The 72089-nt window shown below is 43.5% G+C and overlaps 1 protein-coding gene across 1 annotated transcript; it reads left to right on the top strand.

Annotated features, from left to right (window-relative positions):
- The first annotated feature begins 11440 nt into the window (after positions 1-11440).
- Positions 11441-67472, top strand: LOC141126988 (matrix metalloproteinase-18-like). The gene is made up of 11 exons (XM_073613083.1): positions 11441-11611; positions 25880-26067; positions 29666-29814; positions 29900-30025; positions 33974-34135; positions 37416-37530; positions 37798-37928; positions 40600-40759; positions 50820-50923; positions 66085-66170; positions 66420-67472. The coding sequence occupies exons 1-11, from the start codon at positions 11516-11518 to the stop codon at positions 66435-66437; spliced, it is 1335 nt and encodes a 444-aa protein (XP_073469184.1). The 5' UTR covers positions 11441-11515; the 3' UTR covers positions 66438-67472.
- The last annotated feature ends 4617 nt before the right edge of the window (positions 67473-72089 follow it).

The following is a 72089-nucleotide window of genomic DNA, read 5'->3' as shown; positions in this document are numbered from 1 at the left end:
CTGGAAACCCTGGTGCATGGAGGAGCTGTCGCAAGGTGCCCACAGTGATCCCCAGTGTGACAGGAGCTCACAGGGATTTAAATATCCCCACCAAAATGACGTCACCACCACGTCTAGCGCACCTGCGCGACTGGCGAGACCCCGGCCGTACTGCGCATGCGCGAAACCAAGTCTCAGTTTCGTCCGAGAATCACGCATGTCCAGAAGTATGCCGGAGCCGCGACCTGGAAGAGGGAGCCGTGTCCTGGAACACACCTATGTTCCAGGCACCAAAAAGAGGGGAGGGAAGGGGAAAGGGGAGACAGACAAAGCACAAAAACAAACACTTGCATAAGTGCATTGATTGTAGGTCCAATGAGGAGGACAAAAAAGGAACGCAGTCCCTAGCGATGAGCTCAAATTTATGGGAGTGGGGTCCTATAGCATTGGAGAGGAGGCGGGGTTAACCCACATGTAGGCTGCCCTGGAGTCTGGCAGGAATAGAGCTTTCTTTTGGTGGTATTTGATCACCAGTGTTTAATTTTTTTGTTTTTTGTTTTTATATATAAAGGAAAAAAGACCGAAAGTTTTGAAAAAAAAACAATATTTTCTACTTTTTGTTTTAAAACTTATCCATTTAAAAAAATTTAAAAAATCAAATTTCTTCAGATATTTAGACCAAAATGTATTCTGCTACATGTCCCAATAAAAATCCCAATAAGTGTATATTAATTGTTTTGTGTGAAAGTTATAGTGTCTACAAACTATGGTATATATACTGGAATTTACACAGCTATAGACGCTATGCTATAATGGTGGTGATCAGCGACTTATAGTGTGACTTTGATAGGGTGGAGGGAAATCTGGTGCTAACAGACACTGGTCAGGAATATGTGTAATGTGTGCTGCATTTACTTACTAATCTGGCTGTTTTTTGTCCCTGTTTTTCAGGGACAAGCAGCAGCCAGATTGCTGTTTACTATACACAGAGCTCTGTGTGTTTCTGATTGGACAAAACCGATCAGCAAGTTTTAGCCAAAATCATTGGCTGAAAGCTTCTGCAAAACTTATTCTGTGTCCAATTACAGCATAGGTGTGCCCCAAACACGGAAGCAAGCCAGCAATGTACATGTACCTGCACCTACCGCCCACTCGTAGTATTTTTACTGTAAGTGGTTGGCAGAAATGTTTGCCAGTAATAAGTGGGGTTCCCCTTTAAATCCACTCCAGCCTCTGTCTAGCTAATCCAAAACTTTGGCTCCTCCACAGGTGTATCAGATTGCTGTATAGACAAAGCTCACATACCAGAGCAACAAAAGGGGGACCATAGTGTAGTATTTAAATCAACCGTGAATATACTGTTATACACACTGCTTACCAGTATCTCACAAAAGTGAGTACACCCCCTCACATTTTTGTAAATATTTTATTATATCTTTTCATGTGACAACACTGAAGAAATGACACTTTGCTACAATGTAAAGTAGTGAGTGTACAGCTTGTATAACAGTGTAAATTTGCTGTCCCCTCAAAATAACTCCACACAGCCAATAATGTCTAAACCGCTGGAAACAAAAGTGAGTACACCCCTAAGTGAAAATGTCCAAATTGGGCCCAAAGTGTCAATATTTTGTGTGGCCACCATAATTTTCCAGCACTGCTTTAAGCCTCTTGGGCATGGAGTTCATCAGAGCTTCACAGGTTGCCATTGGAGTCCTCTTCCACTTCTCCATGATGACATCACAGAGCTGGTGGATGTTAGAGACCTTGTGCTCCTCCACCTTCCGTTTGAGGATGCCCAACAGATGCTCAATAGGGTTTAGGTCTGGAGACATGTAAAGTGATTTGAAGAAATCTTCCTCATAGAAAAGTGCAAAAAAATCAACTGTGTGGAAACCATCTGTGCCCATGTGTGCCTTCACCACAAGCTCTGTAAGAAACACTTACCAGAAAATTTTGACTCCCTTTTAAAGAAGTCAAAATATGAATAAACAATGTTCCCTTTAACCTGTTATGAACCGCCCCACGTGAAATCATGTACCTGTACATGATTTCGTGGACTGGGTCTAGGGAGTGCGTGCGCGTCCCCGGGGACCTGCTCCCGCTGTGATTGGACAAAGCGGGAGCCAATCAGCGGGTCTGGCGCACCCAGTGTACACCGGGACCTGCCAATCACTCTCAGGAGAGGCAGAACGGCGGTCTGCCTATGTAAACAAGGCAGATTGCCGTTCTGTGAGAGGAGAAGATGGAGATTGTGTGTTTCTGCTAAGAAGAAACACGGATCTCTGTTTTCCCCCAGTCAAAGCACATCCCCCACACAGTTAGAAAGAACTCCCTAGGAGCACAATTAATCCTTGTGACAGTGCATTTTTTAGCAGTGTCATGAAAAGTGTTGGGTGGAGCTTTGTGCATGAGGCCATATTGGAACCTGAGTGGTTGCTGCTGTTGTAATTGCTGAGTGGTTTACTTTTGTTTGCACTGGCTGGATAATAGTACAATGCTGCAGTTTCATTTGGTTAAGGCTGGGTTCACACTATTCGTGGAGCGCCTCGCAGCAGGGGGTCCGCTGCGTCCCTGTTCTCCATTTCAGGGGTGAATCAGGAGCCAAAACGGAGCCAAGGACGCACAGGACCCTTCTGCAGTGCGATCCGCGGCTGCCCCGGAGATGTGTGAACCGGCTCCATTGACAGCCGGTCACAATCTCCTGCCATGCGAACTGAATGGAGGGAAACCCACATCCAGTTTGCATAAGCGTTAACCCAGCCTTAGAGGAAAACAGAGCAACAGTTTTTAACTGTACTATACTACAGTCCCTTTGTACTGCTCCCTTGTGTGAGCTTGATTTTGCACAACTATCTGGTGAGTTTGTATTCTGTCTGGTGATTGGTGGAACACATTTTTGGGGTGGATATCTTTTGAAAACGATGGAAGATCTCACAGATATATGAGTTTGTTGTGGTCATCATACCTTTTTTTATTTGGTCAGCAGTAACTGGCAGTGTGTAACTAGCATATTCACTATTGTTTTTGATGGTTCTAAAGGCAGAAGGTTTTTTTATCTTAATGCATTCTATCTTCTGTGTGCAGCAGCCCCCCCAGCTCCACTAATATTTATCTGAGCCCTAGAGACTCGGCTGGCCCTCCTGATTGGCTGAGACACAGCAGTGGGTGCCATTGGTTCCCACTGCTGTCCATAAAATTCAGTGAGCCAATGAGGAGAGAGAGGGGGGCTGAACCGCGGCTCTGTGTCTGAATGGACACACAGAGCCGCGGCTTGGCTTGGGTGCCCCTATAGCAAGCTGCTTGCTGTGGGGGCAGTCGGCAGGAGGAAGGGAGTGGAAGAGCTGGCCAAAGACCTAAGAAGAGGAGGATTTGGGCCAGGGGCGTCGGGAGGGGGGGGGCTGGGGGAGCTGGAGCCCCGAATGGGTCCCCGAAAAGCCCGGGTGTCATGGATGCACAATTTAATTGTTAGCCCCGAGTGCCGCCGAGTGGGGACCGATCCGTTCCCGGGCGCCGCCGAGCACCGCCAAATGCGGCCGAGTCACATAGCAGGTCCCGCCTTATGGAGCCTGCAGCGCCTATGATGGACGTCCCACTGGTCCAATGGCGGAACCGCAGGACGTGTGACGTCCATCATAGGTGCTGCAGGCTCCAGAAGGCGGGAATTACAATGCGGCCGCCGCGCCACATTGATCCCCGCTCGGCGCACGGGTGGGCGGCTCTCCTCTCCTCTGGCTGCCTCACACATCACCCACAGCTGAGCCGGTGCTGCAGGACACAACATGAAGTCCGTCTCCTGGTCAATTAGGTCAGTGTGTGTAGGTCAGTGTAGGTAGGTCAGTGTTTGTAGGTCAGTGTAGGTAGGTCAGTGTAGGTAGGTCAGTGTATGTAGGTCAGTGTATGTAGGTCAGTGTAGGTAGGTCAGTGTAGGTAGGTCAGTGTAGGTAGGTCAGTGTATGTAGGTAAGTGTATGTAGGTAAGTGTATGTAGGTCAGTGTAGGTAGATCAGTGTAGGTAGATCAGTGTAGGTAGGTCAGTGTAGGTAGGTCAGTGTATGTAGGTAAGTGTATGTAGGTCAGTGTAGGTAGATCAGTGTAGGTAGGTCAGTGTATGTAGGTAAGTGTATGTAGGTCAGTGTAGGTAGGTCAGTGTAGGTAGGTCAGTGTATGTAGGTCAGTGTATGTAGGTCAGTGTATGTAGGTCAGTGTAGGTAGGTCAGTGTAGGTAGATCAGTGTAGGTAGGTCAGTGTAGGTAAAAAGTAAATATATTCCTGCGCTATTATGTGAATATAAATACAAACAACTGCTGTAAACACCGAATGTGGGTCGTCAATCCATACCCATACACAAGAATATAAAAATAATGGCTGGTGCTGCGCTGTTAAAAATTATAAGTAACTTAAGCTTCATAAATTAATAAAAAACACTGTGCAATATTGCTAAAGTGCTAAAGGTATATGTACAAAGTAAATGATAATCACAAAGATGAATACTGAGCTTTTAAAAACCAAGTAAACCTCACAAACTAATGAAAAACACTGTGCAGTATTGCTAAAGTGCTAAAGGTATATGTGCAAAGTAAATGATGATCACAAGGATGAATACTGACACATACAGTGATATATAAAATCTTCCAACAATACGGTGACTGGTTTAAAAGTGCAAAGTGACAGTGAACCAAATAATACAAAGTTCTCAAATTATTATTATTAATAATAATAATAATAATAATAGTCCTCTTCCATAAATGGAACAAAGTGCAACTTGCAAATGAATTGTGCAAAAGATTACTCAGTCTCTTCTTCTGTGCATAAAAACCACACAGTGCAAAGTGCAGGAATAAGGATTTCCTCTTCGTGCAAAAACACACTAATAGCAATGGCCTCTTACCTTGTGGTTATGAGGCAACTGCATGTGTGTAAAAAAATGAGGATCTGTGTTCACGTTGCTGGCTTCATCATGCCACACTCCTGGGCCAATATCATGAATCATGGAATTTATGGAAGAGGACTATTATTATTATTATAATTAATTTGAGCACTTTGTATTATTTGGTTCACTGTCACTTTGCACTTTTAAACCAGTCACTGTATTGTTGGAAGATTTTATATATCACGTATGTGTCAGTATTTTAACTTTGCACATTTACCTTTAGCACTTTAGCAATACTGCACAGTGTTTTTCATTAATTTGTAAAGTTTTAGTTATTTTTTAACAGCTCAGTATTCATCTTTGTGATTATCATTTACTTTGCACATATACCTTTAGCACTTTAGCAATGTTGCACAGTGTTTTTTATTAGTTTATGAAGCTTTAGTTACTTATTTTTTAACAGCGCAGCACCAGCCATTCCTTTTATAGGTCAGGTAGGTAGGTCAGTGTGTGTATGTCAGGTAGGTCAGTTTAGTGGTCAGCATTGGTGGGCACTGGTAAGCCAGGCAGCAACTAGCAAGTGAGCTTACCCCCCGCCACGCAACCACAAAATCCTGTGCCACTGGAGCCAACCGCCATTACCCGTCCATCCCCCCCCCGCCGGCCTTGGACTTCGAGGTGAAGCCCCTGGTTTTTTTGCCACCTAGCAACGCCCCTGATCTGGGCTGCCCTGTGCAAAACCATGGCACAGAGCAGGTAAGTATAACATGTTTGTTATTTTTAAACAAAGAGAAACAAGACTTTACTATCACTTTAAATATTACACTATGGTCCCCCTTTTGTCATACCTCTCAACTTTTCAAGATGGGACCGAGGGACACCTATTAGCAAATGTATGTAGGCATAGAACCGCCCCCCCCCCTCCTCCGCCATGCCCCCTTAAAAGGAGAATTATACAAAAAATAAAATAAAAAGAAAAGTTTAGTTAAACCCACTTATTTTTTGTATTTTTTTTTTACCACTACTATTCCTTTATATTGGCTTTTGAAATTTACAATTGCAACAATTTAGAAATTGGGTGAAGTTTAGCACTGAGAAACACTTTTTGTAAGATCAGTAGTGCATTTTATAAATAACTATATATATATCAGACCAAAATGAGGGACAAATGAGAAGGAATGAGGGACAGAGGCTCTGGTATGTGAGCTTTGTCTATACAGCAATCTGATACACCTGTGGAGGAGCCAAAGTTTTGAATTAGCTGAACAGATGCTGGAGTAGATTTAAAGGGGAACCCCACTTTTGGTGACGTTTTTTTTTGTTGCCTGTAGTTTAAGCAGCCATTGATTCTGGTGAGTTTTCACTCACTGATAAGTTATTGAAGTTTTATGGATCTTCATTTGATGCACATGTTATGGTGAATAAGGAAATACAATGAAGTTGAATTGGAAGGAGACTTTTTGCACACTATTTTGTTTGTATAAATATACAATTTTGTTTTGCGCTACATTTTCACCTTGAACATTATTTTGGGTTTTTGTATATCAAACCTTGATGTTAGCTGCCTAGTTATTGAATTCCCTAGCGATGACTTTTTTAGTGACAATGGTGGACCATGATTTGTAATCCTGTAACATAAAGTGCCTGAACAAGGACCTAAAAATTTACCAGATTTTATTTTTATGAAAACTGCAAATTTAAAATGATTGAAAATTAATTTTGAAATTGCACTAATATGTTAAAAGTTACGTCTGGGAAAAGGGCTTCACACAAACCTTACATTAACCGCTTACCGACTGGGTCATAGCCGAATGACGGCTACAGCGCAGACGGATAACTCTGGGAGGGCGTACTATGACTTCTTCCCAGAATCGGCCGCACACCCGGGAATGTCTGTGACCGCGGGGTCTTCAAGACCCGGCGCGTCACGGATCATGGTAAAGGGCCAATGACAGCGGCCCTTTACCATGTGATCGCTCCATCCAATGACGGAGCAATCACTTGTCCACAAACCTTAATATGTCAGGTTCAGCTCCTATCCTTGCATCGATTTGGTGCAGAGTGTGAGGAGAGGAGGGAGCGGGTGCAGCAGCGCTGTGGGCTGGATCTGAAGTCCCCACATTGCCGATCTGTGCCCATTCATGCTCATCCATCCCCATTCTTGCTCATACATCCCCATCCATGGCTCATCCATCTCCATGCATGGTTCATTTATGCTCATCCAACCCCATCCATGGCTCATTCATGCTCATCCATGGCTCAGTCATGCTCATCCATTGCTCATATGTGCCACATCAGTGATCATCCCTGCCACATCAGTGCTCATCCATGCCACATCAGTGCTCATCCGTGCCACATCCATGCCACATCAGTGCTCATCCGTGCCACATCAGTGCTCATCCGTGCCACATCCATGCCATATCAATGATCATCCATGCCACATCAGTGACCATCCATGCCACATCAGTGATCATCCATGCCACATCCATGCCAAATCAGTGCTCATTCGTGCCAGATCAGTACTCGTTCGTGCCACATCCATGCTAAATCAGTGCTCATCCGTGCCACATCCATGCCAAATCAGTGCTCATTCATTGCCAGATCAGTACTCATCCATGCCACATCAGTGCTCAACCATGCCACATCCATGCCACACCAGTGCTCATCCGTGCCACATCCGTGCCACATCAGTACTCATCCGTGCCACATCAGAACTCATCAGTGCCACATCAGTGCTCATCCATGCCACATCAGTTCTCATCTGTGCCTCATCCATGCCACATCAGTTCTCATCTGTGCCTCATCCATGCCAGATCAGTTCACATCCATGCCACATCAGTGCTCATCAATGCCACTACAGTGCCCATCAGTCCCACTACAGTGCCTCACAAAAGTGTAATAGGTAGTCAAATTCGATTTGAAATGTATGCTCCTAGAACACCTGATGGTGCTCCCTACATGTTGGACCTCTGTATGTGGCCAGGCTGTGTAAAAGTCTCACACATGTGGTATTGCCATACTCAGGAGGAGTAGCAGAATGTATTTTGGGGTGTAATTTTTGCTATGTACATGCTATGATGTTAGAAATATCTTTTTTTTTGTCTTCAATAATTTTTTATTGCAGAAGTAGTGTTAAACATACAACAATGACAAAGGCACCTAGATTGCCCACGCAGGGGCTAGAATTGGCGCATGAGAGACAAAAAACAACAAAAACCGAGGAGGGTACCCTCCTGATTAACAGTCACAGAAGTTCTAAGTGCATCATACGTAATTTGGGGTAACCCCCTATAAGTGTAGGAATAATCAGAACAAAATGCTTTAACTCTGCGTTAAGATCATCTGGAGCCTCTGTTGGCAATCAAAAAAAAAGGGGGGGGCTGAGAGCCTTGGTAAAAGAAAAAGAACAGAGAGAAGTAAGAAAAAGAGGAGAATAAGAGAAAGTGGGGAAAGGGGAGGAGGGCAAAGGAGAGGGGGACCCGGGGCCACCTGGGAAACCAGACAGAGCCAATCTATATTAGCCAGAGGGAGTTCGGGAAAGGCATACTCCAGCCATGGCTCTCAAACTTTAAGGAACTTGGCATGCGTGTCTTTGAGTATACTAGACATTAATTTGTTGACCATCATGGACCTAAAGCAGTTTTTCACTTCCTGAAAGGGGACTGTGGTTTTTTTCCATGCTTGAGCAATCGTCTTTTTGGCCGCTATGAACAGACTCTGCTGACGAGCAAAAAACCCGGTATAGGGCAATGTAATAGCGCACATTTGGTCTCTTTATGGACGTTTAAATGGAACAGGGAAAACAACAGGCAAAACTCTCTGGACCAGAAACCCACTATTCGCGGGCAGGTCCACCAGGTGTAAATTACATCCCCACGATGGCCACATCCACGGAAGCAGCGATCGCTAGAGGTTGGGTTGGCACGAGCAATACGTGCTGGAACCCAATACCACCGCAATAGCACTTTGTACGCTGCCAACATGATGGCAGTATTAAAGGAACATTTAGCTACAGAAGACCAGGCCCTGCTCCAATCCGCCGGATGGATCCCATGTCCCAAATCTCGCTCCCACTGAGACACATAAGAGAGTGAGGGGGGAGATGTTGTTAGAAATATCTTTTAAATGGACAACTTTGTGCAAAAGAAAAATGCGTTTTCATTTTCTTTCCACATTTTCCAAAAACTTGTTGGAAAAAAATAACATTTCTAAAAGACTAATGCCCTGTACACACGATAGGATTTTCCAACAACAAAATCCATGCTTTTTTTCCGACAGATGTTGGCTCAAACTTGTCTTATGTCGCGTACACACGACCGTACTTTACGGCATACTTTGCCCTGTGGACTTTTCGACGGACTTTACGAAGGACTTTCTGAATGAACGGACTTGCCTACACACGATCAACCAAAGTCCGACGGATTCGTACGTGATGATGTATGACCGGACTAAAACAAGGAAGTTCATAGCCAGTAGCCAATAGCTGCCCTAGCGTCGGTTTTTGTCCGTCGGACTAGCTTACAGACGAGCAGACTTCTCGACCGGACTCGAGTTCGACGGATAGATTTAAAACATGTTTCAAATCTAAGTCCGTCCAACTTTTGAGCAAACAAAGTCCGCTGGAGCCCACACACGATTGAATTGTCTGAGGTAAACCGGTACGCCGGACGAAGTATGCCGTAAAGTCCGATCGTGTGTACGCGGCATTACATACACACAATCACACAAAGTTGGTCGGAAATTCCGAAGAACGCGGTGACGTACAACACATACGACGAGCCCAGAAAAATTAAGTTCAATAGCCAGTGTGGCTCTTCTGCTTGATTCCGAGCATGCATGGGACTTTGTTCATCGGAATTATGTACACAAGATTGGAATTTCCGACAACGGATTTTGTTGTCGGAAAATTTGAGAACCAGCTCTCAAATTTTGTGTGACGGAAATTCCTATGGAAAATGTGTGATACACACGGTCGGAATTTCCAACAACAAGGTCCCATCGAACATTTTCCGTAAGAAAATCCGACCGTGTGTACAGGGCATTAATTATGCCTCATAGAATATAGGTTCTATATTCATATACTCATTGTAGACTCTATAACTTTTACAAAGACCAAATAATATACACTGATTTGGGTTATTTTTACTAAAGATATTTAGCAGTATAAATTGTGGTCAAATATTCCAAAGATAAATTACTAATTTGCAAAATTTTATAACAGAAACGAAGAATAATGCATTTTTGAACAACATTTTCAGTATTTTTTCATTTAGAGTGCAAAAAAATAAAAAAACCCAGTGGTGATTAAATACCACCAAAGAAATCTCTGTGTGAAAAAAAAGGACAAAAATTTCATATGGGTACAATGTTGCATGACTGAGTAATTGTCATTCAAAATGTGAGAGCGCTGAAAGCTGAAAATTGGTCTGGGAAGGAAGGGGGTTTAAACACTAGAGATCCGCACTATAGCCAAATGACGGCTACAGCGCGGACCTGGTTTGCCGGGATGACGTCCATTGACGTCGTCCTGTGTACGAGCGGCCTGCACGCCCCCAGCAGGGCGCGCGCGCAGGCCGCTCGTACACGGGACGACGTCAATGGACGTCATCCCGGCAAACCAGGTCCGCGCTGTAGCCGTCATGCGCTCTGTGATCAGCGAGCTTATGAGACTCGCCTGATCACAGATCGGAGTAAGGCGTCGATCCCGACCCCTTACCACATGATCAGCTGTCAGCCAATGACAGCTGATCATGTGACATCAACAGAGCCGGTAATCGGCTATTTTTTCTACTCACACTGACAGCGTGAGGAGGAAAAAAAAGACGATCACCGGCGGCCGTGAGAAGGACATCAATCCCGATCACGGCGAGTGCCACCAGATCATCAGTGCCCACCTGTGCTCTCTGCCAGTGCCACCTAGCAATAGGCAAAACTGCCGCCTACCAGTGCCCACCAGCGCCACCCATCAGTGCCCACAGTGCCACCCATCAGTGCCACCCATCAGTGCCACCTATCAGTGCCTCAACAACAGTGCTGCACATCAGTGCCACCTATCAGTGCCCATCAGTGTCACCAATCAGTGCCCATCAGTAATGCCCATCTGTGCCGCCCATCAGTGTCACCTATCAGTGGTACCTATCAGTGCCACCCATCCGTGCCACTCATCAGTGCCACCCTTTAGAGCCCAAACATGATTTTTTTTTCTAAATTTTCCATTTATTTTGTTTGTTTAGCAAAAAATAAAAATCCCAGCTGTGATTAAATACCACCAAAAGAAAGCTCTATTCGTGGGAAAAAAATGATGAAATTTTCATTTGGGTACAGTGTTGTATGACCGCGCAATTGTCATTCAAAGTGCGCCAGCGCTGAAAGCTAAAAATTGGTCTGGGCAGGAGGTGGGTTTAAGTGCCCGGTAAGCAAGTGGTTAAGTGCCCAGTGGGCAAGTGGTTAAGTTTTAGCATTGCCTAATTTTTCTGTTTAATTGGAGATGTTTCCTGATAATGTATGAAGAAAAAAACGAGTCTTACATAACTTTTTGTTTACCACGTATAGATGTTATCAGGACTTGGTGGCAGTTTTAAGCACACAAGACACTTTGCATCATGAAATCATAAAGCTAGCAAATGTTTGGAGGAGAAGCATTAATCTGAAGCCACATCCAGCAATGAAGACCCTCTCTCTCGTGATGTTGCTCTTATCAGCAATTTTTCTACAATTTTCTCATCACAGTAACACTGGAAATGAATACAAACTTGCTGAAGTAAGTATATCAGCAGCAATATGAATAGAATTTTAGATACCTGTGCAAATCTAAGGCTACTTTCACACTGAGGCGCTTTGCAGGCGATATAGTGCTAAAAATATTGCCTGCAAAGCGCCCTGAAAGAGCCGCTCAATTCACTCCAATGTGAAACCCCCGAGGGCTTTTACACTGGAGCCGTGCGCTTGCAGGACGGTCAAAAAAGTCCTGCTAGCCGCATCTTTGCAGTGCTATAAGAGCGTTGTATTCACTGCTCCTGAAGCGCCCCTTCCCTTTGAAAACAATGGGGCAGCGCTGCAAACCCACCGGCAAAGCGACACTTAACCCTTTTTTGGCCGCTAGCGGGGGTTAACACCGCCCCCCTAGCGGCTGAATAGTGCTGCTAAAACAACGGTAAATATAGCGCCGCTTTACCACCGGTGCCCGACTGCCCCAGTGTAGCCTTAGAGCACTAACAAGTTTTAATTGACAAATATTTTGAGTACCTGTCATCACAAAGAAGCTGCACATCTTCTGAGTTGAACTCCAGAAGCAGAAATGAGAAATGCAGAAATAGATATGTCATTAATAATACAGCCTTATTTTTTTATTTTAAATGCAAGCAATGTAAAGACCTATATTTTACTTGATACAGCCTCTGTACAGCAGAGCTCAGACTGGGGGAGGGAGAAGCAGCACAAGGAGCCAATTAGCTGTACTGTAGTGCTGAGAAGAGAGCAGAGTAAAGAAATGAGCTCATAGGTCTGCTGAGTTTCTTCTAATGCCCCATACACACGGTTGGAACTTGCCAATGGGATAACCTCTGTCAGCATTTCCGAAAAGATTTAGAACGTGTTCTCTATCTAAGTCCGTCGAAAATGCCGACAGAAAAAGTCCGATAGGGCATACACACGGTCGGAATATCCGACCAAAAGCTCCCATCTGACTTTTTCTGTCGGGAATTGATGCCTTGTGTACGCGGCATTACTGTCTAGGATAGGGGAGGGTAGGAGATTTGTAATGCCCTGTACACACGATAGGATTTTCCGACAACAAAATCCATGTTTTTTTTCCAAGGGATGTTGGCTCAAACTTGTCTTGCATACACACGGTCACACAAAGTTGGTCGGAAATTCCGAACGTCAAGAACGCGGTGACGTACAACACGTACGACGAGCCGAGAAAAATGAAGTTCAATAGCCAGTGCAGCTCTTCTGCTTGATTCCGAGCATGCGAGGAACTTTGGGTGATCAGAGTTTATGACAACGGATTTTGTTGTCAGAAAATTTGAGAACCAGCTCTCAAATTTTGTGTGTCGGAAATTCCGATAGAAAATGTCCTATGGAGCCTACACACGGTCGAATTTCCGACAACAAGCTCCGATTGAACATTTCCCGTCGGAAAACTCGACCGTGTGTACGGGGCATAAGTGTTACCAAACTGCACAAGAAAAAAAAAAAATCAGGTCTCCTTCCCTGCCAGACAGGATTTTGCTGTCTGACAGAGATATGAAAATCTTAGGACAGACATACAAAACCTGGCAGTTAAAGTGGGGTTCCACCCAAAAAAGCAAAAATACCTGAAAAATTCTAAAAAAAACCACAAAAAAACATTTGGATATTTTTTTTTTTTTACTTACCTCTAAATGCCTGTTGCTAGGGGTTCCCTCGTAGTCTGCCTCTTCCTTTGCCTGGGCTGGTGACATCACTTCCCCCTCGGCACAGGAAGGGCTCGGCTCTGCTCCCTCCCTCCTGTCAATCATCTGGGACCCATTACAGGTCCCAAGTGATTGAGCGGCCAATCACGGCGCGGCGCCGCTCGCGCATGCGCAGTGGGTGTCAGGCTGTGAAGCCACAGCCCGGCGCCCACAGTTGAAATGCCGGCGCCGATGAGCGGAGGGGGGACGAGCGGGGCTTCGATCCCCCGCATCGCTGGACCCAGGGACAGGTAAGTGTCCAATTAAAAGTCAGCAGCTGCAGTATTTGTAGCTGCTGACTTTTAATTTTTTTTTTTTTTTTAATGGACCCCCTGGGTGGAACTCCTCTTTAAGGCAATTCTCATATATGCATTGAATCTATATATTTAGCTGTTTGCCTGGAGTTCATATTTAGGTTCGGATAAAGTAAAAGAGTTAAAATACCTGTGAGATTTATTTTTTGCTGACTGTGTCTCATTGGGGAGAAAGGACAGAACAGCAAGTAAAATACCATCTGTCCAAATTAGGGAAATCTCCCCTTAGACAGCTGTCTCTAGAACAGGTGTCACCAATGGAAGATTACCATACTTCCTAAAATTTTGGATTTTCAATCACTTTATGCCCGGATGGCACTGATCAACAGGACAAATGAAAAGAGGGATCTAACGTTTCCCCATTCTATCCATAACTGAAAAAAAAAAAAAAAATAGCGACAGATATACTTTAAGCTGCCTACAGACATTAGATGGTGGCCTAGCAGTTTTTCTAATGAAAGTTCATGCTACAAACATTCACATTTGCATCAGGCGAACTTCCCTCTCTGGGCCTATTAATGGAAAGGGAGGCTGCAAGTGGCATTCACCTATGAGGATTCCAGGTGTGACCGGACCATAGGAGGCTGTCTGGGGCCTGTTGGCCCCCGGGTTCTGGTGAGTTGGACCCCCTTGTGGGGGTGTGTGGGGCACGAGGTGATAAATTGTGTGGTGAATGGGGCACTCATCAAACCTGCTACACACACTCTGTTTATCCACTTAGAGACTCTACATATACTTCAATATACTTTGCTTTGCTCAAGTCTTTTATATATACAGCAGAGACATTTCATTTACCTGTCAGTCGGTATAAGCTTTACTGAGAGGAGCGCTGCTTGGATGTTTTTAATTGTTTCTCCTATAGAGTTATAATTTTACATCTATTTTATTTTTGTTTCCATTTCACTTATGTTAGGTGGCTGCTGAGAGATATTTCATTATTTGTTAATTTTTTATCTCATTAGTTATTAGTTCCCTTTTTTTGTGTATACTTGATATTACATAGTGCTGAGATAGGAGGAGTGTGGTAGGGCGGGTTCCTTCCTTTGGTATAGATTATATTATATATTAGAGAGCTATATAGCGATGTATTGCCACAGCTACCATGCGTTTACTATGCGACTACCTTGAAGAACTTTGAATCAATATTATATTATCATGTGTGCAATCAATCATGTTTATATGCAAGTTTGGGCTACATTTAATACATCTTGAAACATATACTATTTACTATGTAGGAACATTTATGTATACATTTCTAACACTTGTGTGAGTGTGTGTGTGTGTGTGAATTTCTATGTATTTATTATCTTACTATATTATTATGTTATTTGCTGAACGTTATCTAAAGTTTGTAGGAGCAATTTAGATCATAGGGATCAGTGTTCCTTTTTACTTATTGTTGTTTATTACCATGCATCATACTGTACTGGATTTCTGTAAGCATTCTTTGGCATTTAAACAGATTTCTGTACAAGCTAAAGTGTAAGTAATGTCCTCAAATACTCACCTCTTGTCCAGTGATGTGAAGGCTGAGATGGCCTCTTGCCATCACCGACAGCCTCGCCCACCCTCTTCTGAGTTTAGCTTCTTTTGCCATCCTGATTGGCCAGCCCAGGAAGACATGACTTCCGCGCATGCACACAGGAGTTCATTCATCCCACCACCAAGGCATGCCAAAATTGTACATTGAGCTGCTCATGACAGTGCCAACAGCACAGGAACCTGGCAATGACTTGGGAACTAGGACCATACCAGGGACAGGGTAATACGAGTAAGAGGCAAGAACAGGAAACAGAAAAGGCACAGACATAAATACAATTCTAACAGGGGTTCTAGATCTACTACTCTACTATAGAAAAGTGTTTTCATTTCTTTCTGTTGCTGATGGAGAGTCTCCCTCACTTCCTGCCTGGTAGGCAGTAAAAGTCAGGCCAGGACTTTGAATCCTTCCTCACTCTACCCAAAATTAAAGGATAACTATAGTCAATTCTTTGTTTTCATTTTTAATATAGTAAGGGAAGTTCATAACCCTGTCATTTTTTTTTTCTTTTGCCATCTGTGTCCCATTGGGGAGAATTTTCTTCACTTCCTGTCCCACAGTAAAACAGGAAGTGAGAAGAAATCCCTGCAAATTAAGGGAATCCCTTGGGGACCCCCAAGTCATAAGAATTTGTGTCCCCATTGGAAGATTGGGATTGGGATTTTATTTTAATTTCACTTGCAATGATAATTGTAAAGAGGATAAATAGAGAGGGTGAATCTCCCTAATGGGGGCACAGACAGCAATAAAAACTGAGAGGTGTTCTAATCCATCTGCACTTCATCAAAAACTAAAAAAGGTTTTGCCTTTAGTTATCCTTTAGAAAAAATCTTTTAGCTGACCATACACTTTAAGGCCAGCTTTAAATGGGCTTTGTTTTTAGATCAGATTGTGGTTAAGTGTAAAGTCAACAGCAGTTTTCTACATTCACATTATCAGAGTGTAATGAAAACACGTAGCGGTATTTATATTCTGGGGTTATTTTATGCAGCTTGTACAATTTTAGGATGATTGGTCATTACTTTTGGACTATAGCAGACATCTGTTGGATTGTAATTGGCCTCTGAACAATTTTTTGCACTGATACTATTTCTCAAAAAGAAATGTCTGCAAATAATCATTTTCCAACAAACAGGGTTGTCGGGAAGAGGCCCTTGTCCTCATCAACATGGGGACAAGGTGCTTTGGGGCAGGGGGGGCCACAGGGTGCCCCCCCTGCCCCAAAGTGCCCACCCCCCCATGTTGAGGGCATGCGGCCTGGTACGGTTCAGGAGGGGGGGTGCTCGCTCGTCCCCACTCCCTTTCCTGACTGGCCGGGCTGCGTGCTCGGATAAGGGTCTGGTATGGATTTTGGGGGGACCCCCACGCCGTTTTTTTCGGCATAGGGGGTTCCCCTTAAAATCCATACCAGACCTAAGGGCCTGGTATGCTCCTGGAGAGGAACCCATGCCGGTTTTTTATTTAAAATTTGCCGTGGAGTCTCCCTTCATGATTCATACCAAACACCTGTCAGCAATGCTTGTCGCTCATCGGGAAAGGAAAAAACACATTTTTCCTTTCCCAATGAGTGAGCCAGCTTGGCGCTGGCTCCCGCGACGGGTCAGGCAGGTGTCAAATCTTGACGATAACAGCGGTGAGATTGGCACAATATCACGGTCACCTACTGTACCTACCTGAGCCCCTTCTCTCTCCAGCAATGTCCACGATCCCCTTAGCTATTCAGTACACTCCTCCTGATTTGCTGAGACTGAGCAGCGGCGCCATTGGCTCAATCAAAGTCAGCCAATCTGGGGAGAGAGGAGATGGGGCCAGGTCAGGGCTCCGTGTCTGAATGGATACACGGAGCTCTGACTCAGCTTGAGTGCCCCCTGTAGCAAGCTGCTGGCTGAGGGTGCACTCAAAGAGGGAGGGGCTAGGAGCAGCAAAGAGGGACCCGAGAAGAGGAGGATCTGGGCTGCTCTGTGCAAAACCAACTACACAGAGCAGGTAAGTATAACAAGTTTGTTATTTTAAAAATAAATAATAAAACGAGCCTTTACAATCACTTTAAGCAACTGATTGAAAAAAACAGCCAAAAAAAAAGTCTTATTCCCAGAGGTACAAGAATAAATGTCAATAATAAAAAGATTGGCTAACACCATAGGTTGCTTGCAAGGTTGCCTTTAGAAGTGGGCTGGGATGAAGACAGTTCGCAGTGGATGGGAAGTCCAAGTGTGAATCGGGAGCTATGGTCTTTATCCAGTGTCGAGCTGGTCCGTTCGGTGTTCGATATCCGTCCAAAGTATGTATCTCCAGAGGAAGTGTAGAGAGGATCTGTCAGTCCGTCCACCGCATGAGCCAATGGTAATGCGTTTCGGAAGAATGCCTCGCTTCCTTCATCGGCCTCTCCCGACGCCGGCTCTCTTTGAATGGATCTCAGGCTGATCTCGCTCCCTATACAGCTTGCCTTCTTCCTATAATGGATAAAGACCATAGGTCCCAGTTCACACTTGGGCTTCCCATCCACTGCGAACTGTCATCATCCCCGCCACACCCGCTTGAGTGCCATTGCTGTTTATATCATTTTTTATCTTTTAATAAATTGTGCTACATGATGCCTGCTTGGTGCTTTTTTCCCTTCCATCTTGCATTTAAAAAATAATGTCTACTAATGAATCCCATTTCTAGCAGTCTTCAGAGTTCATTTATTAGGTACAATTTTATTTTTCATTTGTAATATCTATAACAATGCTGCTGAAAATATTGGCTGTAATGCATCACATAATGATGTCAGCCTGCAATGATTAAAGCCCAGTTACAGCTTGCACACAGAAAAAAAAAATGAACGTCTACGGCAGGAGTTAAGAATAAAAAAAGCAGCTCCAAGTTCTATACACACCCTATAATTCAACCCACTTCCTATGAGCCCAGGGTCAGAGGCATAACTAGAACCTTCAGGGCCCTGGTGCAAGAAACCGTGAAGGGCCCTCCTGACCTCTGGTCCCGGAGCCTTCCCTCCAAGCCCGGGGCCCTTCCCACTGATTCTGGAGCTCTTTACTTTCGTCACGGGGCTCTTTATTATGGTCCAGCAGTGGGACCCTTTAACATGTGCTACAGCAGGCCCCCTTCCTGCCGTTTTGGGTAGGGTTGCTACCTTTTCTTCAAGCCAAACCCGAACACTTTAGTGGCACACAGCAAATTTTTTGTAGTATACACTATATATACAGTGCCTTGAAAAAGTATTCATACCCATTAAAATTTTCCACATTTTGTCATGTTACAACCAAAAAGGTAAATGTATTTTATTGAGATTTTATGTGATAGACCAACACAAAGTGGCACATAATTATGGAGTCGCAGTTGGACATCAACAAGATGAAGACCCTGTGCTCTGTCTCCAGGTTGGTAATACGGGCATCAGTGGTGGCAGTGGAGGATTCTATCACTGTTACCCTCTCCTCTACCGTGCCAACTTGCTGTCGCAGATCGTGCAGCTCCCTTGTGAGTGCGTTCACAACTGAGGCTGCCATGGCGTTGAAATCTTGCTTAGTAGGCAGACCTGAGACTATGTCCCTTAGGGATCCCTCTGTGAGGCCACTCCCTCCCCCTGCATTCTCGGTGCTTGGCTGTGAGTCTGAGTGGGCTAGCAGGGGATTGTATGGGAGAGTGTGCCCTGGGAGTGAGAGAGGGAAAGTCCTCCGCAGCAGCAGCGGCCCCCGCCTGTGTGCGCTCGCCGGGGAACTCATGGCGGCACCATCTTGGTCTGTGTGGCCAGCGAGGAACTGGGTTGCTGCTGCAGTAAATAATGTGTAATTTTGGGATCCACTCCGTTCCTCGTTGGGCAGCGGGTGCTTGCGATCCCCGGGCATGTGTATATGGCTCGTTTGGGCCGTTCAGTGGGCGATCCTCAGCCCGTTCTCGTTCAGAGCTCCTGCAGGTGCGTCCTCACGCTTCCATTGCTAAGCCATGCCCCCCCGTGGAACATTATTGTGAAGTGGGAGGAAAATTATAAAATAAACATCTGAAAAGTGTGGCGTGCATTTGTATTTAGCCCTCCTGAGTCAATATTTTGTAGAACCACCTTTTGCATCAATTACACCTGCTAGTCTTTTTTGGCGAATGTCTCTACCAGCTTTGCACATCTAGATGAAATTTTTGCCCATTCTTCTTTGCAAAATGACTCTGTTAGATTGGATGGAGAGTGTCTGTGAACTGCAATTTTGAAGTCTTGCCACAGATTCTCAATTGGATTTAGGTCTGGACTTTGACTAGGCCGTTCTAACACATGAATATGCTTTTATCTAAACCATTCTATTGTAGCTCTGGCTGTATGTTTAGGGTCATTGTCCTGCTGGAAGGTGAACCTCCGCCCCAGTCTTAAGTCTTAACAGGTTTTCTTCTAAGATTGCCCTGTATTTGGCTCCATCCATCTTCCCATCAACTCTGACCAGCTTCCCTGTCCCTGCTGAAGAAAAGCATCCCCACAACATGATGCTGACACCACTATCTTTCAAGGTGGGGATGGTGTGTTCAGGGTGATCTGCAGTGTTAGTTTTCCGCCACACATAGCGTTTTGTTTTTAGGCCAAAAATTAAAATTTTGGTCTCATCTGACCAGAGCACCTTCTTCCACATGTTTGCTCTGTCCCCCACATGGCTTCTCGCAAACTGCAAATAGGACTTCGTATGACTTTCTTTCAACAATGGCTTTCTTCTTGCCACTGTTCCATAAAGGTCAGATTTGTGAAGTGCACAACTAATAGTTGTCCTGTGGACAGATTCTCCTACCTGAGCTGTGGATCTCTGCAGCTCCTCCAGAGTTACCATGGGCCTCTTGGCTGCTTCTCCAATTAATGATCTGCTTGCCCGGCCTGTCAGTTTAGGTGGACGGCCATGTCTTGGTAGGTTTGCAGTTGGGCCATACTCTTTCCATTTTCAGATGATGGATTGAACAGTGCTCCGTGAAATGTTCAAAACTTGGGATATTTTTTTATAACCTAATCCTGCTTTAAACTTTTCCACAACTTTATCCCTGACCTGTCTGGTGTCTTCCTTGGCCTTTATGGTGCTGTTTGTTTACTAAGGTTCTTTAACAGCTGTATTGATACTGAGGTTAAATTACACACAGATGGACTATATTTACTAATTAGGCGACTTCTGAAGGCAATTGGTTCCACTAGATTTTAGTTAGGGGTATCAGAGTAAAGGGGGCTGAATACAAATGCACTCCACACTTTTCAGATATTTATTTGTAAAAAAAATGTGAAAACCATTTATCATTTTCCTTCTACTTCACAATTATGTGACACTTTGTGTTGGTCTATCACATAAAATCCCAATAATATACATGAATTGTTTTGGTTGTAAAATGACAAAATGTGGAAAATGTCAAGGGGTGTGAATACTTTTTCAAGGCACTGTATATATTTTCATTAAATAACATTTCTAATTCCAATGGATTTATAGACTCGAGTCCCCCCTTACATTAAGGTCCACAGAGTTGAATTCCCCTTTACATCTGAATCCACAGAGCTCCACTTTACATCAGAACTCACAGTGTTCCCCTTTACATCTGTAAGGGGGAACGCTGCAGACTCTGGTGTAAAGGGGAACTCTGATATAAGGTGGTCTCCAGTGACCAGAGTAGTTTAGTTTCCAGCATTCCTCTTTAATCAGGGTACCCAGAGCCCCCCCCCACATGAAAGTCCAGAGAGCCCCCCTTATATCAGTCCGCAGAGCCCCCCTTACATCAGAATCTGCAATGCCCGCCTTACATCAGAGTCTTCAGAGGCCCCCCTTACATCAGAGACTTCAGAGGCCCCCCTTACATCAGAGTCTTCAGAGGCCCCCCTTACATCAGAGTCTTCAGAGGCCCCCCTTACATCAGAGTCTGCAGAGGCCCCCCTTACATCAAAGTCTGCAGAGGCCCCCCTTACATCAGAGACTGTGCAGAGGCCCCCCTTACATCAGAGTCCGCAGAGGCCTCCCTTACATCAGTCTTCCTTACATCAGAGTCTGCAATGCCCTCCTTACATCAGAGTCTGCAGAATTTAACTGTACGGGGGTGCCCTGTGGACTATAATGTAAAGGGGAACTCTGATGGAAGGGGTTCTCTGGGAAACCTGATTTAGGGGGTGCTCTGGTGTAAAGGGGAACTCTGATGTAAGGGGGTCTCTGCTCACCAAAGCCCCCTTTACATCAGAGTCTGCAGACCACCCCTAAATCTGAGGTCTCCTTACATTATTGTACTGATTCAGAGACAGGAGAGATAAGGGAGGGGGTGAATGGATGGTGAACTCACTCACCCCAGGAAGGAAGGAGGCTCATGCAGTCTGCATATCCTCCACGTTCATTCTCCATGCTGTTCGCGGCTGCTGCGGGGGGGGGGGGGGGGCAAGCGGGATGTCAGTGCTGGTTCTGAACAGTGTAAGAGGGATTGTAACAGACACTCTCTCCTTACAATTGCAGCCAGCAGCCCCACCATGGATCCTCGGACCGGGCTTTTGGAACTCCCCACAGTGGCGGAATGCCAGAGCCCAGTCGCAAGTGCGACTGCTGCGACCCTGGTAGTTCTGCCACTGCCCAGGGTGTAAGGACTTTGCCCCTCACCCTGGACTCACAGGAGAATGTTAAAGAGTGTGGTGTCACATCATTACATGGTGCCACCCTCCATAGCATTCATTTAAGATCTGTCCACCGCCGGAGGAAGAAAGGGGTAAGGAGAGCCTGTGAGGTCACTATACTGGGCCTAGGATTACTGAAAAAAAGGTACATATACTATATTGTCAAAAGTATTGGGACACCTGCCTTTACACACACTTGAGCTTTAATGGCGTCCCAGACTTAGTCCATAGGGTTCAATATTGAGATGGCCCACCTTTTGCAGCTATAACAGTTAAAAGGTGGGCCAGCACAGAGCCTAGGGGTGTTGCTAGGTGGGAAAAAGAACAGGGGCTTCAACCCAAAGGTAAATTTGATAACCCCTCACACATTTACGTAAGCCCAAGCTCCGCCCAATGCCCCACCATAAAATGTTCTATGAACCCATTATGACACCAAATCTTGGAATTGTTATTAATTAGCAATTTATTCATAGTATTATATAAACCTATATTTAGGATGGTAGTAATCTCATGCAGAGAGCAGGATAGACTATATATGCACACACACACCCCTTTGTGCACACATCAAAACACTGGCAGAAGAGAAAAGTCAGACTCAAGTAAAAAAATATCCATACACAAATTTTTAAACAGCTGTATGTTTATTATACTTAACGGTGTCTGCAGTAAAGCAATGCAGCTGGCTCTCCTGCTGGGGCCCTCCTTTTGAACTAATGGGGCCCGGGCCCAGTACAGGAGGGTTGTCTGTAGTGCCTTATCAGTGGTCCTGTATGGCACTGTGCTGGTTGATATGATGATATAATGAAGGTGTCTGTCACTGCAGTGATGAGTGGAGATAGTTACCTCTGAGCGAAAGTGATGCAATCTAAGGATGGCATCTGCAAGGAGAATAAAAATACACAATCAGCGCCAGTCCTTCACTTTTCATGAGGATTATCTGCCAACCGTCGCAGAAAACATGCACTAAATAAAAACTGCCAAGGGCATAGCTGAGCCTGCAGAAGGAAATGAGTGAACATCTATGGTGGGGGGAGCTGTAATTGACCCCAATCCGGAAATTCGAAAATTTGAAAATCCAAAATCTGGAAATTCGAAAATCTGAAATCCGGAAATTCAAAATTATAACTAACTAATACATTATGGGTATTGGAATTTCCTTTCAAATTTGGCTGGTAGTGAACGTAACGAATACAAATTTATTCGAAGTTACGAATTATCCGAAATAACAAATGTCACATCTAAACAAATAGAAAGGAACAGATTAACTACTTGCTGCCGTGCAACAGCGCGGGTCTTAGTTGGCCGGAGGGCATCCATGGACATCCTCCGGAGCAAGCGCTGTCTGCGCATACCTGAGACTCGGCTGATCACAGATCAGAGTAAGGGGTCGATCCCGGCCCCTTACTACGTGATCAGCTGTCAGCCAAAGACGGCTGATCACGTGATGTAAACAGAAGCTCAGTAATCGGTATTTATAAAAAAAGCCGATCACCGGCTTCTGTCAGAGGGATATCGGTCCCTCACACAGAAAGGCGCAGCTGCATTTTCTGTGCCCACCAGTGTCAGCTGCCAGTGCCCACTGTGCCATCTACCAGTGCCACCTATCAGTACCCACCAGTGCCACCTACCAGTGCCCACAGTGCCACCTACCAGTGCCCACAATGCCACCCATCAATGTCCACCAGTGCTGCCAATCAATGCCCATCAGTGTCTCATAATGAGTGCCACAGATCAGTGCTGCCTATCAGTGTCACCTACCAGTGCCCATCAGTGCCACTCATAAGTGATCATCAGTGCCACTTATCAGTGCCACCCATCAGTGCCAACCATCAGTGCCACCTATCAGTGCTGCCTCATCAGTGCTTATCGGTGCCCCTTATCAGTGCCCATTAGTGCCGCCTTATCAGTTCCTATCAGTGCCCATCAGTGCTGCCTATCAGTGCCGCCTATCAGTGCCCATCAGTGCCGCCTATCAGTGCCGCCTCTTTAGAACACATCAATGAAGGAGAAAAATTACCTGCTTTCAAAATTTTATAACAAACTATAAAACCGTTTTGTGGCCTGGTCAGGAAGGGGGTTTAATTGCCCAGTAAGCAAGTGGTTGATAATAATAATAATAATAATAATAATAATAATAATAAAAGTTTTTATTATTATTGTTATTTATTATTATTAATTCATTACGTTCCATCCCTTTAGATACGGCATTCGTAACTTCGGATAAATTCGTATTCGTAGGGTGGCACAGTGGTGTAGTGGGTAGCACTTTCCCCTAGCAGTAAAAAGCGTCGCTGGCTCAAATCCCAACCACCACACTACCTGCCTGGAGTTCTCCCTGTGCCTGTGTGGGTTTCCTCTGGGTACTCCGGTTTCCTCCCACACTCCAAAGACATGCTGGTAGGTTAATTGGCTTCTGTCCAAAATTGGCCCTAATATATGAATATGAGTTGGGGACCTTGGATTGTGGGCTCCTTGAGGGTAAGGACCAATGTGAGTGTGTGATGTATGTGTGGAGCGCTGCGTAAATTGACGGCACTATATATAGATGAGCATCCTAATGAGACACAACGTACAGGGATAGGGACAATTGTAGACACTCACTCTGGATGGACTGGTGTCTTTATTCAACCTTACTAACTATGTAACTATGTATTCATTACGTTCACTAACAGCCAAATTTGAAAGGAAATTCCAATACCTATAATTTAATAGTTAGCAATAGTTAAGTTATTTCCGAATTTTTGAATAGTTAAAAGGGTTTTCGCTCGGATATTTCCAAATTTGTTGAAATTCGTTAAACGAATTCTGAACGAAACGAATTGCACATGTCTAATAGCAGCAGATGTCATGTGTGCGACCAGAGGAGATTGAACGTTCTGTAGGACGAGGGTGATCTGTGACTCAGCAGCTTCACGTCTGTCAGACACAGTGATTGACAAGTGGGAGGGGGAGATGTAAGCAATTAGGTCCGCTGAGCTGAGCAGTGCTGGAGTCATCCACCGAACGGCAGCTGCAGCTCATCACAAGCAGCATAGAGGAGACGCGCTTGCTGTGCTGTGCCCCCCCAGATCACCAGCAAGCCGGTGATGTGTGCAAACTGCATACTATAGCCCGAGTTCCCGGCCAACCCCAGGCCTTGGGACTTGGGGCTAATAATTCTCAATGAGCAATATGAGACATGGGGCTTTTTGGGGGCCCAATCGGGGCTATAGCCTGCCCCCCCCTTCCCGATGCCACAGAGTCCTGACCTCAACCCAATAGAACACCTTTTGGGATGAATTCGAGCGAAGACTGCGAGCCAGGCCTTCTCCAACATCAGTGCCTGACCTCATAAATGCATTTCTGGAAGAATGGTCAAACATTCCCATAGACACACTCCTAAACCTTGTGGACAGCCTTCCCAGAAGTGTTGAAGCTGTTATAGCTGCAAAGGATGGACCAACTCAATATTGAACCCTCCAGACTAATGCCTCGTACACACGATTGGATTTTCTGACGGAAAATGTTCGATGTGAGCTTGTTGTCAGAAATTCCGACCGTGTGTAGGCTCCATCGGACATTTTCCATCGGAATTTCCGTCGCACAAAATTTGAGATCTGGTTCTCAAATCTTCTGACAACAAAATCCGTTGTCGGAAATTCCGATCGCGTGTACACAATTCCGATGCACAAAAGTCCACGCATGCTTGGAATCAAGCAGAAGAGCCACACTGGCTGTTGAACTTCCTTTTTCTCGGCTCGTCGTACATATTGTACGTCACCGCGTTCTTGACGTTCGGAATTTCCAACCAACTTTGTGTGACTGTGTGTATGCAAGACAAATTTGAGCCATAGGATTTTGAGCCAAAATCCATGGATTTTGTTGTCGGAATGTCCGATCTTGTGTACGAGGCATTAGACTGGGATGCCATTATAGTTAATGTGCGTGTAAAGGCAGGCGTCCCAATACTTTTAACAATACATTGTATATATGAGCCTGGATTTGGACTTTAAGGCACTGGATTCTGAAAGGGGAAAGGTTTAGGCAGTCTACAGGAGGACTGGAGCATTAAAAGATCTTTTAAATGTAGAATTTAACTCAGATGCTTCCAGTTTAGATGAATCTTGTAAAAATATTTTTTAAAAATTCTGTTTTTCAGATGGATGAAAACCTTGAATCAAAGTCTGAGAATGGAAAGATTTCAGAAAAAAACAAATTTTTCCATCCAAAGGCCACAGGAAAGCTTGAATACGATACTACAGAAGTAAAGAACGCACCAAGGTGTGGATTTTCGGATGTGTTCAATCCAGAAACACATGGATGGAGAAAGAATAAATTAGCATACAGGTTAGACTGAAAAATAATTTTCACAGAAAAAAATGGCTGGTTCATAGATTATTACAGAATAATTAAACCCACAAACAAACAAAAAAAATGTGATAGATTGTAACCTTCCATTCTATAGATGAAATGGTTACCTTTGTTTTTTACTTTTCAGAAAATAACCACTTTAGCTCCGGAAGATTTACCCCCCTTCATGACCAGGCCATTTTTTGCGCTCCAGCACTTAATTAATTTAACTAGTCGTGCGACACTGTACCCAAATAAAACGCAAGTCCTTTTTTCACACAAATAGAGCTTTCTTGTGGATGGGGGCGGACTGATAACTCATGGGGCTCCCAGGCAATAGGAGATGATGGGGTCCCCGGGCAATAGGAGATTATGGGGACTCCAGGCAATAAGAGATTATGGGGCCCCCAGGCAATAGATTATGGGGCCACACAGTATACACACACACACACATACAGTATACACACACAGACACACAATATACACACACACAGTATACACATACACACATTAAAAAGGTACTGGAGAGGCGGGGCAGCTATAATCTTGGTATTTTTAAAAAAACACAAATTTTTACATACTGTCCCTGGTTTTATTGAAGCTGGCAACCCTGATGGGGCCCCTTAGTGGCATGGGGCCCTCGGGCAGTGCCCGAGAGCCCGAATGGTCAGTCCGCCCCTGCTTGTGGTAGTATTTGATCACCTCTGCGGTTTTTATTTTTTTGTGCTATTAACAAAAAAAGACTGGATTTTTTTTAAAAAAACATCATTTATTTACTTTCTGCTATAAAACACATTCAATTAAAAAAATGAAAAAAATCGAATTTCTTCATAAATTCAGGCCAATATGTATTCTGCTACATATTTTTGGTAAAAAAAAAATCCCAATAAGTGTATATTGATTGATTTGCACAAAAGTTATAGCGTCTACAAATTATGGGATATTTTTATTTATTTTTTATTTTTACTTTTTTACTAGTAATGGCGGCGGTCAGCAACAGGCAGACACTAACTGTCACGTTTTACTTTTTGGGGACCATTGACACTAATACAGTGATCAGTGCTAAAAATATGCACTGTCACTTTACTAATGACACTGGCTGGGAAGGGGTTAACATCGGGGGCGATCAAAGGGTTAAATGTATGCCTAGCTAGTGATTTTGTGTACTGTGTGAGGAGCTTCTACTAGGGGAAGACATGGGTCCGTGTCCTTGCTTTGCAGGAACACAGGATCCATGCCTTCCCTAGTGACAGAATGGTCATCTGCCTTGTTTATATAGGCAGACTGTCGTTCTGCCTGTGTACCCAACGATCTGCGGGTGCGACATCAAGTCCGCGGTACCCGCAGATCAGCTGTGTATAATCACAGGTCGCTGGTGGCGTCCCAGACCCAGAAGTGCATGGCCACGTATAGATACATGATCCTGCACACAGTAAAACTACTATAGGACGGTCGTCAAGTGGATAACTTTAGATCCTGAAAGAAATTCAGTAATTTTGTCAATTTCTGTGAGCTGAACCGAAGAAAATTAAAAACAAGTTCTTGAAAAGACCAATCACCTTACCTCCTATGTAATGGAGATGAACAAAGGCAGACATATTGGAGGTCCAGACAGAGGCTACCATAGGTACAGTGAAGAGGCAAGCATAATCGCCCAGTGACAGAAAGTCTTATTTGCAGCAGTACTAAATGATAATGAAGAGAAAAAGCCTAAAATTGGAAAGTGATGCAGGCAACCCATCCAAAAACTGAAAATTGGCAACACATAACATTATTGGTTTTTGGGTTTAGCTATGCTTTAAAAATACCATTTGTGCAATGTAATGGTGTGCTCAAGTGTAGTCTCATGCCTTGTTTTCCCTTTAACCACTTCAGCCCCGGAAGAATATACCCCCTTCCTGACCAGAGCACTTTTTCACTTTTTGCGATACGGCGCTGCGTCGCTTTAACTGACAATTGCGCCGTCGTGCGACGTTGCTCCCAAACAAAATTAACGTCCTTTTTTCCCCACAAATAGAGCTTTCTTTTGGTGGTATTTGATCGCCTCTGCGGTTTTTATTGTTTGCGCTATAAACAAAAAAAAGAGAGACAGTTTTGAAAAAAATGCATTATTTTGTACTTTTTGCTATAATAAATTTCCCCCTTTTTTTTCTTTTAAAAAAAGCATTTTTTTCTCAGTTTAGGCCGATATGTATTCTTCTACATATTTTTGGTAAAAAAAATTGCAATAAGCGTATATTGTTTGTTTTGCGCAAAAGTTATAGCGTCTACAAAATAGGGGATAGATTTATAGCATTTTTATTATTTTCTTTTTTTTTTTTTTTACTAGTAATGGCGGCGATCTGCGATTTTTATAGTGACTGCGACATTATGCCGGATACATTGAACACATTTTTGGGACCATTGTCATTTATACAGCGATCAGTGCTATAAAAATGCATTGATTACTGTAAAAATGTCACTGGCAGTGAATGGGGTTAACACTAGGGGGCGATCAAGGGGTTAACTGTGTTCCCAAGAGGTGATTCAAATTGGAGGGGGAGGGGACTGACTAGGGGAAGTGACGGATCGTGGTTCCCAGCTAATAGAAACACACAATCTATCACTCCTGCCAGAACAGAATAGGGAAGTGTTTGTTTACACACACACATGTCCCTGTTCTGTGTCTCCTGCTCACGATCGCTCGTGGCCGGTGGTCATCGCGACCTTCGGCCATGTGCATCGGCACCCCTGCTGTGCAGCGGGCACGTTTTTATCTGCTATCTTACAAAAAGTATTGGGACGTCTGCCATTACATGCACATGGTGGTTGAAAAACCTCCTGTGCTGCAGCACCCCCCCAGAGCCCCCCTTTTACTTACCTGAGCCTATCTTTGCAGTGACAAGCACACAAGCCTCAGCCAGTGTCTTGGGTCCTCATTGGATAGATTCATAGCAGCGGGAGCCATTGGCTGTTGTCCATCGGAAAATCCGACTGTGTGTACGGGGGCATTAGACTGGGATGCCATTAAAGTTAATGTGCGTGTAAAGGCAGGCGTCCTAATACTTTTGGTAATATAGTTTACATTTTCATGTGAACATCAATAACCTTCAATTGACTTTGTTAAAGGTTGGATAAACTGTGTGGCAATTAAAAAAAAGACATATGATGAAAAATTGCAGTTGAATTTAAAATGAAACTTCATCCAAAAAGGGAAATTCTGCTCTTCACCCCCCCCCCCCCCCCCCACAGTTTAACTTTTGGGACTTTTGACAGGTACCCACTCCCACTTCCCCTTGGATCGCCTAGGCAATCCGAGCAAAAGTCCCCCCCCCCCCCTTCTGGGAGACTTCAGAGGTCCCAGAAAGCTGCGGGACCACTCACAGGGTGCAGCGCAGGGCCCAGTTAACATGCCGGCGCCAGGTCTGAAGATCAGTGAAGATATCTGTTCGGGTCAGGACATCCCTGGATCCCTGGACAGGTGTGTGTTTAATAAATGTCAGCAGCTACAGTTTTTGTAGCTGCTGACTTCTAGCTTTTTTTTTTTAAATGACTGAAGAACCACTTTAAATTATAGCTGTCCATTATTATTAATTTACTTGTTTTATTTTCCCAGAATACTCAATGATACACCAGACATGCCTACATCTAAGGTTGATGAAGTCATCGAGAAGGCGTTCAAGGTGTGGAGTAATGTGGTACCCCTGACGTTTACCCGGGTTCATGATAATACTTCTGATATTGATATATCATTTATAAAACATAGTAAGATTCCCTGCACTTACTATTATTTTACCCATTATTCCTATAAGGATATTTAGTAAGACATACAATGTTTTTTTTTCCACAGCTTACAATAATCATTACCCATTTGAAGGCCCTGGCAATATACTAGGAAATGCTTTTCTACCTGGAAATCTAATTGGTGGAAATATTCACTTTTATGATAACACAACATGGACATATGATCAAACAGGTGGGCTTTTCAAATGTTATACACATTCCATGGTCACATTCATATTTTAAAAGAGGAGAGAACATATTGTTATACAGTCTTGACAGCATTTTGTTTAAGTGACATTAGGGACAGTATAAGGGCCCGGGGAACACAATTTTCCCATGACTACAATAGAAAAACCTCAAAAGTTAAAGCGAATGCTTTTTTTTTTATTGGGAACTTTTGGGAAGGCAGTGCGGGCCCCTCCAACCCTAAATGTGTGTAATGAAAGGGGCCATGCTGGAGTGTCTGCTGATGCTGGCTGCTGCAGTATCTATCTTTGCTGGGGGATCAATTGTTGTTGGTAGGGATCTACAGTTAAGACCCCTTTCACACTGGAGCGTTTTGCAGGCGCTATAGCGTTAAAAATAGCGCCTGCAAACTGTCCTAAAACAGCTGCTCCACGGACTCCAGTGTGAAAGCCCGAGGGCTTTTACGCTGGGGTGCTGCGCTGGCAGGGCGTCAGAAAAAGTCCTGCCAGCAGCTTCTTTGGAGCGATGAACTCACCGCTCCTCCACCGCTGCTCCGCATTGAAATCAATGGGGCAGCACTGCGATACTGCCGGCAAAATGCCACTCCGGCGGCGTTTTGCGGGCGGATTTAACCCCTTTTCGGTCGCTAGCGGAGGGTTGAACCCACCCAGCTAGCGGCCAAATAGCGCTGCTAAAACAACAGTAAAGCGGCGCTAAAAATAGCACCACTTTACCGATGATGCCCGGGTGCCAGCAGTGTGAAAGAGGTCTAAGGAAGGGATCTATTTTTGGGGCAGGTCTATGGTTGCTGAGGGGGGATCTATTGTTGAAAAGGGGGTGTATTGTTGCTGGCTGCAGGGGATCTGTTTTACAGCTTTTTATTTACACATTTCATACAAATTACTTAGCACCACAAAATGATACTTGCTTCTATATTCTCTAAAAAGGGTGGTACTGGGAGGTGGGTGGGGGCAAAACCAAGGGATGGCCTTCAGGGGTGGGTAGGGGGTGGAGACAAGGGGTGACTTGAAAGGGGGAGTTCCTGTAGCTATTCTCTGAGAGAAAAAGCCCTGCTCAAAGCATATCTATGGTCAAAATGTAAAATCATATATTCATTTCCACAATCGACATTCGATTGTTTCCAGCCTACCCCGATTAATCTGAACAATCTTGAAGTTTGTAATTGTAAACTTGAAGATCCCCATGCATTTACTTCTTTGAATTCTGTGACAAGTATTAACTATGCCCTGTAAGTAGCCACTGCTGTGTCCCAGAATTCAGAGAGCCTGCCTACAGAGGCGCTGAGAGGAGGAGTCTCAGGAGGTGGAGTCAGTGGCGGGACAAGGTAATCCAGTGCCCAGGGCGAAGATGCCAAAATGCGCCCCCCTCCTGAGCAGGGGGCGGAGCTAGTTGAAGCATGTGCAGCGCACCAAAACATATGTAATGGTTGCGGAGTGCACCAGTATTACACACACACAGCCAATTAGATTGCTTTGATGATGGCTTGGTTTACAGGAGTAAACCAAGTAATAGCAATAATGGCTGCCCAAGGGTGATTTAAGTCTGTTCATAAGTTCATTTGGTTTGAACGTGATGACGCAAACGGGACTAAAAAAGGATGTTCAATAGCCAGTAGCCAATAGCTTCTCTTGTGTCATATTTGTTCCGTTGGACTAGCATACAGATGAACAATTTTCCCAATTTTAGTTCGTCGGACTTTGAGTCCGTCGGACAGATTTGAAACAAGTTTTATTTCTAGGTCCTGTCGGATTTTTATCCCGAAAAGCTATCGGACTAGCCCACACACTATCGGATTGTCCGCCGGACTAATCCTGTCGGACCTAGTCCGCCGGAAAGTCTGCTCGTGTGTACGCGGCATAAGCCTCCATGTACATGAGTTGTTTGGGCCCATTAAAACATGTGTGTCCTGTGCAGGGCTCTCTTGTGCAATGGGTGCATCCCTGTGCCAGTGTTCTATTCGTTTCTATTGGGACCCAAACCTGCATGTCATATTAGAATGCAGAGGCTGTGTGCATGCAACCTCATGCGCTCCACTCTACTGTCGCTCAGGGACTTGTACAGTGCAGTCTGCTGGTAGGGGGTGGGTGTAGTGCTATGATCTACAATACACGCAGGAACAAAGCCGATCTCTGCCTACTTTGTTGGATTCGCCACTCAGCAGCACATTATTTGCTGGGCAAGGTTATACCTGGCAGACAGCGCCCTCTTCCTCCAACTAAATCATTCCGCCCTGGGCAGCTGCCCATCCTGCCCACCCCTAGTACGGGCCCTGGGTGGAGTCATTGCTTGCAGACAGTGAGGTACTTTGGGATGTAAAGTCTTTACAAATGGAAAGTAAACTGCATAGGTCAAGCTGCAAAGCATGCAGGGAATTCAGGAAGTTGTAGAAAGAGATAGCCAGCAGACAGGCAGCACTCACAAGAAGAAAGGAGACATTTAAAGTAAGCTTGTGGGTGAGGCCTACTCGCTCTGGACGCGGGGGTAACTTTCGTGCAGAACATGCTTATCAATGCCTGGGACCAAGTGGAGACACTAGACATGTAAACATTCTAACATTATGGCAGTTCCCTGACTTAGAAATGAACCTTCACTTTGTTCCGTAATTAAAGTACAGAGTTGCTCTGAAAAGTGCTGTCCCATGTCACTACACACTTGTAAGTTGCATTGGGAGGGACACCCTGAGCTTGCGCCCACTTCACCAGTCTAGCATACTTCTGTTACCTCACTCCCAGTAACAGAATGGGTTCTCACCAAGCACTTAGCACAGACCTCATGTGTACTCATATTAACTCCTTCACTTCCCATACCTATGTGACCAGGCCATAGAGCTCCGTAATGCAGGTTCGATTTCTGTTGTTACTGGAAACTGACTGCTAGGGAGGGAACCAGACATCAACCCCCTCGCTACTGGAGACCTGTCACCTAACCAGGTACCACGTCTGACAACTGGTTGCTTTGGGTCTTGAACTTGTGCTTGGTTACTCTTAGCAACGAAACTCTTCCTTGACTTGCCGAGTTTACCCTTTAGTAGTGGCGTTCCTTCATATCCATTTTGTGCTGTGCAAACCCTGGTTCTTCAGATACGCCAGAACCAACATGCACACCTTTGAATAACTTAAGACCAGGATTGGAACAGTTAATGTAACTTTACTGAAAAGACTTCAACATTACAGTCCAATATGAACAAGTCCTATCCCTAGCCCTAGCTACAGTTGTGTGGCTGCCGTGAGGTGACGGTCCATGCTGGTAGTCTCCATGGCTTGGATGTTCTCCGGAAACCTCGGTGCCTTCAGCAGACTGCAAGGTGCAGCAGTCCCAGTACCACAAACTGAGAGTGGAACCAGTAACTAGAAAAGGACCTCAGCTATTCCCCTTTTTTATAGGACAGGTGGGCTGGTTGGGACCAAAAAGCCCAGGAACTGAGCACACATGATTAATCCTTTCCCCCAGCCTGGGCCAACTGCTAACTTACCAATACAACATGCTTACAAGCTTATATTGGATTGTCAAATATAAATATTGTTTGAAATGTTTTACAATGCTGATGTTAAAGTGAAAGTGTGTGCTGTGACTATAGAACTTGTTTAAAGTATATATCAGGGCAAAAACACATATACAGTAAATCTGGGCAATACATGTGCATCCCCCCAAGTTTTATCTCTTTAATTAACCTGCAAGTACAAAAAAAAATTTATTGATATGCCAAAAATGCACTCAGCTCCTACGCCCTATTGTTGGGTTAACACACAGCTTTTTGTGGGCTCACTGGTGTCAGACCTGCCCAGTGTCTTTTGCTCAACTTCTTAACCACTCCCACACAGAAATAAAACCAGGATGAAAATCGGGGGGCACTATGTAACCCGTGTTCTCAATGTCTAAATGGGGAGTTTTCATGTGTCTTTTACTTTTACTTTTTTTATGTTTTTTTTAATAGATTACAACTTGTTCAGTATGGCCGTTCACCTGCTTGGCCATTCCCTTGGTTTATTACACTCAAATAATTCCAAAGCCTTGATGTTTCCAACATACAAGTTTATCAGCTCCCAAACATTCCACCTCCCTGAAGAAGATCAGGAGAGAATTCAGCGAATTTACGGTAGGAATGGGAAACAATTGCCTTCTCTGTTAAGCTAGCCATATATGTAACAATCTGATTCTACAGTGTTGTATATTTTTTATAATTGATCTGAGCTGATTGTAAAGCTGACCATGCACCATACCTTCACTTCTATCAATCACATTTTGCGCATTTTGAGTTTAGGACATTTACATTTTTCTGTCGTTCAAGAAGAACGTGTGCCTGGGTGGTAACATATAGTTACATAGTTAGTCTGGTTGAAAAAATACAAGCGTCCATCCAGTTCAACCAACATAGAAGAAAAAACACAGACACACACATAAAGAGAACATATACACTATCCCATACCCACAGTTGATCCAGAGGGAGGCATAAAAAAACCCTATAAAGCATGATCCAATTTTCTCCAGGGAGGAAAAAAAATCCTTCCTGATCCCCCAACAGGTAATCGGATATTCCCTGGATCAACTTTACCTATAAATGTTAGTATCCAGTTATAATATGTACATTTAGGAAATAATCCAGGCCTTTTTTTAAAAAAAACAATCTAGTGAGCTGGCTAGAAGCAGCTATTGAGGGAGTCTATGCCACATTTTCACAGCTCTTACTGTAAAGAAGCCTTTCCATATTTGGAAATTAAACCTCTTTTCCTTCAGGTGTAAAGAGAGCCCCCTTGTCCTCTGTGATGACCTTAAAGAGAATGACTCAAAGCAAAAGGAGTTTATTTACTAAAGGCAAATCTGCTGTGCACTGGAAGTGCACTTGTAGGGCAGTCGCTGCAGATCTGTGGGGGACACACAAGGAAAATAAAAAACAGCATTTTTGCTTGCACATGATTGGATGATAGAAATCGGCAGAGCTTCCCCTCATTTCAGATCTTCCCCACAGATCTAGAACAAGTGCACTTGTAGTGCACAGTATATTTGCCTTAGTAAATCAACCTCCAAGTTCACTATATGGACCACTTATGTATTTATACATGTTGATCATATCCCCCCATAATCTCCTCTTCTCTAGAGTGAATAAATTCAATTCCTCTAATGTTTCCTCATAGCTGAGCTCCTCCATGCCTCTTATCAGTTTGGTTGCCCTTCCCTTGTCCAGTTCCCCAATATCCTTTTAATGAACTGGTGCCCAAAACTGAACTGCAACTCAACATGTGTGACCAGCTTTAGTTGTGATTGCATCAGCATTGCTCTCTGCATCATTTTATCTGAATAAAGGGTGTTATGGTAACACTCCCTCAGAGGGCAGGTCCATGACACCCTGCACTCACAGAATGTCCTCAGTCTTTTGGGTTGAATGAAAGCGTTGGAGAGAAGGAAAGTATTGCAGCACAAACTGCAATGTTTTTAAACAAATGGTAAGGGACTATTGAGGAACAAATGACCGGAGTATTAACTACTTAAGGACCGCCCCACATACATATACTACGGCAGGGCGGCCCTTAAGCGCAAAATCGCGGACCTGTACGTGATTTCACGGATCGGCTCTGGGGCACGTGCGCGCGCGCCGCTGGAGCTGCTGATTGGACACAGCGGTAGCCAATCAGTGGGCCCCGCGGCCGCGATGGCCACCGGGGCCCCCCGATCATTCGTAGGAGAGGCAGAATGGCAGTCTGCCTATGGAAACAAGGCAGACCGCTGTTCTGTCAGAGAGGGAGAGAGAAATTTTGGGGGTTATTTACGAAAGGCAAATCCACTTTGCACTGCAAGTGCACTTGGAAGTGCAGTCGCTCTAAATCTAAGGAGTAGACACCGCTCCTTCACCGCTCCAAAGATGCTGTTTGCAGGAGTTTTTTTTCTCTCCTGCCAGCACACCGAATCAGTGTGAAAGCCTGAGTAGCGGCAGTTTTAGGTCGGTTTGCGGTCGCTATTTTTAGTACAATAACGCCTGCAAACTGCCCCAGTGTGAAAGGGGCCTTAGTGTCAGATTTGTCCACCGCAGACCCGCTAAAAATTGCTGATCGCCGTCATTACTAGTACAAACAATTAAAAAAAAAAAGTTCATAAATATATCCCATAGTTTGTAGACTCTATAACTTTTGCGCAAACCAATCTATATACACTTATTGGGATTTGTTTTAACAAAAATATGTAGCAGAATACATATTGGCCTAAATTTATGAAGAAATTAGATTTTTTACATTTTTTCATTGGGTATGTTTTATAGCAGAAATTAAAAAATATTGGTTATTTTTCAAAATATAATAATGTTTATAGCGCTAAAAATAAAAACTCAGAGGTGATCAAATACCACCAAAAGAAAGCTCTATTTGTGGGAAGGACATCAATTTTATTTGGGTACTGCATCACGTCTGTGCAATTGTCAGTTAAAGCAATGCAATGCCGTATAAAAAAAATGACTGGTCAGGAAGGGGGTAAAACATCTCAGAGCTGAAGTGGTTTAAGTACATTGCACATGTATTTTTGAAAGATTGACGCTAAAATTAGTTACTCAAAATGTGGAATGCCAGATGTCTTGCTTAGGCAATGTATTGATAGGAAGAAGCTTTGCTAAAAACAATGGCGTCCGTTCATGTGTCCTGTGCTAGGAAATGCAAGACAACGTAACTGGTGGAGATGAGGCTTAAGGTGTGTGTGGTTAAGCACAACAATGCCCTGTACACATGATCAGATTTTCTGACAACAAATGTTGGATGTGAGCTTGTTGGCGGAAAGTCCATGTGTATGCTCCATCGAACATTTGTTGTCGGACTTTCTACCAACAAATGTTGGCTAGCAGGTTCTCAAATTTTCTGCCAACAAATTTTTGTTGTCAGACTTTCTGATTGTGTGTACACAAGTTTGTCGCACAAAGGTCCACACATGCTCGGAATCGAGTACGAGCCGGAAGCGCTCCGTCTTGTAAAATTAGCATTCGAAATGGAGATATCACAGACGTCTTCTAGTTCACTACGTTCATAATTGTTGGCCAACATTTGTGTGACCGTGTGTATGCAAGACAAGTTGGAGACAACAACCTTCAAACAAAACAAAAATCCACAGTTTTGTTGTCGGAAAGTCGGATCGTGTGTACGCGGCATAACACTTCAAGCGATGTACTCGCAAAAAACTGTAGAACTTTTTATGATAGTTTGGAGAAAACCCTCTCTGAATTGTTGGATTATCTTCTTTGCTTTAAGTCAGCCTACTTGTAGTGCTAACCTTTCTCTACTCCAGCTTAGAACTTCCTCTACTCATGAGAGTGTGGAGAAAACCTTCTTTGAATCGTTGGCATATTTACTGTACACTGTTTCTTTTTTTTTTTTTTTTTTTTTTTTTTTTTTTACATATAGGGACTCAACCGGTGCCAAGATCACAGAAATTAAGAAAGCTTCCTGATTGTACGTTGAACATCACTTTTGATGCCGTGACAACTATGGCTTCGGAAATGTTATTCTTCAAAGATAAGTAAATATCAGTTTTTATTGCTGTTAATGCATCCTGGATGCTTTGAAAGGGTTTTGGAATCCTTCATCTTATATTGAGGGTATTTTACCAGCCAAAGGAAATTCTAGGTTACTCTGCTTGGCCTTCTGCTATTCCTACACCTAATACACCTATACAGATTTGTAGTGAAGATAGTGACACATAATTTGGGGCTTTAAAATGTGTGTTTCCCCAATAAAATGACCTGGACCAATAATAAAATAATGCAAACAATGTTATCTTTCATAGGCATGTATGGCGTCAAATCAATAAAAGCGTGCATGAAAATACTACAATTGAGAGTTTGTTTCCAGGCGTACCTAGTAACATTCAGGCTGCTTATGAATATCGTGAAACACAAACAATTATCATCTTTAAAGGTAATTCATTTTTAATATTTAACTTCTAAAAAAATGTTTAAGAGTGAATATTTTCTCTTTAAAGTTTATATAAATCTAAAGCACATGTCAACTTTCCAGTGATTGGATGTGACTGCATTAGTGTTTTTTTTAAAGACTTTTTTTATCTTTATTTTCACCTGCTAATCCTACAAATAGCACACATTCTGCCCAATCATGTCTACATTTTTTTTTTTCTCCATTGTATGGGCAGGGGAAGCCATAGTTGTCACACAGGCTGCACTTCAGATAAGTATTTATTTCATTTGTACATGACTTTCCTATGCTTTGTATTAGAAGCAACGTTTTTGTGTCATTATAAACTGGACAAACTATAGAAAAAAGGTGCTTTTTAAAGGAACATTTGTTGTTTTAAAACGAACACTATTCAGTCTAGAAAAAAAATGCATTTGTTTATGCTTTTGTTACACTTTTTAAATAAATTGCATAGAAAATAAAATATTGTCAAGAAAAAGCTTTGTTTGTACTGAAAAAAAAACAATTAATGTTTGTTATCTTAAAGTTGAACTAAACTGTATCTGAGCACTACAAACTGAAAACACTATTTAATTCATTTTTAATATAATATATATATATATATATATATATATATATAATTTTTAATATTCAATATTCAAAATATTCAAAGTGAACTCACCTATCCATCCATTTCTCCATGATTTATTTTGTTGAGAAATCACTTTGGAAAACACCCCCCCCCCCCCCCAACTTTTCTAGCTAAGGCCATCTTGAGTAAGGGCAGATGATTCATGTAGCATTTACTTCCTGGGATCCATCTGTGCCTTAGCTCAGGCATGCAGGCAGGATGGTATGCTTAGCTGAGAAAGCCCCTTCTCCTCATCTTCAGATGAAAGAAAAAAAATGCCCATGAAGACTCCTGGGATGTATGACATCATTTTGGCCTAGACCAGAAACCTGGAATTAACTGAATAAATGTAAAAAAAAAAAAAGTTTAAAACAAGTAAATATAATATACCTTCCTATTTATTTAATAATGCTAGCAGCATAGTTAATGTTGATTGAGGGAGTTTAGTTCCACTTTAAGTAGCAGAGTTTTTTTTTTTATAGCCGGCTGCTGCGTCATTAACAGCAGATGAGTCACCAGCTGTCAGCGGGCTTCCACACTGACAGCTGAATGTAAAAAAAAAACATTGCTGGCAATACAAAAATTTGAAAAAATACGGGATGGGGGACAAGCCATACCAGGCCCTTTGGGTCTCAGTCAGTGATGTCATCGGGTGCCCCTTAGTTATTTAAGAGCTGGCAGATGGTGGAGCTGGAAAATGCCTTCGTCTGGACCAGAGTTTTTTTATTTTTTATTTCATTTTTTCGGGTCGGCGGGTGTTGTGATTGACAATGGATCTACAGTGAGGGACATTTTTTTTATTTTTTATTTATTAATAAAGACTTGTCGAAAACTTGTGTTGTGTTTTTATTTTCTCTTTACACTTTTGTTGTGAATGAGTAGGGGTACTTTGTATCCCATACTTACTCACATGGTTGGGGGCGGGATCTGGGGGCCCCCCTTGTTAAAAAGGGTTTCCAAATTCTGGTAAGCCCCCCTCCTGCAGATAGCCACAACCACCGGCCAGGGTTGTGGGTAAGAGGCCCATGTCCCCATAAATATGGGGACAAGGTGCTTTGGGGGGCAAAGCCCCAAAGCACCCCCCCCATGTTGAGGGAATGTGGCCTGGTATAGTTCAGGAGGGGGGTCTGGTATGGATTTTGAGGGGAACCCCCACACCAAAATTAAAAATAAATAATTGTGTAGGGTCCCCCCCCCCCAAAATCCATACAAGACCTTTATCCGAGCATGCACCCTGGCAGGCCAGTAAGGGGGGACGACGACGAGCAAGCACCCCCCCTCCCGAACTATACCAGGCCATGTTCCCTCAACATGGGGGGTGCTTTAGGGCTGCCCCAATTTATTTATTCTTTTTAATTTTGGTGTGGGGGTTCTCCTCACAATCCATACCAGAGCTAAGGGTCTGTTATGGATTTGAGGGGGGCCCTCATGTCATTTTTTTAAAAAATGTTGGCGTGGGGTTCCCCTTAAAATCCTTTCCAGACCCAAAGGGCCTGGTATGGATTGGGGGGAGGCCCCCACACCATTTTTTTACATTTTTGTATTGCTGGCAATGTTTTATTAGATAGATAGATACAGTATTTAAAGTGGGGATTTTTTTTTTTTACATAAAGTGGGGCTTTTTGTAACTTTACAAGTCTGCGTGTGTATTTGTATCATTTGTGAACTGCATTTAACATGGTTACATAGATACATACTAGGTAAGGTTGAATAAAGACAATGGTCCATCCAGTACAATCTATGTAGGTGCACATGTATATCTGATGCTTGGTCCAGTTACATTTTTAATTAGTGGCCAAATGAAACCTATTTAGGTGAACGGTTCCAAGCCACAACTGCAAGAGAAATGCTTGGCTTGTCGTTGTGGCACAGTATTTACATAAAAAATTCCTGTTTGGCTGTCAGCAAAAGGGATACTGCTGCCTCCTGAATGACCGGCAGCTGCTGTTATACTTTATGCTGTTATACACTTTTCAGGAGGGCAGTAGAGACTGCCACATGTGTGAATGAGGCCTAAGTAAACACAGGTTTTTTTATTTTACCTAGATAGTCAGTACTGGAATTTGACCCAATATGTACCTACCCAGGACTCTCCCAAGGATATTTCCGAGATGGGTTTCTCTGCCTCTGTGCAGAAAATTGATGCCGCTGTCCATGATCAGAGCAGTCATAAAACATATTTCTTTGTGGACGAGCAGTACTGGAGGTAAGTCCAGCTAAAAAATAAATAATAAATTATTGTATTGAAAAAAATAATACCAGTAAGGTGTATGATGAGCTATGTTGTGTCCAATATGTTAAAAGAGAAGTATGGGATTTTTTTTTTATCCCATATTTATACTTCCCTAGGTGGATGCTGCATCTGTCCCCCACCACCTTTTCACTGAGACCCGAGCCACCGAACACCGTCGATGGCTCGGTTCTCTCATCTCCCCGAGTGGAGAGCTGCCACCTGTCAGTCAGCAGCTCTCCTGCTCTGCTCCTCCGCGCTCATTGGAGTGCTGAGCTGTGGAGGGGCGGCTGTCTCAGTGGCTCCCCGAGAGGCTGAGACGGCCATCAGTCCAGGCTGATGGCAGATCCAGACTTCCAGAGTAGGGATGACGCGGTGCCTGGACTGATTTTGGTGACGTCAGCAGAGAGAGGACTTCAGACCGCTCTCCGCTGAAAACGGGTCACAGGAGTGCAAAATCAATTGCACTCCTGTGACCCATAGGGGAAGCCTAGCCGAATGAGCTCAGGCTGGACCTCTCCTTTAATTAAAATATTTAGGGCAACTGCAGGCAATGAGAACAGACAATAGAAATGCAGGATCAATTTCTGTGCACAAACTTTATGTATACACCCTGTTCCACATTATTATGCCAATGATATTTTTCTCATTTACCTAAATAATTGATGTAAACAACAGTCAGCATAATTCTCATGTTAGCAACTAATAAGAGTACAATTCAAATTTTATTGAACAAACCTCCTAATGATAACAGTTTTTTTTTTCTAAATAAAAAACGTACAATGCACCGTTCCAAATTATTACGCACAGTAAGTTTCAAAACACTTTAAAGAACTGAAAATTGTCTTTTGTTGTGTTTGCAGCATATTTACTGAAATCAAAAGCTATTTCAATCAAACTATGAACAACATTTTAACTTTTTAAACATTTTAACAGGTCACGTTACATTTTAACATAGGACCCCTTATTTGATAGCAGCTTCACAAGTCTTGCAGGGGCCGGTGTCAATGACAGCTGATCACATGATTAAAACAAAAGCTCTGTGATTGTTTTTTTTTTTTTCTCCTCGCGCTGTCAAAAAAGCTGATCACTGGCTCATCTGCAGGGGGCATCGGTCCTGAAGAGGAAGAGGCAATTTATTATGCCTCATCTGTGCCACCTGCCATTGCCACCTCACAGTGCCACCTATCAATGCCACCTAGCAGTGCTGCCTATCAGTGTAACTGATCGGCGCCCATTATTGCCACCCATCAGTGCCGCCTCATTAACGTACATCAATGAAGGAGAAAAATTACCTGTTACAAAATATAATAATTAAAAAAAATATATAGATAGATAGATAGATAGATAGATAGATAGATAGATAGATAGATAGATAGATAGATAGATAGATAGATAGATAGATATAGATATATATATATATATTTTTTTTTTTTTAATTTGGTCTTTTTAAATTTTTTTAACAATAAATAAAAAACGCAGGGGTGATCAAATACCACCAAAAGAAAGTTCTATTTGTGCGAAAAAAATGATAAAAATGTCATTTGGGTACACTGTTGTATGACCGCGCAATTGTCATTCAAAGTGCGACAGCGCTAAAAGCTGAGAATTGGTCTGGACAGGAGGGGGTTTTAAGTGCCCAGTAAGCAAGTGGTTAAATCTCAGCTGTTTCAGCGAGAACTGGCTGAGATTGGAACCATTAATGGGCAGGCTCAATGTACCAAGTTGATCGATCAAATTGGGTACAACCAGCCCTGCCGGATTCTTATGCTTATCACTAGCGGTTGCTAGATCTGCTGGTGATAATCACTGTTTGTTGGGACAATACAATTGCTCAGCGGAAGGGATTCCCCTATCTGCACTGACTGTGCTAATGGGGGAATCAAATTTCTTCCCTGCAATCTGTGGTTGTTGGAAAGAAATTTGTACCATCTATTGCCAGTCTTGAAAGTGAAAGTTAGTGAATGTCTGGAAAGAACATGAGGGGGGGGGGGACAGATGGGGGATGGAGATAAGGACAGTTCAGTGATCACTGTGAGGCTCACTCACCCAGGTCCAGGCTGGAAGATCAGGCATCTTTGGCACACTGAGGAATCTGCAGCTGCTGTTTTCATATCTCCCGCCCACACATCCCTTCTCTTCAGATACATCTGCACGTCGGAGATAGTGTGGGGGCGGGGCGGGAAGTCACTGGAGGAGCATAGGTGGGAGGAGCTGTATTCCTCCCTGATCTCCCGTCAGTGAGGGGGGAGGTGATGTGTTCGCTGGGCTGTGTAAGTGTCACAGACACTACAGAGCTGCAGCCACCAGTCTCACCATTTACAGACTGATTCTCCTGTCCTACGGATGGGAGAAATCAGTCTGTTTTTTCACGGTTACTGAGATAATGGGAGGCTTGTCCACCCCTCCCCCTGCTGGTTCAGTCCTTCCTGAAGTCGCTCTCCTCCCTGCTAATGAGGATGCAGGGCGAGGGAGCAGTGGCAATGCGAGCGGCTCAAGCATTATGCTCAGAGTCAGCTAGCAGAAGAAGGAGGGGGAGAAATCCGCCCCCTCTCACACTCCGCCCAGGGCACCCGCCCCTCTCGCCCACCCCTTGTACCGGCCCTGGTTACACGGCACTCATCAGTGAACAGGACTGTTTGAAAATTAGTCTTCATGTATTTTTCTGCCCAATGCAGGCGTTTCTGCTTGTGAGCATTGGTTAGTGGTGGCCGAATGGAAGGTTTATGCATAGTTGCAAGACTCTGGAGGACTCTACACCTTGATCTCCATGGGACTCCAGAGGCACCAGCAGCTTCAAATATCTGTTTGCTGCTATGTAATGGTGTTTTAGCAGCTGCTCTCTTGATCCGATGCATGGATCTGGCCATTGGTGTGCGCAGCCTATTGCATTAGGGTGTGCACCCCAGAGCACAAACACACATGCCTGTATGTCAACAGAGCAGTGGACAGTGTCAGTAGAGCAAAGCTTGGTGTCAGTGGGGCAGTATTTTTTACAATATTTAATATTAACTTTTTACAATTTTTTTAGGAGCCCCGTTATGGGGCTTTGGTGAAATATCAAGGGTCTAAACAGACCCCTGATGTCTCACTTTTGAGACAGAGGAAGAAACTGAGAACAGTCTCTTTCTCTTCAGCCTGCAGTAAACATAGTTTACTATGCTTCACTTAAGAATGAAGACAGGAGCGATCAGTACAGATCACTCACTGTGTTCATTCAGAAAAGGAAGGCCAGTTAATGAAATATTTACAAGCCCCTTCCCCGCTCTGAAAGGAGAGGAGGGAATCTGGCAGCCCTGCTGGGGGGAGACGGGAACCAGGGGGAATCGGCACCGCATTGGGTGATAAGGGTGTGCCCAGGCACACCTGGCACACCCTGTGCGCACGCCTATGGATCTGGCAGAAATCTTCTTCAATGTGCCTTTATCTGGACGAAACCCGTCTGTGCTCCGAATCAGCCACAAATCTCTTAATAGTGCTATGATCACGCTTTATTTTTAGTGAAATATCTAATGTTTTCATACCTCGTCCAAGGCATTGAACTATTTCACTCTTTTCGGCAGCAGAGAGATCCTTTTTCTTTCCCATATTGCTTGAAAATGGTGCTCTGCTTAATAATGTGGAACACCCTCCTTTAGTAGTTTTTCCTTTTAATTGTGCTCACCTGGCAATCTAATTATCACAGATGTCTGAGATTGTTTTCAGTGATCAAAAGAGCCCTAAGACACAATGCCATCCATGAGTTAAACTGAAAAACAAAATATATAATCTTTGTGACACTGAAATAGAATTTGTATAATAATTTGGAACAGAGTGTGTGTATATATATATATATATATATATATATATATATATATATATATATATATATATATATATATATATATATATATATATATATATATATATATATATATATATATATATATATATATATATATATATATATATATATATATATATATATATATGAAACCCAACAGGTGCTAAAGGGATGACCACATGTTTTAAGACTCTGAATTAACCCTTTGCACATTTCTATACATATTTCTAGCAAACTTCTGCAAAAACATGTATTTTTTTTTTGATTCACATCCACTTCTGCTCTAGAGCAATTTTTATATGTAAAAATCTGCATTTTGGCCACAAAATTACTTAAAACCCCCATACCATTATATACACTATATTGTCAAAAGTATTGGGACACCCACATGAACTTTAATGGCTTCCCAGTTTTCGTTCGTAGGGCTCAATATTGAGATGGCCCACCCTTTGCAGCTATAACAGCTTCAACTCTTCTGGGAAGGCTGTCCACAAGGTTTAGGAGTGTGTCTATAGGAATGTTTGACCATTCTTCCAGAAATGCATTTGTGAGGTCAGGCACTGATGTGGATGAGAAGGCCTGGCTCGCAGTCTCCACACTAATTCATCCCAAAAGTGTTCTATCTGGTGGAGGTCAGGATTCTCTGCAGGTCAGTCACATTCCTACTTCCCAAACTCGCTCATCCATGCCTTTAAGGACCTTGCTTTCTGCACTGGTCCAAATCATTTTACTAAGCTAAGCAGGGCAATAACTTCTCCGCAGGATGTGGAAATCTTGCAAAAAGACCTGAACAAATTAATGGGGTGGGCGACTACATGGCAAATGAGGTTCAATGTAGAAAAATGTAAAATAATGCATTTGGGTGGCAAAAATATGAATGCAATCTATACACTGGGGGGAGAACCTCTGGGGGAATCTAGGATGGAAAAGGACCTGGGGGTCCTAGTGGATGATAGGCTCAGCAATGGCATACAATGCCAAGCTGCTGCTAATAAAGCAAACAGAATATTGGCATGCATTAAAAGGGGGATCAACTGCAGAGATAAAACGATAATTCTCCCGCTCTACAAGACTCTGGTCCGCCCGCACCTGGAGTATGCTGTCCAGTTCTGGGCACCAGTCCTCAGGAAGGATGTACTGGAAATGGAGCGAGTACAAAGAAGGGCAACAAAGCTAATAAAGGGTCTGGAGGATCTTAGTTATGAGGAAAGGTTGCGAGCACTGAACTTATTCTCTCTGGAGAAGAGACGCTTGAGAGGGGATATGATTTCAATTTACAAATACTGTACTGGTGACCCCACAATAGAGATAAAACTTTTTCGCAGAAGAGAGTTTAATAAGACTCGGGGCCACTCATTACAATTAGAAGAAAAGAGGTTTAACCTTAAACTACGTAGAGGGTTCTTTACTGTAAGAGCGGCAAGGATGTGGAATTCCCTTCCACAGGCGGTGGTCTCAGCGGGGAGTATTGATAGCTTCAAGAAACTATTAGATAATCACCTGAATGACCGCAACATACAGGGATATGTAATGTAATACTGACACATAATCACACACATAGGTTGGACTTGATGGACTTGTGTCTTTTTTCAACCTCACCTACTATGTAACTATGTAACTATGTAACTATTTGGTGGAAGTGTGGATTATGGTGTGTGATTGTTTTTCATGGGTTGGGTTTGGTCCCTTAAGTCCAGTGAAGGAAACTCTAAAGACTTCAGCATGCCAAGACATTTTGGACAATTTCATGCTCCCAACTTTGTGGGAACAGTTTGGGGATGGCCCCTTCCTGTTCCATCATAACTGTGCACCAGTGCACAAAGCAAGGTCCATAAAGACATGGGTGAGTGAGTTTGGGGTGGGGTAACTTGACTGGCCTGCACAGAGTCCTGACCTCAACCCGAAAGAACACCTTTGGGATGAATTAGAGCGGAGACTGCGAGCCAGGCCTTCTTGTCCACATCAGTGCCTGACCTCACAAATGCTCTTCTGGAAGAACGGTCAAACATTCCCATAGACACACTCCTAAACCTTGTGGACAGCCTTCCCAGAAGAGTTGAAGCTGTTATAGCGGCAAAGGGTGGGCCAACTCAATATTGAACCCTACGGACTAAGACTGGGATGCCATAAAAGTTTATGTGCGTGTAACGGCAGGTGTCCCAATACTTTTGACAATATAGTGTATGTTCTGAAAGCAGAAGCCCCTGTGGCTTTTTCGAATAAAAAGATAGTAGTTGCATTTTGTTTTTTATGTTGCACGATATTCGCGCAACTATTTATCAAATGCATATTTTCAGGAAAAAATATAATAAAATGCATTTTAGTGAACACAATATAATATTCAATTTTTTGGTAAATAGATACCAAACATGCAAAGTCTTAAAATGACGTGCGCGCGTGATATCATGAAAAACTATGGTACCCAAAAATCTCCATACACGCTTTAAAAGCCTTTACAACTAATCTGTTTAGAGTTGGCCATGCACTATGGCACTAGAATTATTGCTGTCACTCAGACGCTAGTGGTGATACATAACGTGTGGTGCAATCAAGGTTTACATACACGTGCGTACCCTGTGCATGCACTTGCATTTGTGGGTGTGTGCAGGGCAATGCGGGTTCCATTTATTTATGTGTTTGTTTTGTAACTATTTTATTATATCTATTTAACACTTTTTTTTATTTATGTTTTAAATTTAATTGCATTGCTATTTTAAAGAATTAAACCTGAAGTAAACCACACTTTTCTTTTTTTTTAAACCCTGCAAGACAATTGCCTAATGTGCTAGTATGCATACTAGAACATTATGAAATACCTACCTTAGAACGAAGCCTTCCAGCAGCGCTCTGTCGCCGCTGATAGGGCTTCCATCTTCATCTGGTCTTCCTTCCTGTCCACGTCTTCCGGCATGTTCACGCGAGTCACGGATCGTAGCTCTGAAGGGGCAGCACGGGTATGCTGTGCCTTCAGAGTGCATGCGCCGGCGACATCACCGGCTACATACAGTGTAAATATCTTCTAAACCTGTAGGTACAAGTATATAAAAAAAAGGGGGTTACTCCCACTTTAGCAAACCCCCGTTTGATAGCATTGGGCAGGTGGTATGTACTCTTTATGGAGACATTGGTTGTCTATTAGACCATAATGTTTCTCTTGCACCCAAAAGCAACTAACAGAACACAGATCTGCATGGTTCAAATGACAACTCTGGAACCAGAAGTGACTAAATCATTGTCGCTTCTGGTTTAATTCAGTGCATAGGAGATTGGGGTACAGATGTTCCTTGGTCTCCTCCTGCTTGGCCTCCTGAAGCTGGTTGACGTGCTCCTAGTAAAAGCTTGTATATGTTACGGGCAATGTGTAAAATCAGGCATTCTATAGTTTCTTCTGGAAACCTATTGAATTGTTAAAACTGAAGTTTAGCTAAAAAAATATAAAAACCCTGCAGCTTTAGTCTTATTAGTTACCTGTGATGAAGGGTGCCCCACATTGTGCAGGCAACTGGATCATGGAGAAACCTTCACTGCAGGGTTGCCTGTCCTCCTGTCTCTGAAGTGCTGCAATGATTAACTGCTTCAGGCCTTCAGGCAGAACAGCAGTACAGATCAGGACTGCGGCAAAAAATGAAAAAATAGGCCCGGGCATTTTAGACTTAGCAGCCTGGGGGGGTTTGCAGGGGCGGTTGATGGCGGGATGTGGGGTTCCAGGATGTGTGGATTTGACTACTTTAACTCGGGTTTTGATGGTGGAGTCCTGAAAATAGTATGAAACAGCACAAGATGAAGGTTGCTCTAATCCAGGGGCAACCTTTTGAGCATAGTGCGTGAAAAAATTTTTTCAAAGAAATTGAGAGTGCCAGATACATAAAAAAAACAAAAAAAAACAAAAAAATTGTCAACTTCACATGGAAAGGAATCTTTATAGTTAAGTAAATGCTTTAAAATAACTTGAATAATAGTAAGAAATCAACTGAGCTTTGCACCATCACACCTCAGATCAGCCCCAATACCTGCAAGTAATTGGCTTTGTGAATACTGCATAACGACTAACTTTGAGACAAAGTCGCAAAAAAAAAAATCGCAGATCGCCGCCATTACTAGTAAAAAAAAAATTATAATAATAAAAATGCTATAAATCTATCCCCTATTTTGTAGATGCTATAACTTTTGCGCAAACCAATCAATATACGCTTATTGTGGTTTTTTTACCAAAAATATGTAGAAGAATACATATCGGCCTAAACTGAGAATTTTTTTTTTTTTTTTTTTTTATAAATGGGAATATTTATAGCAAAAAGTACAAAATATTGTGTTTTTTTCAAAATTGTCGCTCTTTTTTTTCTTAATAGCGCAAAAAATAAAAACCGCAGAGGTGATCAAATACTACCAAAAGAAAGCTCTATTTGTGGGAAAAAGTACATCAATTTTGTTTGGGTGCAACGTCGCACAACCGAGCAATTGTCAGTTAAAGCGACGCAGTGCCGAATCGCAAAAAGTGCTCTGGTCAGGAAGGGGGTAAAATCTTCCGGGGCTGAAGTGGTTAAGGAAAGCACTAATCAGACTGCAGTTACTGAGTTACTAAATTACCATTAGGAGCGTTCTCTGGCCTGGAGCATTCAGATCCGACCTCTTCACTGGCGGGAAAGAAGGTGGGCATACACCAGCCTCAATTCTTTCCCTATTGACGGCTGCAGCACATCGCCGGCTTGTACTTGCAGGCTTCTCCGTCTCTCCTCCTCTCCTGGCACGTCGGCTGCGGGGCACATGCGCGAACAGGGACTCTGTGTTTAGCGGCGGCTTAGGTTGCCATGGAAGGGCTTGGTAGGCGGAGAATGTCTCCGCTGCTCCCACCACAACCAGCATATGCAGAACGGCCGGCCCTGCATGTCGGAACCTGCGGCTGGCCCTCCATGATGGACTCGGAACCCACGGCCATCCCTGCATGTCACAGCCAGACATGCGGCCCCCGGCTCACTGGGCAAATGCCTGGTGTGCCTTATGGCCAGTCCGGGCCTGGTACAGATGATCCGACAGGGACATGCCCCTCTTTCCTGCAGGGATGCAAGCCCACTTCCTGTCTCTATACTCCCAGTACTGTGATGGTTAACAGCTTCGAGACCAGGCAGAACAGCAGTACAGATGATCCAACAGGGACACGCCATCCTTCCTGCAGGGATGCCAGCCTTCTTCCTGTCTCTGTACTCCGAGTACTGTGATGATTAAGAGCTTAAAGACTTCAGGCAGAACAGCAGTACAGATGGTCCGACAGACACGCCCCCTCCTTCCTGCAGTGATGCAAGCCCTCTTCCTGTCTCTGTACTCCCAGTACTGTGATAGGTCTTCAGGCCTTCAGGCAGAACAGCAGTACAGATGATCTGACAGGGACATGCCCCTCCTTCCTGCAGGGATGCCAGCCCTTTTCCTGTCTCTATACTCCCAGTACTGTGATGGTTAACAGCTTCAAGACCAGGCAGAACAGCAGTACAGATGATCCAACAGGGACACGCCATCCTTCCTGCGGGGATGCCAGCCTTCTTCCTGTCTCTGTACTCCCAGTACTGTGATGATTAAGAGCTTAAAGACTTCAGGCAGAACAGCAGTACAGATGGTCCGACAGACATGCCTCCTCCTTCCTGCAGTGGTGCAAGCCCTCTTCCTGTCTCTATACTCCCAGTACTGTGATGGTTAACAGCTTCAGGTCTTCAGGCAGAACAGCAGTACAGATGGTCCGATAGGGACACGCCACCTCCTTCCTATTTCTCCACTCCATTCATTGATTACACTGCTTGTAACATGATCTGTGAATGAGGGAGAGAATTATGTGACGGACCAGACTCTCCCACATTTATAGATCATTTTACAAGCAGTATAATAAATGAAAGAACTATTCTGATTGGAGGAGTAAGAAGGAGATGTGCCCCCATATGGTTATGTGTACGTCTGTTCTGCTTGAAGACCCAAAGTGGTTAACCATTGCAGCATCAGAAGTTCAGAGACAGGAAGAGGATGGGGCATACCTGCAGTGAAGATTTCTCCAGGATTCTGCTGCCTGCACATACCTGCCTGCCTGTGACTAAAGCCTTATGGATTTCATTTTCTTTTTTTTTTTAGTAAACTTCAGCTTTAATCTGTAAGTCCTGAATTATTTTTAGGTCACAAAGTAAAAATAATATAATTTAATTTAATTTGTTACCACTGCTGCTCTTTACACAGTTATGATGAGAAAACACAAAAACTGGACTCAGACTGCCCTGAGGATATAAGCGATGGGTTTCCTGATATTGGAGAAAAAGTTGATGCAGCTTATCAAAGAGATGGTATGTCGTCATTTATCATAAACTTATCTTAAAGGAAAAACCTAGGAAGCCATGCACCAATCTTTTTACGTACCAGAGTTTTGTGTCAAAATTGGAAGGAGCAGGGAAGCGATGTGCTTGGAGAAAATAATGGGTGCAGGCCACAATGTGCTGATCTGCCTGTATCCTGACAAGTGCCCATATGCTGATTCATTGATGGGAACTCTGATGGAAGTTTTGTTACCCCAACACTTCATGTTCCTCCTGTTATGTGCCTGCTGTACTGGTCAGTTCTCTAGCTATGTTGGGAACTCAGTGTACTCTCCTCCAATGATCAAACTTGTCCTGACACACTCCCGCTGCACAGCCATTCACTGGGAAGCTCAGTTTTCTGCAGCTGAGAACAGAGGAAATGTGATCATTTATAAAAAATATAAAAAAAGGGAAAATGTATTTATAATGTTTTTTTAATATCTATACAAACATGTTTTGCTTTTCATTTCTATTTTAAAACAAATGTTTTATAAGGTGATTGTTTACAATCACTTTATTTGTTGAACATGATATACACTATACTTCAAATGATCACAGTACTGGCATATTATAAAGAAGTTATTTGTATTATTGGGACTAATACATTTCACCAATTACAGTGTGAATGGGGTGGTTCCTGAAGGTAGCGGGCCTGTGTGCAAAATAATAAGTTAGACCCCCTTTCCCAAAATAAAGAAAATAATGTGGGTGTCCCAGTGAAAAGTGGGTGTGGTTTGCAATGAGCTGACTATTGGGTGTGACTTAAAGGGGTGTGATTAAATAGGGACAGAGGCGACTTGCATAGTATAGCATACCTCCAAACCTTTTGAGATGGGAACGAGGGACACCTATTAGTAAAAGTATGTAGGCATAGGACACACACCCCTGCCACACCCCCTTAAAGGAGAATTGTACAATTTAAAAAATTATTTGTTTAACCTACAAGTACTTTTTTTTACCATTACTATTTCTTTATACTGACTTTTGACATTTATGAATGCAGCAATTTAGAAATTAGATGAAAGGTTTAGGGAAACACTTTTTGAAAGATAAAAAGTGCATTTTATATACAGCTATACATAGATCAGACCAAAAATGAGGGACAAATGAGGAGGAAAGAGGAACAGAGGGACATTGTTTCAAATCAGGGACAGTCCTTCGAAATCAGGGACAGTTGGGAGCTATGGTATAGAATGAGGTGGTGTGGAATAGGAAATGTACAGTGCAGATTACAGAATGAGGTGGTGCAGAAAAGGAAATGTAACGCTATCCCCGGAGGAGCCCCTTAAGTATGTTTGGTTCCATACTCTGCCTCTCAACCCCAAGAACAGTCCCAACCCCTCTAGCACACCTAATATGCAATATTAGTGTAAAACACAGCAGTAGAAAAGAAACACAAACTGTGGTAAACCAGAAGGTATGTTTACTGATTTGATAAATACATTTAAAAGTGTACAACATGAACTGACACCTCATGAAAATACCTTAGGTGAAACACCACTGGTGGTAAAAGCAGCAACAGCAGTAAACAATACCAGATGGTAATAAACAAAGAACAATCAAATATTAGCAACCCTTGTTTTACCTGAGTATCCTATGCGGACAGGCGAAAAGTGGGCAGGGGAATGACTTTGTCAGACTACTTCCTCCTGTTCCTCAACTCACAGGCGCAAACAATAAAGGCAACAGCATAACATTTATTAAACTATTATATCTTGTGGACTTTAACCTGCTCGTTTATTTTAACCACATGTGGCACGCGGCACGCTGATTTACATCGGCAGAATCGCACGGGCAGGCAAAAGGGCGTACCCGTACGTCCCTTCGAAATTCCCGTCCAGCGGGTGCACCCGCCGCGCACCGCGGGAGCGTGCCTGCAAACTCAATGTTCAACGGCGGCCCGCGATTACGATGAGGAGAGGCAGAACGGGAAGATGTAAACAAGGCATTTCCCTGTTCTGCCTAACAACATGACAGAGATCTACTGCTCCCTGTCATCGGGAGCAGTGATCTCTGTCATGTTGTAGTGAGCCCACCCCCCCTACAGTTAGAACACATCCAGGGAACACACTTAACCCCTTGATCGCCCCCTAGTGTTTAACCCCTTCTCTGCCAGTGACATTTATACAGTAATCAGTGGCTATTTTTAGCTCTGATCGCTTTATAAATGTCAGTGGTCCCAAAATAGTGTCAGAAGTGTCCGATCTGTCCGCCGTGATGTAGCAGTCACAATAAAAATACTAGTAAAACAAAAAAAAATAATAAAAATGCCATAAATCTATCCCCTATTTTGTAGACGCTATAATTTTTACGCAAACCAATCAATATACATTTATTGCAATTTTTTTTTAGCAAAAATATGTAGTAGAATACATATCGGCCTAAACTGTGGAAGAAATTAGTTTTTTAATATATTTTTGGGGGATATTTATTATAGTAAAAAGTAAAAAAATATTGTTTTTATTTTTCAAAATTGTCACCCTTTTTTTGTTTATAGCGCAAAAAATAAACACCGCAGAGGTGATCAAATACCACCAAAAGAAAGCGCTATTTGTGGGAAAAAAAGGACGTCAATTTTGTTTGGGTACAATGTCGCAGGGCCGCGCAATTGTCAGCTAAAGTGACACAGTGCCGAATCACAAAAAAAGCTTTGGTCAGGAAGGGGGTAAAGCCTTCCGGGGCTGAATTGATTAAGAAGGGAGTTCAGGCAAGTCCAGTCTCTAAGAGTGCAGTCAAAGAAATCCTTTATGGAAAAGTGGGGGGGGGAAGCAGGTTAGGTGTAGTCCCTGAAATCCTTTGGTTTTCAGCTAGCACTTAGGAGAATTGTAGTAGGAGAAATCCTGAATGGCAGAACAAAGCAATTCAACTGGCATGGATTATCAAGCAAAGAATGCAGGATCTGTGTTGTTTGAGTAGTGATCACTGGAGTAGTTTGCTCAAAAGGTATTGTATTCCTTGGTACTACAGGTACCAGCAAGGTGAATGACAATGGTGTCTGTATAAAGTGTCTCTGTATCTGGATGGCCTTGCGTCATGTGGCACTACAGGTGTCAGCAAGGTGACTAAGGGCAATGATGTCTGTATACAGTGTACAAAAAGCTGGATGGGCAGGTGCCCACTCACCAATACTGTAATTGATGATGCTGGTGATGAAGATAGTGACTTTACAGGATCTCCCTCAGGGTCCTGGCTCAAGGTATGAGATGGCGTCCGACCTCCATCGCACTGTGCCACGGCCCACCTGGATCGGTTGTAACCGTGAAGAAGGCGGAGCAGAAGTGGCCTCCAGGCTGATGCTGAACAGTAGAGCGATGCTGTCCGCAGATGCTCCTAGGATACACGTGTGGTAATTCTTCCTTGCATAGGCCATGACTCTGCCCCAGAATGTACAGACAGTGAGTCCCTGCTTGACTGATCCAGGCCGGGGTCCCAAGAGAGCGAGCCTAGCACAGCCTTTTTATCAGCTCTCCTAGCAATCTGTTCTTCTCTGCCAGCCGGCTGGTAGTTGTAGTTCCAAGCAGTTCAACTAGAATGTGAAACTTGAGTCCTGGACTAGAAATTCCCTGTATGCTTTGCTTTCTGGTGGTAATCCCCCTGTTGGTAGGATGTGATGACACAGAGTCTTTAGCTGGCACAAGAGGGAAATAGTTTCACTGCAGCAATGTTGCAGAGTTTCTTCTGATGCTGCAGGTAAGATAGCCAGCTCCTTGCTACAGAAAGTATAGCACCAAGTACAGAATGAGGTGGTGTGAATGGGAAATGTACAGAATGAGGTGGTGTAGAATAGGAAATGTACAGTATAGAGTACAGAATGAGGTGTGGAATGGGAAATGTACAGCACCAAGTACAGAAAGAGGTGATGTGGAATTGGAAATGTACAGCACCAACTACAGAATGAAAATGAGGAGGTGTGGAATATAGAACACAAAACACAGCCCACAGAATGAGGTGGTATGGAATACAGAAATGTACAACAAAGAATGAGGTGGTATGGAATACATAGCCCAGTGTACAGAATGAGACAGTGTGGAATAGGGAAAGTACAGCACAGTTCTCTCATCTACCCACATCCAACTCTGTTACCCAACTCCCCACCCTTAATTCCTGGTCATTATTATGCTGTAGCTATGCACTCACTTTAAGGTGAGTTTCCCATTCAAATTTATAAACACATACTAGAAATTAATAATGGATGTTAGTGGTGCTCAAGGATCCACAAAACAACAATATGTATAAAAAAACATTAATTCCCTCATACACATAAATCTCCTAAGACACCCAATATGATAGTCACTCAAAACTCTCAGTACAGTATACGTTTTTTATAAACAATTTTGCATAGAAAGGAAGATATCCAAGATGGAGAAATTCTGTGTTTCTCTACGCGTTTCACGGAAAACAACTGCTTCTTCAAGAGAGGGAGACATGGTAAATTTATAATAAAATATAAGTTTGTAAATAATACATTGCAGTTCCACAGTCAAATACATATATTAGCTATCACATTATACCACCAAATGGAGACACTCACTGCCACTAGAAACACAACTTTGCAGACACTTGGAAGTTCATATTTTTGGATTCCTTGGGGGAAAGCAAAAGGGTGGTACTGTAGCGACCAATAGCCATATCAAGGACCCTTCAACTCACATAAAGTTGTATAATAAAAATACTCAATAACCAACTTGAAATTTGTCTTTTTTTTTGTATTTTTATTATACATCTTTATGTAATCCTTAATAGAAGATATAGGAAATTGCAAACTAAAATTCAGTGAACAAATCCTTTCCAGTGCTGTGTTATACCAGCAGACTATATGGTGACAGTTTCAGCTCCAGAAAATGTAGGATTACAAAAAATAACAGCATGTAGCAGGCACACCAAGGTGCCTTTTCCTACTTTACAAATGCTGCCTTTCTCCCTCCTGATCTGCCACTAGAGCCCCAGTGAAAGAACTGAACTTCTAGGTATATAGTGCTTGGTGGCTGAGTAACTTACCACATATGGGAGCGGAGGGTGTGCGTCTAACACCGTGAAAATATAGACTTTCAAAAAGTTGGTATTGGCAAAGGATTTTTGGATGTCTTCACTTGAGATCTGACATGATTAGAGCAATAGATTAAAAAATGTTGCATATTGCCTATTTTAAATAGACTTTGTTGGCACACCATTCATTAGTGGGACTGCTTTAGCAGTCCCACTATTGTTATTCGATTTTATTTATTTTTAATTTTAATTTTATTCCGTACGTTTTTTGGCTCTGCGTAACTTCTGCATACTTTCGGCTATTAAAACCATTCAACTATTAAAATGTTCGTCTCTTTCAGCTGATGATGGGACTTTTTCAACTCTTTTTCTACTATTTATACTTTTTAAAATATTAAGCTTTTTAACACTTTTTTTTTAACATTGAAGTCAATGGGAGCATGCTTGAAATCCTTAAAATCTTCTTCCGCTCCCAAAAGTTTCAGCTCCTTCATACTTTCACCTACAGACACCGAACAAACTTTAAAATGTTCACAAAATATTCAGCTATCTGGCTATATCTTTTCAGTTTGATATCTTTTACAGTTTTTGTGAAAAAGCTGTTTGTTTAGTGGTCATTTCAGGAAATCTTAGCCATTAAACACAGTGTACTGTGTTGGTTTTGTTGCCATGGTTACCAAAGCTTCTGTTATACACAAGGGGGAGGTGGCTGGAGCATCTCAGCTCTGATTACAGAGCCCGGGGGAGGGACAGACACACCATGTACTGATTTATAATAGAGGAGTATGATGGGGCAGTTTTGATGGGGTAATTCTGATGGGGCAGTTTTGATGGTGGCAATATGATGGGGCAGTTTTGATGGGGACAATTTTTATGGAGCAGTTTTAAAGGTGGCAATATGATGGGGCAGTTTTGATGGGGGCAGTTTTGATGGTGGCAAAATGATGGGGGCAGATTTGATGGGGCAATTCTGATGGGGCAGTTTTGATGGGGCAATTCTGATGGGGCAGTTTTCATGGTGTCAATATGATGGGGCAGTTTTGATGGGGCAATTCTGATGGGGCAGTTTTGATGGGGCAATTCTGATGGGGCAGTTTTGATGGCAAAATGATGGGGGCAATTTTGATGGCAATATGATGGGGCAGTTTTGATGGGGGCCATTTTAGCAATTCAGCTATTCAGCATTCCCACGCATTTTCCCCAGGAAATGCATTTTCTAGTTTCAGAAAAGTCTTCCCCAAGGACTATGGGGTTGATTTACTAAAGGAACACAGGGTGTGCACTTTGCAAAGTGCAGTTGCTCCAGAGCTTAGTAAATGAGGTAATGAATTACCTTGCAAAGAATACTCAATCACGTGCAAGGAAAATCTAAAAAAACACATTTTTGCTTGAACATGATTGCATGATGGAAGTCAACAAAGCTTCTGCTCATTTACTAAGCCCTGGAGTAACTGTTCTTGCAGAGTGGAACTGCACTATGCAAAGTGCACAGCCTATTTGTCTTTAGTAAATCAACCCCTCTATATGCATTTATGTTATTTACCCGTAAAAGCCTCCCTTGTGTAGAAATCCAAAAGCCATGAGACTGCTGGGTGCCGCCATCTTCGATGTGTTGTCAGTAGGGATGAGCTTCGTGTTCGAGTCGAACCCATGTTCGACTCGAACATCGGCTGTTCGATCGTTCGCCGAATTGCGAACGTTATGGGCCGTTCGCGCTAAATTCGTGTGGCGCGTCACGGCCCATAATTCACTGCGGCATCGCAGTGCATTGCTGGCTGATGATTGGCCAAGCATGCACTATGACCCGCATGCTTGGCCAATCACAGCGCTGTCAGTAGAGAGAGCTGTAATTGGCCAAAGCCAGGGTGGCTTTGGCCAATTACGGCTCAGGGCATTTAGTACACACCCCACACTATATAAGGCCGCCTGCACGGCGGCCCTGTGTAGTGTGTGTTCCGGTGTGCTGAGAGATAGAGAGAGAGAGAGACAGTGTCATTTGATTTGAGTTAGATAGATTAGGCAGAACAGTCAGTCAGTTAGCTGCACTTACAGTGTATTGTGTATATATATGCATCCCAGGTGTTGCATATATATATATACACTGTATTCAGTTTAGCTAGATCCGTTCCTGTTATCTTCTATCTAGACTATTTACATTTAATGCAGTGCGTCCTGCTCACAGTGTTCAGCTAGATCCGTTCCTGTTATCTTCTAGACTATTTACATTTAGTGCAGTGCGTCCTGCTCACAGTGTTCAGCTAGATCCGTTCCTGCTATTTACATTTAGTGCAGTGCGTCCTGCTCACAGTGTTCAGCTAGATCCGTTCCTGTTAAATTCCTACTGACCGGCAGGCTTGTCTGGTTACAGTATATAAAGCTACCTGAAGAAAATTACAGGTGTTCTATTTGATCCTATTAGTACCACGGTCAGGCAGCTAGACTATTTACATTTAGTACAGTGTGTCCTGCTCACAGTGTTCAGCTAGATCCGTTCCTGTTATCTTCCTACTGACAGGCAGGCTTGTCTGGTTACAGTATATAAAGCTACCTGAAGAAAATTACAGGTGTTCTATTTGATCCTATTAGTACCACGGTCAGGCAGCTAGACTATTTACATTTAGTACAGTGCGTCCTGCTCACAGTGTACAGCTAGATCCGTTCCTGTTATCTTCCTACTGACAGGCAGGCTTGTCTGGTTACAGTATATAAAGCTACCTGAAGAAAATTACAGGTGTTCTATTTGATCCTATTAGTACCACGGTCAGGCAGCTAGACTATTTACATTTAGTACAGTGCGTCCTGCTCACAGTGTTCAGCTAGATCCGTTCCTGTTATCTTCCTACTGACAGGCAGGCTTGTCTGGTTACAGTATATAAAGCTACTTGAAGAAAATTACAGGTGTTCTATCCCAGCTTAGTGCAGCTACAGGCCATTAGTATGTCTGGAAGGCCAAGAAGGAGAGGCAGACAGTCACAAGCCAATAAGAGAGGGCAAGCAGGCTCTGTGTCTAGTGCTGGTCGTGGAGACGGTGCATCCTCATCAGCACGTGGCCATGGGACACGCTTGGCCTTTTTTTCGGCAGCTGGCCATGTTGAGCCGCAACATGCGGAAGACTTGGTCGAGTGGATGACCAAGCCGTCCTCATCCTCCTCATCCTCTCTCACCCATGCCCAGGGTGCTTTGTCTGGCAAAGCAGCGGCCTCTTCCCTCAGCTCAATGTCATCAGTGACTCCTTCCCTAGCTCCACCATGTCCTCATGAGGATTCCCTCGAACTGTTTGACCACAGTGTTGGGTACATGCTCCAGGAGGATGCCCAGCGTTTGGAAGGCTCTGATGACGATACTGAGCTCGATGAAGGCAGTAACATGAGCGCCGACAGAGGGGGTGCCCAAGAAGGACAGCAATCTGGCAGTCATGCTCCCCCTGCTGCAGCATACTGCCAGGTTTGCTCCAGTGATGAGGAGGGAGGGGATGATGAGGTCACTGACTCAACGTGGGTGCCTGATAGGAGAGAGGAGGAGGAGGAGGAGGAGGAGGAGGAGGAGGAGGAGGAGGCGGCAGCACATCACCAACGAGGCAGGATGCCCTCCAGGGGCCAGCCTAAGGGCAGCACATTGACTGCATCACACCCCAAAGCTCCACATGTGCAGGGCGCTGCAGTCTCTGCGCGTTATTCAAAAAGTTCTTTGGTGTGGGCCTTTTTTGAGACGAGTGCATCAGATCGCACCGCTGCTATTTGCAACATATGTCTCAAGCGTATCTCGCGTGGCCAAAATATCTCCCGCTTGGGTACCACATGCTTGACCAGACATATGTTGACCTGCCATGCAGTTCGTTGGCAAGCGTATCTAAAAGACCCACACCAAAGAACAAAGAGGATCTCTCCTTGCTCCTCATCAGCTGAGATTTCCAACCCCACTAGACCTTCAGTCCTCTCTGAGACCTGCAGTGAGAGGAATGAAGGTGTAGAATTAGGTGTGTCACAGCCAAGTACTTGTGGGCAATCTGCTTTTGGTACACCGACGTCAGATTGTACCAGGCAAATTTCCCTGCCCCAGCTGCTGCACCGCCGAAAGAAGTTTGCTCCCAGCCATCCACATGCCCAGCGGTTGAATGCTAGCTTGGCAAAATTGCTAGCACTTCAACTGCTGCCTTTTCAGTTGGTAGACTCTGCCCCCTTCCGTGAGTTTGTGGAATGTGCGGTTCCTCAGTGGCAGGTACCCAAACGCCACTTTTTCTCACGGAAGGCGATTCCGGCTCTCTACCGGCATGTGGAAGGCAATGTCCATGCCTCGCTGGACAGGGCGGTCAGCGGTAAGGTGCATATTACCGCTGACTCATGGTCCAGCAGGCATGGACAGGGACGTTACCTAAGTTTCACGGCGCATTGGGTGACTCTGCTGGCAGCTGGGAAGGATGCAGGACAAGGTGCAGTAGTGTTGGAGGTTGTTCCGCCACCACGCCTCCAAAATGCTGATTGTGACACACCTCTCTCCTCCACCCCCTCCTCTTCTTCTTCCTCCATGGCCTCTTCCTCGGAACCAGCGGTGCTCCGTAGGCGTTCAAGGGGCTACGCAAGTACGCAGGCCAAAAGATGCCATGCGGTGCTTGAGCTGGTGTGCTTGGGGGACAGGAGCCACACTGGGGCAGAGGTTCTGTCAGCTCTGCAGGGGCAGGTTCAGAGGTGGTTGACGCCACGCCAACTTAAGGCAGGAATGGTGGTTTGCGACAATGGCACCAACCTCCTCTCTGCCCTCCGACAGGGACAAATGACCCATGTGCCCTGTTTGGCTCACGTCCTTAACTTGGTGGTGCAGCGGTTCTTGGGCAGGTACCCGGGCTTACAGGATGTCCTGAGGCAGGCCAGGAAAGTCTGTGTGCATTTCCGCCGGTCATATAATGCCAGTGCTCGGCTGACGGACCTCCAAAAGGAGTTTAACCTGCCCAAGAACCGCCTAATCTGTGACATGCCCACCAGGTGGAACTCAACGTTGGCCATGCTGCAGCGGCTGCACACGCAGCAGAGGGCCATCAATGAGTACCTGTGCGACTATGGCACCAGGACAGGGTCAGGGGAGCTTGGTTTTTTTTCCCCACGCCAGTGGGCCATGATCAGGGATGCATGCACTGTCCTGTCACCATTCGAGGAGGCCACGAGGATGGTGAGCAGTGACAGTGCATGCATCAGTGACACTGTCCCCCTTGTCCACCTGTTGGAGCACACGCTGCGTGGAATAATGGACAGGGCACTTGAGGCAGAACAGAGGCAGGAAGAGGAGGACTTCCTTAGCTCTCAAGGCCCCCTTTATCCAGACAGTGTTCCTGCGTGCCCGCCGATCACACAGGAAGAGGACGAGGAGGAAGAGGAGGAGGAGGAAGATTGTGTCAGTATGGAGGTGGAGCCTGGCACTCAGCATCAGCAGCAGTCTTTAAGGGATCAGTCCCAAGAAACACATGGACTTGTACGTGGCTGGGAGGAGGTGGCTGCGGACCATGTCGTTCTTAGTGACCCAGAGGACTCCGGACCGAATGCCTCAGCAAACCTACGCTGCATGGCCTCCCTGATCCTGCAAAGCCTGCGTAAGGATCCTCGTATTCGTGGTATCAAGGAGAAGGACCAATACTGGCTGGCAACCCTCCTTGATCCACGTTACAAGGGTAAGGTTGCGGACCTTATCTTGCCATCGCAGAGGGAGCAGAGGATGAAACATCTTCGGGAGGCCTTGCAGAAAGGTCTGTGCAACGCGTTCCCAGAGACTGGGAGGTTACAAACTCCTGTTTCTGGACAACGTGTTGCTGAGGCTTCGGTCAGTCAAAGAAGGAGCGGTGGAGAAGGTGGCCGTCTGACCGATGCGTTCAGACAATTTTTTGGTCCGCAGCCCCAAGGTATGATCGGTTCCAGCAACCATCGCCAGCGTCTGTTTTACATGGTGCAGGAATACCTAGGGGCAAGATCAGACTTGGACACCTTTCCCACCGAAAATCCTCTGGGTTACTGGGTCTTGAGGATGGATCACTGGCCAGAGCTTGCACAGTATGCAATTGAGCTACTGGCCTGTCCTGCATCCAGCGTTCTTTCGGAACGCACATTCAGTGCTGCTGGAGGCGTGGTAACCGATCACAGGGTGCGTCTGTCCACCGACTCGGTCGATCGGCTGACCTTCATAAAAATGAATGAGTCTTGGATCACCACCAGCTACCAAGCACCTGATGCTGATGTAACCGAATAATTTTTTTTTAAATCTCAGATCCCTTCAAAGACTGCCTATGCTGATGCTGAGTGACTATCCCTGAGTAATTATCCTCTTCCTCCTCAAGCATCACGCTGATAGCTTGTAAGAACATTTTTGGTTCTGGGCGCCACCACCAGTGCCTAAGGCACAATTTTTCAGCCCCTGTTTAACAGGGGCGTGTAATTACAATTTTTGATGTAATACTTTGCAGCAGGGCTCGTTCCTGCATTCCAACTAGAGTGTCTGTGAGGGGTTGCAGTGTTGTGGCACCAGCACCAGTGCCTAAGGCCCAATTTTTCTGCCCCTGTCTAACAGGGGCGTGTAATTACAATTTTTGATGCAATACTTTGCAGCAGGGCTCGTTCCTGCGTTCCAACTAGAGTGTCTGTGAGGGGTTGCAGTGTTGTGGCACCAGCACCAGTGCCTAAGGCCCAATTTTTCTGCCCCTGTCTAACAGGGGCGTGTAATTACAATTTTTGAAGCAATAATTTGCAGCAGGGCTCGTTCCTGCGTTCCAACTAGAGTGTCTGTGAGGGGTTGCAGTGTTGTGGCACCAGCACCAGTGCCTAAGGCCTAATTTTTCAGCTCCTGTTCAACAGGGGCATGTAATTACAATTCTTGATCTAATATTTCACAGCAGGGCCCTGTGAGGGCTTACAGTGTTGTGGCCACAGCAACACCTAAGGCCCAAATTTCTGCTGAGTATATAGGGCAGGACCCTACTTTCAAACATCTAACTTACAAACGACTCCTACTTGCAAACGGAAGGAGACAACAGGAAGTGAGATGAAATCTACCCCTAGGAAGGGAAATTCTCTCCTGTAAGAGTTAATATGGGAAAACAAGTTCTCCTTTCCACTGATGCTTTCCAATCCTTGTTCCACAAAAAAACCCAAATTTTCAAAAAACATTTTTCATTGGGACAAAAAAGTGAGGTGAAATCTTCTGAAGAGGAGGAAAGACAGCAAAACAAATGTCACAGGGGTGATAACCCTTCCCTATGTTTTCCAAAAAGCTTAGAAAAGATTTTTTGGCTGGAGCTAAACACGTTAAAAATGTTCAAAATTACAAACAGATTCTACTTAACAACAAACCTACAGTCCCTGTCTTGTTTGCACCGCCTGTATACTGCTGTTCAGAGTATATAGGGCCTGGTGGCCCCACACCTTTCCTTATTTTAATTTGGGTGCGGGGTTCCCCTTAATATCCATACAAGACCCAAAGGGACTGGTAATGGACTGGGGGGTACCCATGCCGTTTGTCTCACTGATTTTCATCCATATTGCCATGACCCGACATGACATTAAACCCGCAAGCAGTTTTAAATGAGATTTTTTCCTTTAAAAATGACATTTGGTGCAGGGACTGTTCTAAACATGGGAAACACGCGTCACTTTACAGGCATACTATAGACACCCCCCAGGTACGATATTTAAAGGAATATTTCACTTTTTTTTTTTTACTTTAAGCATCATTAAAATCACTGCTCCCGAAAAAACGGCCGTTTTTAAAAGTTTTTTTTGCATTGATACATGTCCCCTGGGGTAGGACCCGGGTCCCCAAACCCTTTTTAGGACAATACCATGCAAATTAGCCTTTAAAATGAGCACTTTTGATTTCGAACGTTCGAGTCCCATAGACGTCAATGGGGTTCTAACGTTCGTGCGAACTTTCGGTCCGTTCGCGGGTTCTGGTGCGAACCGAACCGGGGGGTGTTCGGCTCATCCCTAGTTGTCAGCAGCCCAGCAGACTCATAGCTGGCACTCAAGTGACACTCTATGGTATTCCCCCTGGCTTTTATCCTTACAGCTACATAAAAGGTTAATAAACTCCTATTGCTTTCACCTGCAAATTATAATATAAAGCATCTTATTCCTTAATATATTATCATACAAGCATGGAATTGGACTTTATATAGGTACCAAGCACCAAGTTGTACTAACATTTATAGGTAAAGTTGATTCAGGGAAAATCCGATTGCCTCAGGGATCGGATCAGGGATCAGGAAGGAATTTTCTCGTCTTACTCTGGATAAACTGTGGGTGAAGGATTGTGCATATGGGATTGTATGATTTTTTTTTTTTTTTTTGCTTAAACTAGATGAACTATATGGACTTGTGTCTTTTTTCAACCTGACTAACTTTGTAACTATATGTAACTATGTAACCAAGCAAACCTATGAAAAGTTTTGTAATATAAAAATGTAACACTTTAGTAGTTAACAATTAAAATCGTGACACTGTTTAAAAGATTGCAATAGATTAACATATAGCATGTATACTTTCCATCATATGCAGTATCAGTCTGTACCAGCACCTCGGTGCGTTTCAACTCATAACGAGTCTTCATCAGGAGGTAAAAAAAAATATGTTCTGCAATACAAAAATGAATTAATACCTACAATAGCCAAAGAAAAAATATCAACAGGAAATAAGTTGTAAATCAACCAATTATTTAAATTACTTACACAGAACCCAATGATGCATAGATAAGATAGAAGGAATGTAAATCAAGGGAAAACCCAAGAAAAGGGAAAGTATAATGCAGTGTAAGGGATGTGGACCCAGAAAAAAGGCCTTGAAAAACAAAAAGGAATAACAATCTAGTGGCAACATATACAGTATGACTGTGTAATTATAGGGTCTAAGTATAAATAAATCATATTGTACAAAATAGGCATTAAAAAATAATAAGCTCCCCCAGTAAGCTCACCCGAAGACAAAAAAGGGGAGGTCTTTGATGGTAGGGCTTGTAAGGTAAGTAACCTCTGAAAACAAAAAACATCCAAAAAAATCATCAAAAAAAGATGAAGAAAATATATATACTCAAAAATAAGCCATCTTCCTGATTTAGATGAAAAGAGAAATTCCAAAGAACGAGTGGGTTCACCACATGGTCTCGTCTTAGGCCCAAGACACACAGCAATGCAGACTCTATATATGAAGACTCCAATCCATCAGCTGACCGAAGGTCATCAATGAAAATGCAGGATTACTTGCCCAATCGTAGTGTAAATTCAGAGCACTTCCAGAAGTGACGTGGGCCGCCATCCCGCTGTCTCCTGCCAGATCAGGACACGCTGCCTGGGGTAACTGTGAGTGGGGGATGCCATGGGAGGTCTTTCTTTTCTGTTCCTCCCATAACCCAGCTGATTCATTTCACCAATTTACTCCACAACTGGACAACTAATCCTGCATTTTCATTGGTGACCTTCGGTCAGCTGACGGATTGGAGTCTGCATACTGTCTATAGAGTCTGCAGCACCTTTCTGTGTCATTGCTGCTTGTGTTGGGCCTCGAGTTGAGACCATGTGATGATCCTACTCTTTCTTTGGAATTTTTTTTTTCATCTAGTACTCACCAGCCCTACCATCCAAAGCCTCTCCTTTTTGTCTTACAGCAGGTGAGCTTACTGGGGAACTTTATAGTTCTTTAATGCCTGTTTTGTACTATGATTTATTTATACTTTGACCCTATACTTACAGAGTCATATAAGTCGCCACTAAATCATTATTCCTTTTTGCTGGGTCCAGCATCCCTTGCATTGCATCAGACTTGCCCTTTTTTTGGGTTTTCCTCGGATTTACTTCCATTCTATCTTATCTATGCATCATTGGGTTCTGTGTAAGTAATTTAAATAACTGGTTGATTTACAACCTGTTTCCTGTAGATATTGTTTTTTGTCTTCTGTGGATATTGTGGGTATTTATTCATTTTTGTATTCCAGAACATATTTTTTCACTCCTGATGAAGACTTGTTATGAGTTGAAACACATTGAGGTAAGGTACAGACTGATCCTGAAGAAAGTTTACGTGCTATATAAAAACCCTTGATGTTAATTGATTGCAATCTTTTAAACTGTGTCACGATTTTAATTGTTAATAAAGAGCTTAATTTTTATATTACTGTACAAATCTTTTTATATGCAGACTTCATAAAACCTAATGTAGGGAAGTTAAGGGAGGGGCGGAGGAGCTGGACCAGCACAGACCGTAATTTAACACTCCCAGAAAAGGTGAGCGCTATGATGTGCCAGGAGGGTGGGGACAGTGCTTGGACATTGACTCTCCTCTAGAAGTCATATTTTCTAGCAAGTGCAAAGGCACATTGCAAGTGAATAAAAAAAAAATATTTCTGGAAAGAAAAAATGCTGCAAAAAAAGCTTGAAAATTCTTGCCTTTGCCTGCTTTTTTTTTTTAATCCGCTGACAGGTTCTCTTTATTGTTATATTTGTATTTATTTTTTCTGTTATCTTTGTCTTTAGGGTTGTTGTATTTCCTGAATGGTCAGACACAGTATGAGTTTAACGTAGCCACACAGAAAGCAGTTATTTCGTCAGAAAACCTTCACCCGGATCACCTGAATGGAGAAGGATCACACTGCAAGAAGCTGAGCTAGAGAAAGGAAGAGTAAAGCCTTGTACACATGATCGGATTTTGTCCAAAGGCGTGTGCCTGGATTTTGTGTTGCATACAAACAGCAAAGGAATTGTCGGCCAACAAACACAAACTTAGTGGCGTATTGCGTGTTTTTTCAGCTCTTTAGCGCCACCCTTTGACCTCCCTTCTGCTAATTTCGTGTTAGAAGAAGTTTGGTGAGTGTTGACTCGCGCTTTTCATTACGCGTTTTTCATTTTGCGCTTTTCATTTAGTGCTTTTCAGTTTGCGCTTTTCATTTCGAGCTTTTCAGTTAGTTTCTGAACGGCCGTTAGTCAACCAGACATGTTGCGGAATCAGAGCAGATAACGTGGTATTTATTATTGGCCTTGGAGTTATTCTTTTGACCCAAGTCCAGTCCAGGAACAGGAGGAGGAGGAGTTCTTGGACCAAAAATTGGTTGCTTTATTAATCATGGCCAATTATGTCATATGCCTTTGCTGCGGGAGCTCCAGGAGAATGATCCAGATGATTTTCGGTATTATCTCCGGATGAGGGACCCCTGCTTTCACCAACTCTTGATATTGCTGAACCCCATATATTAAGAAGCATGAGGCTTTTATTTTATTTTTTGGCTGAATAATAATGATTTGATTTGTTATATTTTCTATATTTTTGGATGCATGGAATGCACATTTTGGTTAAGTTCTATTGGCAAATAGCATGTCTAATTTTATGTGTTTTCTTTTTTTAATGCACAATAAATAAATGTGGAGAATAATACTTGGCTATGTGTTTTACTTCAAATGACAGTTTGGGAGTAGGCAGTTACATTTAAAAAATTACAAATGTATATTGACAAGGGACACCACTGTAGTTGTATCTTTGATCTTAAAAACTACTGGATAATGGTGTTGTGGTAATTTGCCCAAAAAAAAAAAAAAAAAAAAAAAAAAGCATAATAATATTATTTTTGATATCACTAGAAAAAAAAAACCTTTGAAAATGAATTTGCAATAACTCCATCATTATCACCAGCAAAGCAGCTTCATTATTATCCCATTAACCACTTAAGGACTGAGCCTCTTTTTGAGATGCGTTGTTTACAAATTTAAAACAGTTTTTTTTTTTTGCTAGAAGATTACTTAGAACCCCCAAACATTATAATTTTTTTTTTAACACCCTAGAGAGTAAAATGGCAGTCGTTGCAATACTTTCTGTCACACCGTATTTGCGCAGCGGTCTTACAAGCGCACTTTTTTGGGAAAAAAATACACTTTTTTGAATTAAAAAAAGGACAACAGTAAAGTTAGCCCCAATTTTATATATATACATATACATATACATATATTGTAAAAAATAATGTTATGCCGAGTAAATTGATGCCCAACATGTCACGCTTCAAAATTGTGCCCGCTTATGGAATGGCATCAAACTTTTACCCTTAAAAATCTCCATAGGCGACATTTAAAAAATTCTACAGGTTGCATGTTTTAAGTTACAGAGGAGGTCTAGGGCTAGAATTATTTCTCTTGCTCTAACAATTGCGGCGATACCTCACATGTGTGGTTTGAACACCGTTTTCATATGCAGGCGCTACTCACGTATGTGTTAGCTTCTGCACGCGAGCTCGCCGGTGTTCCCAAAGGTGTTTTATCAGGTTGAGGTCAGGACTCTGTGCAGGCCAGTCAAGTTCTTACACCTCATCCATGTCTTTATGGATCTTGCTTTGTACACTGGTGCGCAGTCATGTTGGAACAGGAAGGGGCCATCCCCAAACTGTTCCCACAAAGTTGGGAACATGAAATTGTCCAAAATGTTTTGGTATGCTGACGCCTTAAGAGTTCCTTTCACTGGAATTAAGGGCCCAAGCCCAATCCCTGAAAAACATCTCCACACTATATTCCCCCCTCCACCAAATGATTTGGACCAGTGCACAAAGCAAGGTCCATAAAGACATGGGTAAGCGAGTTTGGGGTGAAGGAACTTGACTGGCCTGCACAATCCTGACCTCCTTTGGGATGAATAAGAGCAGAGACTGTGAGCCTGACCTTCTCATCCACATCAGTGCCTGACCTCACAAATGCGCTTCTGGAATAATGGTCAAACATTCCCATAGACACACTCCTAAACCTTGTGGAAAGCCTTTCCAGAAGAGTTGAAGCTGTTATAGCTGCAAAGGGTGGGCCAACTCAATATTGAACCCTACAGACTAAGACTGGGATGCCATTAAAGTTCATGTGGGTGTAAACGCAGGTGTCCCAATACTTTTGGTAATATAGTATACATAGTTACATTGGTCCAAGTTGGACCAATGTAACTATATGCAAATATCCAAACCTGGAATTCTTCTTTAAAGTTAATGTCTCTTAAGACTTTTCAATTTTTGGATAGACCAAGACATGGTTAAAACCCCTGTCTTTTTTGCAATCTGTAGCCAGTTGGGGAGATTTCCCTTAATTATCTTTCAAGTCAATAGGAAAAGTGAGGAAAACTTTCCAAAGTGAGGGAATGCGTTTGTGAGGGACGTGTTAATGTGCACTGGGTTAAGGCAGCCTTTTCATTTAAATGGGATGCCTTACTTACCAAAAGGGTGCATATACTACTGTTTGTAACAAAGTGTACTGCAATGCACAGTAGTGCACTTTAGTGTGGTGCAAAACATGAGCATTGGTAAGATGTGTTGGGGTGCCAATTTTAGTAAATCTCCCCCATAGTGTCATTCATGTCTAAGCAGAGCAGTATGGTGAAATATGGTGCCATCCACTGCCCTGTGGAAAAATGCAGCATTCCTGCATTTTTCCGCATTGGATCACATCACACATCACATTGTTGTAGTGCGAAGAGGTCACATAGAAAACATCTTTTTCTATGTTCCCTTGCAGTAACTGCTATTAATCCACTATGGAAAAATTCATGTCAAGCCCTAAGTGTGGTTTATGGTTTGCTACCCTGTTTCCCCGAAAATAAGCCCTACCCTGAAAATAAGACCTACAAGGACCGGTGTCTCGCGATCGTGTCACGGAGCGGCAGAATGGGGAGATGCCTATGTAAACAAGGCATTTCCCTGTTCTGCCTTGTGACATGACAGAGATCTACTGCTCCCTATCATCGGGAGCAGTGATAGCTGTCATGTCAGTGGTAGCCCATCCCACCCCCACAGTTAGAATCACTCCATAGGACACACTTAAGCCCTTGATCGCCCCCTAGTGTTTAACCCCTTCCCTGCCAGTATCATTTATACAGTAATCAGTGCATTTTTATAGCACTGATCGCTGTATCATTTATACAGTAATCAGTGCATTTTTATAGCACTGATCGCTGTATAAATGACAATGGTCCCAAAATAGTGTCAAAAGTGTCCGATGCGTCCGCCATAATGTCGCAGTGACGATAAAAATCGCAGATCACCGCCATTACTAATAAAAAAATAATAATAATTATGCCATAAATCTATCCCCTATTTTGTAGACGCTATAACTTTTGCGCAAACCAATCAATGTACGCTTATTGCGGTTTTTTTTTTTTTTTTTTTTTTTTACCAAAAATATGTAGAAGAACACATATTGGCCTAAACTGAGGAAGAAATTAGTTTTTTGATATATTTTTTTCGGGATATTTATTATAGCAAGAAGTAAAAAATATTGTTTTTTTTTTCAAAATTGTCGCTCTTTTTTTGTTTATAGCGCAAAAAATAAAAAGGTGATCAAATACCACCAAAAGAAAGCTCTATTTGTGGGGAAAAAAGGACGTCAATTTTGTTTGGGTGCAACATCGCACGACCGCGCAATTGTCAGTTAAAGCGACGTGGTGCCGTATCGCAAAAAGTGCTCTGGTCAGGAAGGGGGTAAATTCTTCCAGGGCGGAAGTAGTTAATTGAATAAGCTGAAGTTAAAAGATCAATTATTATTGATCAATATGCACAGCTGCACCAGATTCCGGGTGCACGAGTTTTAAGCCGGCCATAGAGGGTGTTCGATCCTCGGCCGGTTCAGCAACAACCAGCTGAGATTCGAACCATGTATGGGCAGGCTGAATGTACCCAAGTTGATTGATCGATCAACTTGGGTACAACCAGCCTGATGGATTTTTAGATGCAATTATTGCAAGCGTTATAGCTGCTAGCAATAATCACTCTGTTCTCCCGGCAGGGACGGCTTCCCACACCCACCCAACTCTGCCAGGAGAACACGGTGACAGGAGGAATTACCCCGTCAACACTGTCTGTGGTTGCACAAAAGAAATTTGCTCTGTCTATGGACAGCCTTAGTTGATCTCCACTATGAGACACTTCAATTAAAGTTAAAAAAAAAAATGTAAACAGTACGATGTGCTGAAATGTGCATCACTACCCCTTCCCCTGACGGAACTGAAACTGACAGTTGCTAGTACAGATGTTTTACTGTGCAGGCTACTGTGAGCCCTTATAGTCTAGTGGCATGATGAAATTTTTTTTTTTTTTTCTTTTTTTCTGTTGGGGAGTTTGATTCTAAAAAAAAACAAAAAAACGAGCAGCAGATGTCTACTAGTTGAATGAAGACCTGGCTGCAGCCAGTACTCACTATCTGTAAATGACAAACGACAAGCCCTTATTTGGTCACTTTCCGCCAAGGTGTTCTGTAATCAATAGAAGACACACTATAAGCAAACTGAACAGATGCTGTGAGGCTCTGTTTATCATAGTTTACAAATTAAAATTCCTCTACATGATGAGACGTGTGTAAGCACTAATTTGGTACAATGAGTCAGAAAACTATGCACATGAGTAGTGAGGGACACGTGAGCTCTTTTGATGGTAAAGATTTAACCAATTTCGTAATATAGAAAAAGGGATTAGGAGTTTGCAGCCAATGCTTTAATTTTATAGAGCAATCAATACTAAACAGAAAGTTACAGTTCAACAAATAGACTTAGGTAAAGCTTACTACACGCGGGCCAAATGTCGGGCTAAGGGGCATAACCGAAAAAGGTGTGCCAACTGCCTCCCGGTCAGCGCTCTCAGCCCATGGCCATCCCACCCTGTCAGAACACAATAACTCAGCAGGAGAGATCGCTGTACTAACATCGGATAGTTAGTACAGTGGATCCCCCCCGAGCTGTCAGGTTTTTTTCGTTCAGCCCGCTAACCGAAATAAAAAACTATTATGCCGCATACAGATGATAGGATTTTCCTATGGAAAATGTGTGATAGGACCTTGTTGTCGGAAATTCCAACCATGTGTAGGCTCCATCACACAATTTTCTATAGGAATTTCCGTCACACAAAATTTGAGAGCTGGTTCTCAAATTTTCCGAAAACAAAATCCGTTGTAGGAAATTCCGATCGTGTGTACACAATTCCGATGCACAAAGTGTCACGCATGCTCGGAATCAAGCAGAAGAGCAGCATTGGCTATTGAACTTCATTTTTCTCGGCTTGTCGTATGTGTTGTACGTCACCGCGTTCTTAACGTTCGGAATTTCCGACCAACTTTGTGTGACCATGTGAATGCAAGACAAGTTTGAGCCAACATCCGTCGGAAAAAAAAACATGGATTTTTTGTAACAAAATACATGAA

The sequence above is a fragment of the Aquarana catesbeiana genome, linkage group LG02 (genome assembly GCF_042186555.1).
Source record: "Aquarana catesbeiana isolate 2022-GZ linkage group LG02, ASM4218655v1, whole genome shotgun sequence".
Taxonomy (NCBI): Eukaryota; Metazoa; Chordata; class Amphibia; order Anura; family Ranidae; genus Aquarana; species Aquarana catesbeiana.
Note: the sequence above shows the minus strand (reverse complement) of the source record. Positions and strands in the feature narration are given on the sequence as shown.

Excerpts from the sequence above, each read along its gene's own strand:
- LOC141126988 (XM_073613083.1), top strand. The coding sequence starts at position 11,516 with ATGAAGACCCTCTCTCTCGTGATGTTGCTCTTATCAGCAATTTTTCTA. Across the intron at positions 26,068-29,665 it reads AAGAATAAATTAGCATACAG|AATACTCAATGATACACCAG; the intron begins GTTAGACTGAAA and ends TTATTTTCCCAG. Across the intron at positions 29,815-29,899 it reads TATATCATTTATAAAACATA|CTTACAATAATCATTACCCA; the intron begins GTAAGATTCCCT and ends TTTTTTCCACAG.